Source organism: Oryza glaberrima, chromosome 3 (assembly GCF_000147395.1).
Source record: "Oryza glaberrima chromosome 3, OglaRS2, whole genome shotgun sequence".
Taxonomy (NCBI): Eukaryota; Viridiplantae; Streptophyta; class Magnoliopsida; order Poales; family Poaceae; genus Oryza; species Oryza glaberrima.
Genome location: NC_068328.1, coordinates 13,603,128 through 13,675,216, shown reverse-complemented (window position 1 = coordinate 13,675,216; position 72,089 = coordinate 13,603,128). Strand labels below are relative to the sequence as shown.

Sequence of the window (72,089 nt, the reverse complement as noted above, 5' to 3'; positions counted from 1 at the left end):
AACTAATGCTATTTTTCATATCTTTGGCGAATATGATGATAGAGGAATATGTTTGGTGCATAGAGTTTATATATGTTCAGATTTAGAACCTCATGTACAAGTGGATAAAACTTGCAAGCTAGAGAGGCATGTTATTTCTAATCATATTACTGTTAACGACCAAATTTGGTAATCCAAGTATCGGAGATGAAGAAGAAACTGAGATGGAATCTGAGATGGAAATCGTCCCGGAAACAGAGTGAGAATCGGCTGAAGTCCGAATCAGCTGCAACCAAGATCGGCAGAGTTCGAGTTGGACAGGGTTAGCCGATCAAGCCGAATCCGACAATATGACACGGCGTGTGTTGTCGGGTTAGGTTCATGTGCTTCATGATGGTTGCCACGCATGGATAGAGTCCTGAGAAGGCAATTGTATCTATTAATTAGGATATTTTATGTAATTTCCTTAGAGATATATTTGGGCAAAAGTCTGCCGCAAAGACTTATGGTATCTTAGAGTTTGTTAGAGATAAGAGTCGTGTCCGATATGGACATATTTTGTAATTCTCGGGTATAAAAAGACCCCGAGCCCCATGTAATAAAACTAACACACGTTCAATACAATCTCGGCGCTTCGCCACCCTTTTTACTTTCGTTTTGTTTCGATAAGTTCTTGCTTTCGGGTTGAGCTGCATTGGTTTCGATCTTCAACAAGAGGTAAAACTTGTTATGGCGGCTTGCGTTCTCGGGATTAGTGCTTCCATCTTTATGATACTCTAATCTTGTTTATGTAATTCGTCGAGTTATCATATATCTTACATCATCTCTGGCAATATCGTTATCTAACCTATAATCGGCTAACATCTGTCGGTAGAAGGCAACCGATTAGGTTAAATATCAATGTTGGCTTAGATTATATAAGATATCCACTACTCTATGACACATCCAACGGCTTGATTGTCTAGATATTGTCCTTCTTTTCATACTTATAGCTGCATCAGTTGAGTTTGATCTTATAAGTCATGATTAGAATCTCAATCTCTAGCCTGTCTTTGGTTGCCGATTAGGGTAGTATCGGGGTTTCAGCCGATCTTACTTGATTTAACTTTATTTATCTTACATGTTGTACTGACATGTTAAATCTGCCCTTCATGTTAAGATCTTGTTGCATTTAAGTATATTACGCATTTGTTTTATATATTCTACTTGCTTTAATATCTTAATATAGAGTGGTATCGGAGTATTAGCCGATACATGCTAGATCTATCTGATCGGCTATGCTATAAACACATATAGTCTTGTTATTAATATATATTTTGATCTAAGTGATTTATACTGTCTCGGCATGGCGACCGATCTATCCCAATCACTTGATTTAAGTATATATCGATATAAGGATTATATGTTGTTAATATCTATAGCTAAGCGAGTAGATTTGGTTCTTTCTTACTTATTAATGACTGCCGATCGATGCATATATGACATCGGCCCAAAGATAAATGATATGTCATCGGCACCTAGCCGATCGGCTATCATTTATGGATTTAACCGCGGTTTCTTTGTCTTTGTCTCTTGTTGATTGCAAGATCAAATCAACTGGCACGCTCGCACGCCCAAAGTCAAGTTTTGGACCTGCACTGGAGTTAAGCAGATTTCCCAGGCCTCGTGTTTTCACATCAACACGCTTTTGGCACGCTTGGTGGACCGATTAGAAGTCAGAATCACAACAGCATTTTCTCATGGCTGAGAAAACGCCAGCATCGCCATCTTCGGTTGGTAAAGATGGTTCTTCTAAATCTAAGATTCTGAAGCTTGGTACATCTGAAGTTAATGAGAGCAATATCGTGCCCATCACTCTGGACAAGCAAGCATGGAACCAATTCTTGAATTCATTCATGGAGACCCGCAAGGGAACAGTTGTCTAGAAGTATAAAGTAAAAGTAATTGCTGATGTTCCCGGAACAGGTTCTTCCAAGGATGGAGAAGTACAACAAGTTCCAGATAGTACAGCTCAATCAAGTGATAAAGGTGCTGCAGATGGTTTTCAAGGGATTCAGGGTGATGGTTCTCAAGGGGTCCAAGGTGATGGTTCTCAGGGAGTTCAAGGTGATGGTTCTCAGGGATTTCAAGGTGAAAATCTTAACCAAGACGGCAACACGGCACAACTGCAGTTTAACAATTTCCAAGATCGGATTGACTATGCCGTGCAACATGCTTTGATTAATCAATCTGGGGTATTAGTCAACACATTATCAAATATGGTGAAGTCGATGGTTGATGGCACGATAGCTGAATATCAGGCTACAGGACCGGTTTATTTGCCAGGAGGTGTTTTCCCAAACTATTGGCTCTTAATCATTGATAGTCAGCCAGTTGTTCAGCCAATTCCTACCAATGCGCCATCGGCTCAACCGACAACACCAGTATCGGCTCCTACACCTGCTGCACCATCATCGGCACCAGGTCAACTAATTAATCCTCGGTTATTGGTGAGAGAGCAGTCATAGCATAGTGGACAAAATGTGAATCGACTAACTCAAGACCAAGTTGCAGCTATGTTCTTACCACCTCAGCCTACTATCGACCCAATCCAGCAACAGCCGATTCAACAGACACCACCAATGCAGCAGATTGTGCAGCCAATTCAACAGACGCCACCAATGCAGCAGGTTGTGCAGCTGATTCAACAGACGTCACCGAGGCAGCAGGTTGTGCAGCCAATTCAACAGACGCCACCAAGTCAGCAGGTTATTCAGCCGATTCAGCAAACGCCACTGAGGCAACAGGTGGTTCAGCCGATTCAGCAGCAAGGTTTGATGAATGCATCGGCTGGGTTTGGAACACCTGACAACCAGCTAAGGCAGCACGCTGCGAATCAAGTTGTCCCAGAGCATTTGGTTCATAATGTGCAACCAGATCAAACGGTGGTACCTCAAGTTATTCCTGAACATTTGGTGCGCAATATCCAGCCAAAGTTTCAGAATTACTAGGGGGGCAATTTGAATTATCAGTATCAGCCTCCGTCGCCGCAAGTTCAATATCAGCAGGGAGGATTGGCTCAACCCCAGTTTGTTCCTCAATACAATCAATTCGAGCCCGTGCCACAACAAGTACAAGGAGCACCTCAGCAACGACCATGGGCCGACATGATTGCAGATGTGATGAGAGAACAGTTTGGGCTTAAGCCAAAAGATGCTGGAAATTTGTATCGGCATCCTTATCCCGAGTGGTTTGAGAGAGATCCTCTGCCTAACCGATTCAAAGTTCCAGATTTTTCAAAATTCTCAGGGAGGATAGTGTTTCAACTTATGAACACGTTAGTCGATTTTTAGCTCAGTGTGGTGAAGCATCGGCTGTGGATGCCTTGAGGGTTAGATTGTTTCCATTGTCTTTGTTTGGATTGGCTTTCACTTGGTTTTCTTCTTTGCCATGTGGATCAATCAACAGTTGGGCCGATTTGGAGAAGCATTTTCAAAGCTACTTCTATAGTGGGATTCATGAGATGAAATTATCAGATTTAACAGCGATTAAGCAAAGGCATGATGAGCCTGTGCAGGACTATATTCAGAGGTTCAGAGAGATGAGGAATAAATGCTATAGCTTGAGTTTAACTGATGCCCAGTTAGCTGATTTGGCTTTTCAGGGTATGATAGCTCCGATCAGGGAGAAGTTCTCGTCTCAAGACTTTGATAGTTTGTCACATCTTGCACAGAAGGTGACTTTGCATGAACAAAGGTTTGCAGAAGCCAGGAAGAACTTTAAAAAGGTTAATCATGTCTGTCCTTACATATATGGGTCGGATAATGATGATGACGACGACTCTGAGATAGCAGCAGCCGAGTGGGTTAGAAGCAAGAAGGTTATACCGTGCCAATGGGTGAAGAGTTCTGGAAAAGAAAAAGAAAGGTATGACTTTGATATTACCAAGGCTGATAAAATCTTTGATTTGCTACTTCGGGAGAAACATATTCAACTCCTTACTGGTTATACAAACCCATCGGCTGAAGAATTGGGCAAGAGAAGGTATTGCAAGTGGCATAATTCTGGGCCTCATTCTACCAATGATTGCAAAGCCTTCAGGCAGCAGATCCAGGCGGCTATTGAGGGAGGCAAAATCAAATTTGATGATTCCAAGAGGCCAATGAAGGTTGATGGCAATCCTTTTCCTGTTAATATGGTACACACAGCTGGCCGGACAGCCGATGGAGGAAGAGCTAGAGGCTTTCAGGTGAATTCTAGAAGAAATATGACAAGCAGCAAGAAAGGTATTATGAAGAAGATGATGGCAGTTTTGATCCTCTTTGGGGTTGTGAGTTCTTTAGATTTTGCTAGACTGAAGGTATGAGGCTGCCGTCTATTGAAGACTGTCCTGGGTGCAGTATTGTTGTAGAGAGTTCAAGCCGATCGTATAATACAGGCAATCGGCTAAGGCAGACAAGAGCTCCTATTCATCAAAGATTAGGCCCAGTGAACCAAGATTGTAACCAAGAGGACACACACCGCCAAAAGGCCAACCACGGCTTAACTTCTAGGCGAAGACACACACCGCAGTTGGCCACGATAGGGTGGGTCCCCCCCTTTTTTATAGAAAAGTAGGTAGAGGCGGCGCATGTGGGATTCCCTTGAGCTATAAAAGGAGGACCTTGCCCACCGAAAAAAGGTGGGACTGGAGAACCCGACAGTAAGCTCAAACTCTGGGGGAAAAGCTCTCTGGAGTTTGGGAACCCTTGTAATACTGATCCATATTTCCACACACAGGAGTAGGGTATTACGCTCGATAGCGGCCCAAACCTGTATAATCTTCGTGCCCGTATACGATTCAGTGGCATTAAGCATGGATAATCGACTTCCTGAAGTGAGCCACCTCCCCCGGCCGAACTCACAAAAGGAGGATCTCACGATCTCCCGCTAGAGAGGATTATTCCTCGACAGCTGGCGCGCCAGGTAGGGGGAGGGCGCGTGCTTGAGAAAGAAGTCGTTTTCCTCCACCCGAAGTTTCCCTCCATCCTCGACGATCATGGTCGAGGTCCTGGAGGAAGAGGTGGTGGTGCACACCCCCACTCCATCTGGGAGTGAGGATGCCAGCGGGTGCCGCGGCCCCCATCACCGCCGCCGTAACTCTCTCACTCCACCCCGCCGCGACCCCTCGCGGAGGGAGGATCCCACCCAGTTGGGTAGTTCGGCCCTTTCCCCGCCCCGGGCGGGGGAAGGCCGCGTCGCGTCGGAGCGCGACGCCGTCTCACTTACGGCGACGGCGGCTCGCCCCGAGGTGCTCTTCTGCGGCATCCCCTCTTGAACTCGGGGCCGGAGACCCCTGTCCAGCGCTGGTTGGATGACGTGGCCAACTTGGTCACCACAGCCCAACGGCAGCCGGCCGCGGGCGACCGGCCCACTGTTACGGGTACGTCGCATACCCCCACCGCCCTCTCCTCGTCGGCAAGGAGGAGGGAAGTCGGAGGCGTCACGATAGCCTCTACGGAGAGCAAGACGCTCGAATCAACATCGAGCGACGCCGGGACGAGCGCCGTGCTACCCGCATGGGGGAAGGCGCCTCCTCGTCGGGAGTGCCGCGTTCCTCTTCGCGAGGCGGCCCGTCCCCAGTGTTCACCCCTGGAGGGACTGGATGCAGGGCCTTCGTGGTGAGTCTCCGGAACGTCCGGTGGCCCCCGAAGTTTCGCCCCAACCTCACGGAGAAGTATGATGGCAGCATCAACCCCTTCGAGTTCCTGTAGATCTACACCACGATAATCGTGGCGGCAGGGGGCGACGAACGGGTCATGGCGAATTATTTCCCCATGGCTCTCAAGGGTTAGGCGCGCGGCTGGCTGATGACCCAGCCCCCCGAGTCCATCCACTCCTGGGAGGACTTGTGCCAGCAGTTCGTCATGAACTTCCAGGGCACGTACCCTCGCCCAAGAGAAGAGGCGGACCTGCATGCTGTGCAACGGAAGGACGACGAGTCCCTCCGCACGTACATACAGCGCTTCTGCCAAGTCCGCAACACCATTCCGTGCATTCCGGCCCATGCGGTTGTTTATGCGTTCCGGAATGGCGTGCGACACAACCGCATGCTAGAGAAGTTCGCCTCCAAGGAACCCAAGACCACCGCCAAACTCTTTGAGCTGACAGACAAGGTGGCTCGGAAAGAGGAGGCGTGGGCCTAGAACTCCCCCAGCACCGGCGCGGCGGCCGCGGCTGCCCCCGAGTCCGTTTCCCGCTCTAAGCGGCGAGATAGAAGGGGCAAAAGGAAGCCGGCCTGCTTTGAGGACGAGGGCCATGTCCTTGCGGCCGATGGGCCCTCACGGACCCCGCACAAGGGAAAAGCCACCGGTGACAAGCCGAGCTCCACTCCTCCCTCCGGCGAAGGCCGGTCTGCAGATAAGTGGTGCTCGGTGCACAACACTTATCGGCATAGCCTCGCTGATTGCCGTTCGGTCAAAACCTTGGTCGATGTCAAGGTCGCCCTCGCCTGCGCGGAGCAGTGCGCCGACAACCTGGCAGCGGCCACGGAGCCGCAGGCTCCGGAGGCCTCTGCGCCCCGCGCCTCCAAGAAGCGCCTCACCTCGGCTGACGAGGTGCCCGTCAAGGAGATCCCCCTTGGTGATGACCCATCCAAGACCACCAAGGTTGGCGGTACCTTGGACGCCAAATAGGAAAGCGCGCTCGTCTCCTTCCTGCGGGCAAACTCCGATGTCTTTGCATCGAAGCCGTCGGACATGCCCGGGGTCCCAAGGGAGGTGATTGAGCACCGCCTAGCTGTGCGGCCGGACACGCGACCCGTCCGGCAGAAAGTGCGGCGCCAAGCCCCGGAGCGGCAAGCCTTCATCCGAGAGGAGGTGACGCGGCTCCTGGAGGCTGGCTTCATCTGCGAGGTCATCCATCCAGAATGGCTGGCCAACCCGGTGGTCGTCCCCAAGGCCAACGGCAAGCTCCGGATGTGCATCGACTACACGGGCCTCAACAAGGCATGCCCTAAGGATCCCTTCCCTTTACCACGCATAGATTAGATAGTAGACTCCACTGCGGGGTGCGATCAGATCCACATGGCTAGGGAAGATGAGGAAAACATTACTTTCATTACTCCTGTGGGCACCTTTTGTTATACAACTATGCCTTTTGGTTTAAAGAATGCAGGCCCTACTTTTTAGCGCATGACTCACATTATTTTGAGCAATCAGATAGGGCACAATGTAGAGGCGTACGTCGATGACCTGGTGGTAAAGACGCGCCACCAGGACACATTGTTGTAGGACTTGGCTGAGACCTTTGACAGCCTTAGGTCCACTCACATGAAACTAAACCCCGAAAAGTGTGTGTTCGGTGTGCCGACGGGCAAACTCCTAGGCTTCCTAGTCTCCTCCCAAGGTATAGAGGCTATTCCCGAAAAAATACGCGCAATAGAGAGGATGCGCCTCCCCCCAACAAACTTAGGGACGTGCAGTGCGTCACTAGATGGATGGCCGTCCTAAGCCGATTCATATTGAGGCTGGGAGAGAGGGCGTTGCCCCTATTCAAGCTCCTGAAGCGCCCCGGGCTGTTTGTGTGGACGGAGGAAGCCGAACAAGCTCTCAATCAGCTCAAGGCTTACCTCACCCCACACCCCCCCCCCGTCTTGGTTGCCCCAGGGCCAGAAGAACCATTGCTACTCTACTTGGCCGTGATCCCCCACGCGGTGAGTGCCGCCCTAGTAGTCGAGCGCGATGAGAGTGAACCAGGGGCCCCCTCAACTGGTGATGGCCCCTCGTCCCCCTAAGGCCCGATGCCCGAAGCCCCCAACCCCTCGGAGGGCCCCGAGGCCTCCATGGGAAGAGGAGAGGCTCTGGCAGGTGCCCCCGAGGCCTATAATCACGACGTGGCCCGAGACCCCCATGAGGCCCCTGAGCACGAGCGCTCCGGGCCACCTGCCCCTGACAACAAGGACCGGCCCCACCGAAAGGTGCAGCGGCCCGTCTATTTTGTCAGCGAGGCACTTCGAGATGCGAAAACCCGATACCCACAGGCCCAGAAGATGCTTTACGCAGTCTTAATGGCCTCAAGGAAATTGCGCCACTACTTCCAAGCGCATCGGGTTTCCGTAGTGACGTCCTACCCCCTCGGCCAAATTTTGCACAATCGAGAGGGTACTGGTCGGGTCGTAAAATGGGCCATCGAGCTCGCTGAGTTCGATCTACACTTCGAACCACGACACGCAATCAAAAGCCAGGTCCTGGCTGACTTCGTCGCGGAGTGGACCCCGGTGGACGACCCTATTTCATCCCACGTCCCCTCCCTCCCCGGAGAAGGAGAGGACCCAAACGCCGACATTCGCGCCGGTCACTGGGTCATGCATTTCGACGGCTCCCTCAACCTTCAAGGCACAGGGGCCGGAGTAACGCTGACTTCGCCAAGCGGGGACGTCCTCAAGTACGTTGTTCGGCTCGACTTCTGAGCTATGAACAACATGGCAGAATACGAAAGACTTCTAGCGGGATTGAGGGCGGCGGTCGGAATGGGCATCCGCCGCCTCCTGGTCCTTGGCGACTCTCAGCTAGTCGTGAATCAAGTCTACAAGCAGTACCAGTGCATCGACCCGCAAATGGACGCATACGTCTGCGAAGTGCGACGCATGGAACGCCACTTCGACGGACTCGAGCTTCGGCACGTGCCTCGACGCGACAACGCAATGGCTAACGAGTTGTCGCGCATCGCGTCGGCACGAGCCCCACTCGCCCCCGAAGGGAACGACGCTGCCGCTGTCGCCTGCGGTGGATCGGTCCTCGGCTGTGGTAGACCCGGGGCCAGATTCGACGTGCAGCCTGTGATCCCCGCCGGAAGGCTGTTCCGGTCGCCCGGACTTTCGCCCCCCGCGGGGGGTCAAACGCCGAGGCCCCCTGGGAAGGAATCTCGCTGCGGAAGAACCGCAATCGCGTTAAAAAGGAAAAATAAGAGGAAGGAGCAAGAGGCCGAGATGGGTAGAGAGCACCAAAGCAGACGCTGGCAATCATACTTGCGGGGAGGGCGTTTGAAGGTCCACTTCTGGGGCTCGATGACGCTCCCCCGGCACGGCTCTGTCTGACCTACTTTCCGGAGCCGCTTCTTTTTCCGTCCAGCTTCCTACACCGGCGGGGCGCTTGTGGCCCGCTGGCGGTCGATCCGCCACCCGCTTAGCGCCCCCTCCTCGTGGGGGAGAGGGTGGCCGAGACTCGGACATCTTCCACTTCCATTTCGGGTTGCTGGCCGAGTCACCCCTAGGGCCACGGCTTGGTCCGGGCGCCCTAGAACCGCTGCCCCCGCCGGAATTGCTGGTACGGCCGCCGTCTACGGTCGCACCACTGCCGCCCGCGCCGACGGCTTTGCCGTTGGCACCGCTCCAACGGGACCGGCCCCCACCGGCGCCGACGGCCGACATCACGGCCAGGATACTCTCCCGGTCGTAGTCGCTGCAGAGGAGGAGGATCCCGTCCGGAATCAGCGTTGGCTCGATGGTGTCCAGGCCCAGCACCTGCCGGATCACCCTCTTCGCGTCCTCGTCGCTCCAGTCCCAGCGCTCACCCACGTGAGTGCGCATGGGATTGTTGTGGCCAGTGTACCCCCACGCGCCGCGGGACCGCTCCTGGACTGGCGCGATGTGACGGCGAAAGTAGTCGCCGAAAACCATCGCCCCCGTCAAGCCCCGGCTTCGCAGGCCCCTGAGGCGATCCCGCACCGCGTCATACTCCTCGCCTAGTTCCGAAACCGCCAGCCACGCGGTGGATCATTCGGGAGGGCCGGCGAGGAGCCGGAGCCGCGGATGTTCCGGCTGCGCAGTATAGAACCAGTCCTTCTTCCAGTCCTCCCACTTCTTGCGGAGATGGCTCTCGATGTATTGCCCTGCCGTGCCTGGCCGGGGTTGGAAGTAGCATCCCCCCACCACCGCGCCTTGCAGCAGTTGTGGGACGAAGAAGAACTGGAACAGCCGCATCGTCGGCCGCACCCCGACGAACATCACGCATAGGTGCGCGAAGATGGCCAGCGTCATCACGGCATTGGGTGCGAGATGCGAGGCATGAATTTCATAGAAATCCAAAACCTCGTGGAAGAACCGGGAGAATGGCGGGATCAATCCCGCCATGGCAAAGGAGAGGACGTGCACGGAACGCTTTGGGTACCGTGGCCGCGATTCCCCCACCCTCACGGCGGCATCCTCCGGCATAATCTTGCGGATAAGGCTGAGGTGCCGCTCGGACACGATGCGCGACGCCGGGAGGACTGCCTCACCCATATCTTGGGCCATGGTCGCCGGCGCGAGAACGGCGAGGAATTCGGTGTACAGAGCAAGGTAGAGCAAGAGAAGCGTTAGAACTTCAGGAGCGGGTGTGCGGGTGTGCAGATGGCTAGAAAAAGGAGACGGACTCTTCGTCTCTCTCCCCTTTTTATCTCCGCCTCGCCTGCGCTCGCCTCCTCGTTCCACGCCCTTGCGGTTGCCCCCTCGTTTACTGCGCCTACGGTTGCCTCCTCGATTCTCGCACCCGACTATCGCGTCGCCCCGCTGAACCCGTACCTGCGGTTAGTGTGCCTGTCAGTGGCACGCTCGGCGCGGGACGTGCTTCATTCTAGGTGCTTGGCAGGCGGGGGAATCCGCTATCAGTCCTACCGCATGCTTGGCAGGCGGGGGAATGGAGGCGGCACTGGATGGCAATTCTGAGTGTGGTCTAATAGACCCCCCCGATTTTCGCACCCAAAACGCCACTGCAACCGGCGTAATTATTGGCGATCAGATCGCCGTTACGGTTGATGCGCCGACCTGGCCGCCAGGCGGTGATTGTCTAAACTCCCCGGCGGGCCCACTGCACCAGCACTGGGAATTGTGAGGCACCGCGTCGGACAGCCCTCTCGAGGCCAATGCCCGATGCGATGCCGGGGGCTACTGTCGGAGATATGGGCCCTGGGGTATGCAAAGTAAGGGGAAGTTCCCTTTACTTCTTCACACGTGACTCTACAGTCTGGCCCTACCCCCGCACCTCGCATCGCGCAAGGTGCAGACACGTTCGGGGAGCCTTGGGGTGCCACGTCGGGCCCCTCGGGGTGCCACGTCAGCCCCTCGGGGTGAAGCGTCAGGCCCCTCAGGCCCTCACCCTGCCAGGACCCGAGGCCCCTGCCCAGCTGCCGTGTGGCGGAGGGAGCGTGAGGTGGGGGAAGACTAGGCTGGGCGGCCATTAATGGGTGGCGCCCCAACCGTCCCTCGCCGCATTTACTGCGGTCAGGGCGGATGTGTGGAGCCGCACCACTGGCCTGCGTCAAATCGGGCGTGACTGGTTTGTCACCAGTCACGTCCGATTGACGCACGACCGTGCCCCACGTCGCCTTTGTCCCCGGCGTATACGATTCAGTGGCATTAAGCGCGGATAATCGACTTCCCGAAGTGAGCCTCCTCCCCCGGCCGAACTCACAAAAGGGGGATCTCACGATCTCCCGCTAGAGAGGATTATTCCTCGACACCTTATGCTACATTTAGGAAGCTGGGCAGAAATGCTGAGGATCTCATTAAGACAAACATGGTGCTCAAAGATTTTGGTGGCAATCCATCGGAAACCAAAGGAGTTTTGACTGTAGAGCTGACAGTCGGTAGCAAGACTGTCCCTACAACATTTTTTGTCATCGATGGGAAGGGTTCTTATAGCTTGTTGCTTGGAAGGAATTGGATTCATGCCAATTGTTGTATTCCTTCAACCATGCATCAATGCTTGATTCAGTGGCAAGGCGACAAAATTGAAATCGTGCCAGCCGACAGGTCAGTTAACGTTGCCAGTGCCGATTTACCTCTTTGGGAGATGGATGGTCTGGATTGCTTATCTGGAAAAGTTTGGGATGGAGATTTTCTAAAAGTGTCCGATTGTGATATACAATCAATTGAAGATGGAGAACCCAAGCTATTATTTTGAGGGCGTCGTGGAGGGTTGAAACGTCTACACCAAGGATACAGTAGATGATCTCAATGACAAGCAAGGACAGGGTTTCATGTCGGCTGATGATTTGGAAGAAATTGATATAGGTCCAGGTGATCGACCAAGGCCGACATTTATCAGTAAGAACTTATCTCCAGAGTTTAGAACCAAGTTGATAGAGCTCTTAAAGGAATTCAGAGATTGCTTTGCTTGGGAGTATTATGAGATGCCAGAACTCAGCCGATTGATTGTTGAACATCAGCTACCTATCAAACCAGGGGTTAGACCACATCAACAACCTCTGAGAAGATGTAAAGCTGATATGCTCGAACCTGTCAAGGCTGAGATTAAACATTTATATGATGTTGGTTTTATTCGTCCTTGCTGATATGCTGAGTGGGTTTCTAGTATAGTTCCTGTTATCAAGAAAAACGGCAAAGTCAGGGTGTGCATTGATTTCCGAGATTTAAACAAGGCTATGCCAAAGGATGAGTACCCAATGCCGGTTGCCGATCAATTGGTTGATGCTGCTTCAGGGCACAAGATATTAAGTTTTATGGACGGTAATGTAGGATACAATCAGATTTTCATGGCTGAAAAAGATATACATAAGACAGATTTTAGGTGTCATGGTGCAATCGGCTTGTTTGAGTGGGTTGTAATGACTTTTGGCTTGAAAAGTGCTGGAGCTACATATCAAAGAGCCATGAATTATATATATCATGATCTGATCGGTTGGTTGGTTGAAGTCTACATTGATGATGTGGTTGTTAAGTCTAAAGAGATAGAGGACCACATAGCCGATTTGAGGAAGGTTTTTGAGAGAAGTAGGAAATATGGCCTGAAGATGAACCCGACAAAGTGTGCTTTCGGTGTATCGGCTGGCCAGTTTTTGGGATTTCTTGTTCATGAGAGGGGGATTGAGATAACTCAAAGGAGTGTTAATGCAATCAAGAAAATTCAGCCTCCAGAGAATAAGACAGAGTTACAGGAGATGATCGGCAAGATAAATTTTGTTAGAAGGTTTATTTCTAATTTGTTTAGAATGTTAGAACCTTTTACACCATTGTTAAGATTGAAAGCTGATCAAAAGTTTACTTGGGGGGCAGAGCAGCAAAAGGCTTTGGATAGTATTAAGGAATATCTTAGCTCTCCTCCAGTTTTGATTCCTCCGCAAAAGGGGATACCTTTTAGATTATATCTATCAGCCGGTTAGAAGTCAATCGGTTCGGTCCTGATTCAGGAGCTGGAGGGGAAAGAAAGGGTTGTATTCTATTAAGTCGTCGGCTCTTGGATGCAGAAACAAGATATTCCCCTGTGGAGAAGTTGTGCTTGTGCTTGTAGTTTTCTTGTACAAGGTTACAGCATTACCTATTGTCCAACGAATGCACTGTCATATGCAAAGCCGATGTCGTTAAGTACATGTTATCGGCTCCAATTTTGAAAGGAATGGTTGGAAAGTGGATATTTTCCTTAAAAGAATTTGATCTTCGGTATGAGTCACCGAAGGCAGTCAAGGGGCAAGCTATAGCCGATTTTATTGTTGATCATCGTGATGATTCAATCGGCTCGGTTGAGTTTGTGCCATGGACTTTTTTCTTCGATGGATCTGTGTGCACTCATGGTTGTGGTATCGGCTTGGTTATAATTTCTCCTCGTGGGGCATGTTTTTAGTTTGCCTATACTATTAAACCTTATGCAACTAACAATCAGGCCGAGTATGAGGCAGATCTCAAAGGGTTGCAGTTACTCAAGGAAGTTGAGGCCGATGCTATTGAAATTATGGGAGATTCTTTGCTAGTGATCAGTCAATTGGCAGGGGAGTATGAGTGCAAGAATGATACATTAATGGTTTATAATGAGAAGTGCCGAGAGCTGATGAAAGAGTTTCGGCTGGTGACTTTGAAGCATGTATCTCGAGAGCAGAATATTGAAACTAATGATTTGGCCCAAGGGGCATCGGGATATAAGCCGATGATCAAAGATGTCAAGGTTGAGGTTGCTGCATTAACAGCCGATGATTGGAGATATGATGTGCATCAATATTTACATAATCCATCTCAATCGGCTTCTCGGAAATTGCGATATAAAGCGTTGAAGTATACTTTATTGGATGATGAGCTCTATTATCGGACGATTGATGGGGTGTTGCTTAAGTGTTTGAGTGCCGATCAAGCTAAGGTTGCAATCGGTGAGGTTCATGAAAGAATTTGTGGTACTCATCAATCGGCTCTATCGAGGAAGAATCCTCTCTAGCGGGAGATCGTGAGATCCCCCTTTTGTGAGTTCGGCCGGGGGAGGAGGCTCACTTCGGGAAGTAGATTATCCGTGCTTAATGCCACTGAATCGTATACGGGCACGAAGTTTATATAGGTTCGGGCCGCTATCGAGCGTAATACCCTACTCCTGTGTTTGGAAATATGGATTAGTATTACAAGAGTTCCCAAACTCCAGAGAGCTTTTCCCCCAGAGTTTGAGCTTACTGTCGGGCTCTCCCGTCCCCCTTTTTTTTTGATGGGCAAGGTCCTCCTTTTATAGCTCAAGGGGATCCCACATGTGCTGCGAGTGCTACCTAGGGAGAAGGGAAAATATTCTCTATATTAATTACATGTCTTGTGCCTTAGCCCAGAAGCTATCTGCACGTCGGCTGCTGCGCGGGGCCCATCAAATCATGCAGGGCACCCTTGTCATTCGCCATTCAATGGATGAGGACTTCCGGGTTCCCGTTCGCACCAGGAAACGGGAACCCGGGTCAGTTAAGAGTGGTTGGACCAGCTCTGACCGGGGTAAGAGGCTGTGAAGCCCCTTATTATTATGATGGGATGGGACGAAGCACGCCGCACGCCGCCTGGCATACTGACAGGATGGGGGTACACAGCCGCCGTCCCATCGGTCATTCGACCGGTCACGGACCTGTCACAGATCGGTTGAGTGCACTGCATGCCACATTAAATGCAGCGTGGCGCAACCGCTCAGGTCGCCATAAAAGCGGGTAGGTGGGCACCTGGAGGCGGCCATCTAACCCATCGCACGTGGCGACCTAGAGAGGGGGTCGGGGGAGCCCGACCCCTAGTCACAGGAGGGGGCGGCCGCCGCCCTACCTCGGGCCCGATCCCCCCTCGGGGAGGGCCACGTGGCGCTTTGGGCAACCTCCTCCCTCTAGTCTTGATCAGGACGGGCCCGATCCCCGAGCAAGGAGGGGGCAGCCGCCACTCCACCACGGGCGCCACCCCCTCAGGCGAGTGCCACGTGGGTTAGGGGGCAGCCTCCTCGCTCCAAATTCGGTACCCTAAGCTGAGGGGGCGGCCGCTGCTCCTCCTGGGCGCCACCCTCCTCTTGGGACGCCACGTGGGTTTGGGGACGGCCTCCTCCCTCTAAACATGATACCCCCGGGCCCATATCACCGACAGTAGCCCCCGGCGTTTGCCCTGACCAAAACCTTCCCAGGTGGCCAGGGTTGACGCCAGTCTCCTAGTCTAATGATATGTGGGCCCGGTCTTCTGTCCTATCATCCTAGGAGTTGGGCGGTGGGAGTTTAGCCCCGTTCACACGCTAGCCTAACTTCCCACTTCCTTCCCGGTTTCCGAGGCGCCGTGGGCACGGGAGCGGAACTGATACGCGGGGGGTTTTTTGCACAAAAAACTCCCTCCTGGCCATGATTCGCTCCTACCGTGCCCTAGCTCCTCGGCTCTCTTTTTTTTTCGCCGCCACCAATCTTCTCCTCTCTACTGGAACTAGGGCTCATGCGCCTTTTTCGCCCCAGCTTGAGGGCGACTCGCCAGCCCGTACCTTAGGTTTTGAACTTATTTCTGTATATATTCAGCAAACGTTGTTAGATTCTCTCGGGCCCGCGACCTCATGTTGCGCACCTCGCTTGCCCCTGCCTTTTGTTAACCTCTATTCATGTTCTACTTCATCTACTCAAATGATTATTTTCACGTGAGTGTGAGGACTGAACTTTCCATAGCCAGCGATCTTCACCCGCGATCAAGCCAAGCTGGGTGCCGTAGCCAGCCGGCGGGGCCAAAGCCAGCTGCTACGGAAGAGCCAGCACAGGGGCCCCGGGCATCGACGGCGTCTAGAGCTCAACGCAGGGCTAAGATAGAGCTAGGAATCGTAGCCCCCTCACTTTTAGCAAAGAATCGTTTGAATGGATGAAGCGAATACAAACTTTTTGTTACCATGGAGGGCAAACAAGCGCGCGACACGTGGGTACCACGAGACCGCGAGGAAGAGATGGGAGAGAGATAAATATAAGCCACAAAAATTTTGCTGATATGCACGAGCAAAGAAACCTTTGGCTCGAAGAGGGCTTCCCACCCTAGGCTCTAAACCCTTTAGGGAATCCTGCGACCACTTAGCAAACGAGGTCAGGTTCCCACGAGCCTGGGCCCTCACACTACACATTATGTTTGCTCCTTCCTTTCGGTGGTCTCCTTCCAATCTCTCTTACTTCTACACGAACGACTTCTTTCGCACGAGTGTGAGAGCCGAAAAACTCTAGAGCCAGCAATCCCAGTCCACAGTTGAGCCAGGCCGGGCACCGTAGACATCCGGCGGGACCAAAGCCAGCCGCTACGGAAGAGCCAGCACAGGGGGTCCCGGGCTTCGACGGTGCCCGGAGCTCAACTTAAGGCTAGGATAGGGCTAGAAAACTTAGCCCCCACACTTAGCAAAGAATCATTCATGTAGAAAGGAGAGAGGTTGGACCCTTACCACCGAGGGAGCGAACAAATGCACAACACGTGAGCGTCGCAGGGTCATGAGAATAAAACGGGGGAAGATTAACTATAAGACTTCATGCTGATGAATTGAAAATTTGAAAAAACTTGAAACCTGAATGGATGCTTTTATGCATGGATTATAGTGGTGATAGGGCTTCCTCTTTGGCGACTGGCATACAAAACCTGAGCGCATAACGCCAGCCACTAAGAAAGGTCCTCTCCACTGGAGGAGGGGACTTGTCAATTATACAGGCATGCCGGGGCACGGTGTAAACTTGACTTCCCATCTTAGCGAGCGTGAGACCTTGCGGTTTTGTTGTGCGGTCGGTGTCAACTGACCCCGTGCACCATGGCAGGCAACAGGTTCATGGGCCAACCCTGCTTCGGCCCTTGAGGGAAAACGTTCGCCATGATCCGGTCGTCACCCGCGCTGCCTCTGTGATCATCGAGTGGATCTGGAGGGACTCGGAGGGGTTCATGCTGCCGTCGTACTTCTCTATGAGGCTGGGCCGAAAATTTGGGGGTGGCCTGACCCCAAGCTGGGAGGGGCCTGCCGCCGCTCCACCCCGGGCTCAACACCCTCGGGGGGGAGCCGCGTGGGTTTGGGGGCCATCGGACATTCCGAAGACTCGCCACAAAGGCCTGGCTGCCAGCTTTACCTGGTGGGGATGTGGGGGGTCTAGCCCCTTACCTGGCGCGCCAGCTGTCGAGGAAGAATCCTCTCTAGCGGGAGCTCGTGAGATCCCTCTTTTGTGAGTTCGGCTGGGACAGGAGGCTCACTTCGGGAAGTCAATTATCCACGCTTAATGCCACTGAATCGTATACGGGCATGAAGATTATATAGGTTCGGGTCGCTATTGAGCGTAATACCCTACTCCTGTGTGTGGAAATATGGATCAGTATTACAAGGGTTCCCAAACTCCAGAGAGCTTTTCCCCCAGAGTTTGAGCTTACTGTCGGGCTCTCCCGTCCCCCACTTTTTTCGGTGGGCAAGGTCCTCCTTTTATAGCTCAAGGGGATCCCACATGTGCTGTGAGTGCTACCTAGGGAGAAGGGAAAATATTCTCTATATTAATTACATGTCTTGTGCCTTAGCCCAGAAGCTATCTGCACATCGGCTGCTGCGCGGGGCCCATCAAATCATGCAGGGCACCCTTGTCATTCGCCATTCAATGGAAGAGGACTTCTGGGTTCCCGTTCGCATCAGGAAACGGGAACCCGGGTCAGTTAAGAGTAGTTGGACCAGCTCTGACCGGGGTAAGAGGCTGTGAAGCCCCTCATTATTATGATGGGATGGGACGGAGCACGCCGCACGCCGCCTGGCATACTGACAGGATGGGGGTACATAGCCGCCGTCCCATCGATCATTCGACCGGTCACGGACCTGTCACAGATTGGTCACAGATCGGTTGAGTGCACTACACGCCACATTAAATGCGGCGTGGCGCAACCGCTCAGGTCACCATAAAAGCGGGTAGGTGGGCGCCTGGAGACGGCCATCTAACCCATCGCACGTGGCGACCTAGAGAGGGGGTCGGGGGAGCCCGACCCCTAGTCACAGGAGAGGGCGGCCGCCGCCCTACCTCGGGCCCGATCCCCCCTCGGGGGAGGGCCATGTGGCACCTGGGGCAGCCTCCTCCCTCTAGTCTTGATCGGGACGGGCCCGCCTGGAGGCGGCCACCTAACCCATCGCACGTGGCGACCTAGAGAGGGGGTCGGGGGAGCCCGACCCCTAGTCACAGGAGGGGGCGGCCGCCGCCCTACCTCGGGCCCGATCCCCCCTCGGGGGAGGGCCACGTGGCGCCTGGGGCAGCCTCCTCCCTCTAGTCTTGATAGGGACGGGCCCGATCCCCAACCAAGGAGGGGACAGCCGCCACTCCACCCCGGGCGCCACCCCCTCAGGGGAGTGCTATGTGGGTTGGGGGCAGCCTCCTCGCTCCAAATTCGGTACCCTAAGCTAAGGGGCCACCGCCGCTCCTCCCGGGCGCCACCCTCCTCTGGGGACGCCATGTGGGTTTGGGGGCGGCCTCCTCCCTATAAACATGATACCCCCGGGCCCATATCACCGACAGGCTCATAAGATGAAGTGGTTGCTTTGACGTGCAGGGTATTTCTGGCCGACAATGCTGGAGGATTGTTTTAAATATTACAAGGGATGTCAAGATTGTCAGAAATTTGGAGCAATTCAGAGGGCACCGGCGTCGGCTATGAATCCTACCATTAAACCATGGCCATTTAGAGGTTGGGGAATTGATATGATCGGCATGATTAATCCACCATCGAGCAAGGGGCATAAGTTTATATTGGTGGCAACCGATTATTTTACCAAGTGGGTAGAAGCGATTCCTTTGAAGAAGGTTGATTCTGGGGATGCTATACAATTTGTTCAAGAGCATATAATCTATCGATTTGGTATTCCTCAAACCATTACAACTGATCAAGGTTCAATCTTCGTGTCCGATGAGTTTGTTCAGTTTGCCGATAGCATGGGTATCAAATTGTTGAATTCTTCGCCATATTATGCACAAGCTAATATGCAAGCCGAGGCATCTAACAAGAGCTTAATCAAATTGATTAAGAGAAAGATTTCTGATTATCCTCGGCAGTGGCATACTCGGTTGGCCGAAGCGTTGTGGTCTTATCAGATGGCTTGTCATGGTTCAATCCAAGTCCCTCCTTATAAGCTTGTTTATGGACATAAGGTTGTTTTACCATGGGAAATTAGAATCGGCTCGAGAAGAACGGAGTTGCAAAATGATTTGACAGCCAATGAGTATTACAATCTTATGGCCGATGAAAGGGAAGACTTGGTTCAGTCAAGATTAAGAGCCCTTGCAAAGGTTACTAAGGATAAGGAACGAGTTGCTCGGCATTACAACAAGAAAGTGGTGCCCAAGACTTTTTCGGAAGGTGAACTTGTATGGAAGTTGATTTTGCCAATTGGGACTCGGGATAACAAATTCGGCAAGTAGTCACCGAATTGGGAAGGACCGTTCCAAATCTATAAGGTTGTGTCTAAGGGAGTTTACATGTTGCAAGGACTCGATGGAGAAGTTTATGGACGAGCGCTAAATGGAAAGTACTTGAAGAAATATTACCCAAGTGTTTGGGTTAATGCATGATCGGCTGATGTTGCCGACACATGATAGCCGATGTATTTGCATCGCCTCAAGATGGCCGATATTGTTATATCGCCCTTAGTTGTTTTCATATTGTAATTGGTTATGTTTTTCCGATGTACAGTGGCCGATATTGGTATATCGCCCTTAGTTCAAATTATAATTTTATCAATGCTTTTGACATTGTAAAATAAGGGGGCACATATATGAAAATTTGCAACTTTTTTAGCAAAATATGGAGTTATAATGAATCGGCATAAAGATTATCAAGATGAGTTAGATACAGAGCCAAAGTTTCTTAGCCGATTACAAAAATTCCTAGAGTTTATTACACAAAATGTCATTGAGACAGATAGCGCTGGATAGCCGATAAAGCTCGTTGCCTGATTTGATCTACTTCTTCGATGGCTTGGATGTCTTGGGCGTCGGTTCCAGGGATGATCTTGAGAGACTTAATCATGTCAGCCACATTCTTGATAGCCGATCTCAATCTAGAAGATTGGCTAGCTTTTGTTTTTCAAGATCCAGCTCGGCGTTGCACTCCTCAAGTTGAGCTATTAGATCAATTTTTTGAGCTTCAAGCCGATCTATATTCGACTGAATCGGCCCAACAGAGAGTTGATCTAACTTGGCTTTCTCCTCATGCACGAGCTGCCGATTGGATTGGATAGTGGCTTCGATACTCATCCTCTCTCGCCGATCGGCTATACGTTGCTTAGCCTTCTCCAGCTTAAATTGGTGTTGCTCAAGAAAAACAGCTGGAGTAATGATGTTTGCTAGTTCATCCGGAATTAGAGCTTGGATTTCAGCAAATCGTGCTCGGATTGAACCACAATCAGCCACCAGATTGTCTAATGAAGACTCTAGCCGAAGGGATATGTCTTCAAGTGTTTTCTTGACAGTGTCATCCAGAGGGGCTAGAGCCTTGCTTGTGGTTTCTTTCTCTGTCTCATCAAAATAATCTTTGATATCAAAAGAGAACAAATCAGCTAAGACCTGCAATAATGATTTAAAGAGAGTTAGAGGCCAAATAGATATAGCCGATCTGAGTATTTGTGTCAAAGGAAAACCTATTGGGATAGCAGGAGCAGCTGGTTGTACTTCTTCAACATGGTGACTCCCTACAGCCGATGGAGTTTGATCGCTTGATGATTGCTGAACAGGAGGAGGAGGAGGAGGTTGCAAAAAGATGTGTAAAATAAGATCGGCTATGATCGGCTAATGAGAAATTAAGAACATCTTACTGGTGGAGCTGGTTTGAGAGTCGTTGTTGCCGATTTCTTCTTCACAGCAATTCTCTTTTTCTGCAAAGGCAAAGATTAATAAGTAATTGGCCGAAGATAGATGAGATAGTTATAAAAGAAATCAAGGAGAGTTGTTTACCCTAGAGAAATGAGCTGGAGCAGAAGGAGTTGGAGGAGTTTGCTTGGGTGAAGCCGATGGTGTTTTCTCTATATCACTCACTTCGGCTGTAGCTTCATCAACATCCTCTTCAATTTCCTCTTCATCCAAAGCTTGCTTAATGGATGGATCTAGGGCAGGCAGATCATCGGTTGGTTTAGTCTTCTTTGATTTGGCCTTCTTCTTTGGGGCTAGAGCCGATGTGTCCACAGCCGATGACCTGGTTCTTCTCTTTTTGCTGGTATCGGCTGGTTCTCTGATGAGCCCTTGGAGAAGAGTTGAAGTCTTGGGAGCATGATAACCGATGACAGGGGGAGACGGCCCACCTCCATTTGGAATTAGACCTGGAGCATACTCGATGTCTCTACCGCTATTGCTTTGGTGTGGAGGGGAAGATTCTGTTGTCTGCAAAACAGAAGAAAAGATTAGTCAAGTTATGAATCGGCTAACAATTGTGCAAATAAAATGAATGAGGTCAAAGTTTACCTGAGGTATAACATCAGGAAAGAGATCTGTCATATACATCGAAGCCGATTGGTGGAACAGATGCAGCTTCCATTCACCCCACCATCTGTCAAAGTTTTTGCTCCTGAACCTTGCCAGCTCTATATTTTCAATACTGCCCAGAGAAGGTCCTTGGAGATTGAGCAGCCGATCCATCATCAGGGTTGATGAAATTTCTCCTCGGCATTGGATTTTATCAGCAAAGAACAAGCCAATTGGTAGTTGACCCATCCCAAATTGTCTGGCAGAGCTCATTGAGTGGTAAAATTCATAGGAAACTTGAATGTTCCTCCCTTGATGGATGCCAACAGGAAGAATGCATGGGCTGATCGCAGCTGAGAAGACTTCTCTGGACCTTTGGTATCTCTCATGATTGATGTCTTCAAATCTAAAGTCCAATGGGAGCTCTAGAAGTATTGAGTTCTCATAGGGGAACCAAATTCGAGCATCCTTCTGAAAGCCTTCATAAAAGCTGCAGAACCAATCCTTGAGCAGCTCAGCCGATAGTTTTGCTCCTGCATCGGCTGGTGTGGAGGCATACTCTCCATAAGACATGCATCTACGATGGGTGCGTTCTTCTCCATCATCTTCTGTGATCGGCTCTAGTCTTGGGAATTCGGCTTCTGTTACGGATGGCCGATTGACGAATTTCATGACCATCAGATTCAGCCAAGACTGCAATAACCACCATGGTCCACCTGCTCCAACTACTGAGCCGACGGCTATCTTGGCCGATGCATTGTTCAGCATTTGGTATAAGTAGCCGAGGAGGATCTTGCCTAAAGGAAATTCTCTTTTTGATTCCAGAGCCTCGGCTGCAAACTGCCAGTTGGTTGTAGGGCCACAACTGGATCCACAGAAAAGGAACTTTTCTAGCCACATGAGCAAACAAGCTACATGCTCTCGAGGAGTGACAGATCCTTGGCCCATATATGCCGCCACATAACCAGACCAACCACCTATGCTCTTGGTCCTGAAGTCGTATTGATTCTTTGTGTTCAGATTCATGGGATTAGCTGACAAGGACACATCTAGACCAGTGATCATGGTAACATCTATCAAGGTTGGTGTCATCGGCCCTTGGTTGAACAGAAAAACGTTGATAGTGTTGGACCAGAAGTAGGTGGCGGCGGCCATTAAGGGTTCATCTTTGGCTGAATTCACTATGGTGAGGGCAAGTGCCTGGCCGATTCCAATCTCATCCCAATGTGTTTGCTTGCTAGCCGATACACGCTTGTACCATATAATCCAGCTCTTCTCGGGTGAAGTTTTCTCAAGAGATGGCCAAGACTTGAAGGTGTTCTTCCAGTGATTCAGATTAGGGTTGGCCAATCTGAAGGGGTTTCTATTGGTTTCACCAATGATGAAGTCGGTAGGGTCGAGATTGCCGATTGGACCAAGGAAATAATGTCTCTCGTGTGACAGACTTGGGATTGCAACTAGATTAGAGAGGTGCTACGAATCCAAAAGGGATAGAGAAGAAGAAAACAAGATGAGATGAGGAAAACCAATCTACTGTGCAGAAAAGAGGGATCTGGCCGATGGGCACATACCTCAGCATATTCGGCTCATGGCATGGCAGACGGGCTGGCAGAGGTCGACATCGTCGCGGGCAGAAATTTGGCCGGAGAGGAAATCGCTTCGCGCACCGAGGGGATGAGTTTGCTTCGGCGGTGAAAACGGAGGAAACGGTGTGAGGTTTCTCGGGGACAACGGTTAGTATTCAAAGCACCGAATAACGGTCGGAAAATGGCAAGCGCGAGATTCTCTCGGAATCGACGTAAGGCAAATCCGAAACATTATCCAATATTCCGGACTTGGGGGGCATGTGTTAACGACCAAATTTGGTAATCCAAGGATCGGAGATGAAGAAGAAACCGAGATGGAATCCGAGATGGAAATCGTCCTGGAAACTGAGTGAGAATCGGCTGAAGTCCGAATCAGCTACAACCAGGATCGGCAGAGTTCGAGTCGGATAGGGTTAGCCAATTGAGCCGACTCCGACAATATGACACGGCGTGTGTTGTCGGGTTAGGTTGATGTGCTTCATGATGGTTGCTATGCATGGATAGAGTCCTGAGAAGGCAATTGTATCTATGAAATAGGATATTTTATGTAATTTCCTTAGATATATGTTTGGGTAAAAGTCTGCCGTAAAGACTTATGGTATCTTAGAGTTTGTTAGAGATAAGAATCATATCCGATATGGACATATTTTGTAATTGTCGGGTATAAATAGACCCCGAGCCCCATGTAATAAAACTAACACACGTTCAATACAATCTCGGCGCATCGCCACCCTTTTTACTTTCGTTTTGTTTCGACGAGTTCTTACTTTCGGGTTGAGCTGCATCGGTTTCGATCTTCAACAAGAGGTAAAACTTGTTATGGCGGCTTGCGTTCTCGAGATTAGTGCTTCCATCTTTATGATACTCTAATCTTGTTTATGTAATTCGTCGAGTTATCATATATCTTACATAATCTCTGGCAATATCGTTATCTAACCTACAATCGGCTAACATCTGTCGGTAGAAGGCAGCCGATTAGGTTAAATATCAATGTTGGCTTAGATTATATAAGGTATCCACCACTCTATGACACATCTAGCGGCTTGATTGTCTAGATATTGTCCTTCTTTTCATACTTATAGCTGCATCAGTTGAGTTTGATCTTATAAGTCGTGATTAGAATCTCAATCCCTAGCCTGTCTTTGGTTGCCGATTAGGGTAGAATTGGGGTTTCAGCCGATCTTACCTAATTTAACTTTATTTATCTTACATGCTGTACTGACATGTTAAATCTGCCCTTCATGTTAAGATCATGTTGCATTTAAATATATTAGGCCTTTGTTTGATATATTCTACTTGCTTTAATATCTTAATATAGAGTGGTATCGGAGTATTAGCCGATACATGCTAGATCTATCTGATTGGCTATGCTATAAACACATATAGTCTTGTTATTAATATATATTTCGATCTAAGTGATTTATACTGTCTCGGCATGGCGACCCATCTATCCCAATCACTTGATTTAAGTATATATCGATATAAGGGTTATATGTTGTTAATATCTACAGCCGACTGAGTAGATTTAGTTCTTTCTTACTTATTAATGACTGCCGATCGATGCATATATGACATCGGCCCAAAGATAAATGATATGTCATCGGCACCTAGCCGATCGGCTATCATTTATGGATTTAACCGCGGTTTCTTTGTCTTTGTCTCTTGCTGATTGCAGGATCAAATCAACTGGCACGCTCGCACACCCAAAGGCAAGTTTTGGACCTGCACTGGAGTTAAGCAAATCTCCCAGGCCTCGTGTTTTCACATCAACAATTACTTCCAGTTTGTCTTGTTTTGATTGGATGAAACAGGTTGTTTTAAATCGACCACGCGATAAGCACCATATGGAAAAACCGAGGACGGTTTTCTGTGAAGAAGAGGAGGATGATGTGACCATGGCTACTACAGATACAACCATTGCTCACATCATGGATGAACAAGGAGATATCAAGATCAAGTCCTCCAAGTGCTGGAATCCGATTCGGCCACCTACTACACTGCTAATTTCAAATGGCCGCCGAATCTACATATGACCTCTGTTTTCAGCCCGTGAGTACTTGATGGAAAGCTCTCGGAGTCCTCTTTCCAATGGATCCAGCCTCATTGCCAAATTCCATCTCAGTCGGCAGCAACTGAAGAAACAAGGTGCTGCGACACCTGTAATGGGCCTATGAGCTTGTAACTTCGTCTGGGACCCCGGCCCAAGTAGGGCCTATGTGGGGTGCACCCCAATCAGGTGGAGGACAACCTAGGGTCCTCCTATCTCTATAAATAGCTTGGTACCCCTTCCGGGTTTCTTGGGTTTTGTTTAGATTAAAGTTTAGCTTTGCTACTTTGCCGTGTAATCCCGTGATCGGTTAGATTGCCGGTTTACTCGTTACGGAACCCCCAACTTATCATTTGTGTTCAATTCCTATCTGCAATTCAGATTGCTTTTATCTTGTTCTTGCTTGTTTCTTCGATTTGCTTGCAGGAATAAGGTTGATCTACACCAGCAAGATCAACAACCCACGGAGAGGTGTATCGATTGCTAAGGCGCAACACAACAACGTCTTGTACGGTTGTAGTCGGGTCGTCAACGTTTCTCCCAAATCATAGTTATCATCAACTCACCGAAAGATCGGGCCAACAACAGCCTTGAATGTCTTGAGTGGAGCTCAGGGTTCATCTTGTTCATCCTTGATGTGAGCAACGGTTGTATCCGTAGTAGCCATAGTCACATTATGTTCCACTTAACGTTTCTTTTAGGAGAGCTTTAGTTGGTCAGAATCTAACATATTGGCATGAATTGTGTGCTTCTATTGTTCATATCCAGTTGAATAACTCTTCTGATTGTTTTAGATGGAGTTATCATCAGAATGGTCGGTTTTCTGTTAGGTCAATGTACTTAGCTCTAATTAATAATGGTTACATTGATAGAAATAAGATTATTTGGAAGCTTAAGTTGCCGCTTAAGATCAAGATCTTTATGTGGTACTTGCTTAAAGGGATGGTGTTAACCAAGGATAATTTGGCAAGACGGAATTGGAATGGTAGTCTAAAATGTTGTTTCTGTATGAAAAATGAGACTATTCAACATTTATTTATGGAGTGCCATTATGCAAAGTTTATTTGAAGAGCAGTTCAGTTCTCTTTTGGATTACACCTTCCTAGTAGCATATCTGATATTTTTGATGGTTGGCTTCTGGGGGATGAAAAGAAAAAGAGTAAACTCATACTTGTTGGAGCCTCTGCCTTGTGTTGGGCTCTATGGTTGAGCAGGAATGATAGGGTTTTTGATAAATTACCATCTGTTTCCTATATGCAGGTAATTTTCAGGGCAATATATTGGCTCCAGCAGTGGACACAATTACAAAAGTGTAATGAAGATGTGGAGTTCCTAATTTTTGTATGTCGTAAGCTCGAAACGACGGTTATACAACTTTTTGCCAATTATGGATGGAGATTCACCAATAGACTAGAATAATGTTCTCCTTGTCCTGTTTGGTTTTCTTCTATCTTGGTTTGGTATGTTTCGCTTTATTTTGGACTACACTCTTTTAGAGTACTAGATTATAATAATTGGCTGTAGCTCTTTTGAGCAAAGGCCGAGATGTTTCATTCCATTATCTAAATAAAAAAACACATGATGGTCTAGGCTCGCGAGCCAGCTCGGGTTCGGCTCGTTTCAGCAACGAGCTAAAAAAAAGGCTTGGGCTTGGCTCGTTTGGCTTACGAGCCGAGCCAAGCTAACCAAGCTCGAGCCAAGCCCGAGCTGAGCTCACGAGCTGGAGCCTTTTATTCCACCCCTAATTACAGATTGCTACATACTTGTAGCACAGGTTCCAAATCAGTTACAGATTTCTATATTTGTTACATGTAGATGCAAATGGACATGGAGGAGTATATATGATTTTGATGGTAGATATAGTACTGAGTTGTGAATCTAGTTCTGAAATTGGTACTTGAACCATTTGATTACTTGTTCTACATTTAAGTACTGCGTTCTACTATATTCAGTACTTGAGTTCTGAAATTACTTGATTTCGATCAGTACTTGTTCTACTCTTTCACTCTGCATTTCAGAAATCAATGAAAAATGGTAGTATGTGTCTCCTGCTCGTGTTTTCATCAAAGAAAAATAAAAGACGGGCAGCGATCGAACTGTAGCCCTGTTTGGGGGAGCTTGTCCCAGCTGCAGCTTTTTCCAAAAGCTGCTTCTGCTAGAAGCTGCCCCAAACAGTCCACAGTTTCTGAGAATCTGTAGTTACAGATTCTGAAAAATGAACTAAGAAGCCAGAAGCTGGAGAAGCTGGGTTTCAGAGCTTTTCCAGATTCTCAGAAGCTGGCTACCAAACAGCTTCTTATCATAATATAAAGATCCCCAAACAGACCCTGTATCAGTCAGAATGAATTCTCGTCATTCCATTTCCATCAAGCTATGCTCTAATTAAGTTGATCAAAAGTCAAAACGTGATGCTCTCTGATTATTAATCAACTAATCCAAACCAAGCGTGCAGTTGCAATGCAGTACTAGATCATCAAAATACAACTAACAAAATCCTTTGAAAAAATGGAGCTCCTGTCACACAGCGTGTTCATGAAGCCCAAAGACAAACTGAAGTCAGATGAACAGAACTAGGAAAGCAAAACCGGCCTGCAAGATGAACAGGACAGAAAACAGAGAGAACTCGATCTTACGCCGCTAATTGCTACTAGTATTGTCTAGTTTGTGATCTGCAAACAACGCGAACACGGAGATGGAGATTTGAGAGGGTGATGCGCTGTACCGGCTTTTTGTTGCGGGATCAACTGGCTCTGGAAGTGGAACCTCACAGAGCGGCAGCGTGGATGGCGTTGCGCACGATCTGTATCTCCCCGGCAATGGGGTAGCGCATGCGTACAATGGACGCTATCACCGTGTACACCTCTTCGATGATGTTCCAGGCCTCCTTCATGCGCCTTCCTCGGTGCGGCTGCGGCGGCCCAACCTGGTAGAAGCGGTGGACGCGCAGGGCTTGCCCGGCCTCCCAGATGGCACGGTTCAGCCCCATCTCCGCCGCGTATCCGTTCAGGAGGGCTTGGCTCCGGTGGTTGGTCCACGCCTCCCTCCCACGTCTCGATGCCGAGGTACGGCCTGCAGTCGGCGAAGAGGTTGCCGGCGCGGTCATGGTCGTCCGACACCGTCCTGACTGAGGAAGTACCGAACTTCCTGGAGTGGCCCAGTCACCGGCGGCGGAACGGCGTACACGCTGGCGACGAGGTCCATGGCTGCACCGATCGCCCCCGGGAGCACCGGCGCCTCGGAGAACACGCTGGCGACCAGCTTCGCGGCCACTGCGAGGGTGGCTCGCGGGTCACGGTCGTTGAGCGCCGGGACGACGGCTAACGCGTCGGCGACGAGGATCTTGGTGTCGTGAATGTCCTCGCGGAGCAGCCTGGCGACCTCGCCGAGCGTCGCACGTGCAGCACGGGCGATCAACCGGATCACCTCCTGCCGTTGATCGCGGACCGCCACAATTACGGCCTCCGCCTCCTGCGCGATCGACGTCGCAACCGTCACCTCCTCCGCCGCCGCTGCTTCTACTGGTTGGACGACCCGGCACCGCCATCTCCGATTCTCCGTGGCTGCGCATGTGCGCGTGTTCTGTGTTGTGCGTGAGAGAGATTCGGGGGCCGAGGTAGGAGACGGCGGGTCCATATTTATACACGGCGAAAGGCGAAAGCCGGGTGTGAATTGGGATATGGGATGGGTTGCGAAATATTTTGACACGGTGGTAATTTGGAAGAAATTTTGGTTAGACTGAAAGTCTTATGCTCCTCCTGCGAAAGACTTAATCTCCTGTGCAACACGTGTCCCGTCACAATCTTAAAGCAGATAACTCCATCAAACCCTCTTAACGATACAGCCTGACATCGTTAGCACATGAGAAGACGAATGGATGCGGCGCAGCTGCGGGGAGATGGACGAGCGCGATGCAGGAGATGAACCAGTGCTCCTCGATGCAGTGTTGGCGGCCCGGCGCTGGTGATGGCGGTGAAAGCTCCGAGGGCGGCGGCGGCGGAGTCCCTGCGGTAGCTAGGGCAGCGACGTGAGGTTGAAGCTCCCACGCTGGCGATGCCTGAGGGCTGAGGGACGGTGCGTGGTCGCATGAGACATTGAACAATACGGCTATGAATCCTAACAGTTGCATCTTCAGCATCATACATACAGTGAGGACATATGGTGAATAGATAAATGAAAGTACGGAGCATAATCCGCAATGGCCTGACCATCAGTCCAGAAGAAATTACAGATTCGACCATCCTCTTTGTCCAATTGCATAGAATAAAAGAAAGAAGGGTCTTCTGCTTGTTTGTTATCCAAGTACTCCAATAATGTTTGTGCATATTGTGTTTCCAAATATTTTTTGCGCTCTCCACCAATAAAGTTATTGCAATCCATTTGTAAGAATGGCACATTTTTCATCTCCACCTGACCACCGTTGAAAAAATTCAAATATCTCAGCTGGCTTAACTAATGCTTGTTGCATGATGCTAATTATATGTTCATCGGCATTTGACATACGCTGTTGTGATCTAAGCATGTGTGCCTTGTCAGTATTTACAAAAGGGTGATTGTGTGCCAATTCGACTTTCTGCACCTTCCAAATACCTTCCCGGGAAATAAAGAAGTGAAACACGAGCCTTGCAATCTATTCTTGTACAAAGCACGTTCTTTCTTTGGCTAGTGTGTTGAATTACTGTTCTTGTGACCTTCATTACTTGGATGATAAAGTACCATCTGCTTTGTAGTTAATATGGCACTTTCTTATACAAAGCCTACTCTTCTAGCATATGAATTGTAGAAATTGTATGCATCATCCTCAGATTGAAAGGTCATGCCAACAGCCAACCTTTGGCACTTGCTCGCAAGTCGCATTCTAATTGGTAGCCTACAAGTAGAAGGGCACCGCTCCGATGCTCTCTACTCGTAGTAGTATTATACTACCAGTAGAATTAATATAAACTGTTCGTTCGTAAGGGCATATCGGTATTTTACTAATCTAGTCATTAGGGGTAATGTTGGTATTTAGTATTTTATTATTAATTCTACGTAAAAAAAAGAAGAATAGGAGTATCAATTAATCAACAGATCGTATCACTCTCCCACTCAACGGTGCATCCTATACCGCACGCAGCAAATCCTCCCGGCGGCTGCGATCTCCTACCCCTGGCAACGATCTGCTCCGGCGGCCGCTCTCATAGGCACTTCTTTCCCCACTTCCCCCCCTTCATTCGTCGGCCCGTTTCGCTGCCGTGCGTGCGCGCAAGAGCTCCGCTAGTGCCCTCCGATCCATTCGTCGGCGGCTGTGCGAGCCCCCTCCGCGTGTGCCCGATTCTGACGGTGGCACCCACTTCGGAGGTCGCTCTCAAGCGGTGTTCATCTCCACACGTCGCTGTCGTTCCCTGTCGCCTGCTCTTCTTGTCATCAATCCCGGTCCCGAGAGGCGTCAAATCTGAAGGAGGTCGAGGGCGCACCGACTCCGCGTGCGAGACTGGCATGAACCACCGCCGCCCAGGCTATTCGTCCCCTCTATCTCCCGCGCCGTTCGTCCGAGTTGTGTCTGTCACATTTCGTCCCCGCCATATGTACCTCTTTTGAACTGAAGAATGACATTTTTTTGGTTTGCCATATCATTTTTTAATTGCTTAAACCTGAACAGGCATTAGGAAAACCAAAAGAAGTAATTGAACGTGTGCAGCAAGGTATATGGTTTAAAAAGTGTTCTTTTATATATGTATTGAGCTTCAATTGGGATGTATCCTCAAGCCACATGTACTGTTACTTTACTATACAGTATCTTGGGCGGATGCTCAAGGCAGTGAAGATGCATGGGAGCGAATGCTTCTCCAAGAGCAGCATGGCAGCTCCGTTCAGCAAGAATTAAATATCGTGGTTAATGGAAAACAACAGTCCTACGTATAAAGCTAGTGTGAGAATATTCATAGATGTTCGTGGTCTAGATTATATTATATCAGTTAGTACTTTGTTTGTAGTCTCTATTATTGTGCAAGTTAAATAGCATGCATGTTTGGCACATAAATTCAGACAGATTTTACCAACTGATCAGTAATCCAACATTTGAAAAATCAACAGATCAGTTCAGCTTGAAATCAACACATCAATTCAGCATATGAAAAATCAACAAATCAACAGATCATCACGTTAAAAATCCAGTGACTGAATGAATTCAGCTTCAAATCGCATATCAACAGATAAATTCAGCTTCATTGCACAGATCATCTTATGGATTCCGCTTCATGGCACAGATCGACATATAAATTCAGCCTAATGGCATATATCAATGTATAAATTCAGATCAACATATCAACATATATATAATATGCACAACTGGAGTCTATAGCTTCCTTGCACACATAATGGTTCACAAAAGTTCAGAATTACCAGGCACAAAAGTGCCATCACACTTGTTTTAGAACAGCACCAAATTAGAGATAGCTTATTGGCACAGACCATGGTTCACAACTGTACTATCATCACAGAAGTACATATGTAGCTTTGACTAGGTAGACTTCAGTTCAGGTTCATGGTGAGCTTCCTTGCACATGCCTTCTTGGATGCAGGTGCTGCCTGTGAGCTTGCGCCTTCCGGATGGGGCTGATTCCTTGCACATGCCTTCTTGGATGCAGGTTTTGGCTGTGAGCTTGTTCCTTCTCCTCGTTCCATCAACATAGCTACCGCCCTGGCTCGTACTCGCACCGGGAATCTCGTCAATGCAATGCAGTTCGCCTGCCCGCATGCCACCGTCTTGCATATCGACCTTGCTCCCAACCATCCAACCAAATAATTAAGAAACAAAATGAGGGATTGAACAAAAACCATCCCTTTTATAATCGGTACAAATAATAGGCTTTTACCGATTACAGGGGTGAGGAGGGGTCTGAGAGGGGAGAAGAAATCATCGGAGAGGGCCACCCTGCCCAGTAGAATCTACCTCTTATTGAGTTCGTTTTCTGACGGACTCCTTCAGGCAATAATAAGTAAAGACCCATAGCATAAGTGGGGATGGAAAACAGACAAGAGTTAATAAGTACAGCTCTACCACTGTAGTACAGGGAGCCAGTTTTCCAAAAAAAAAAAACCATTTCTTTACTAGTTTTTGAGGAATAAAAGCCAACTCAGCATTCAGGAGCTTTTCAGGGTTGATGGGCAGGCCTAGATAAGTCATGGGGAGAATCCATAGGGGGCAATTCAACATATTGGCAACTCTCTCCCTCTCATTGTCCTTCAAACCTACAGTGAAAACCTCACTTTTGTGATAGTTAATTTTCATTCCAGATAACTCTTCAAAACGGTATAAGAGGGATTTGGTGATAATAGTTTCATCATCATTGTATAAGAAACCAAGATGGTTCAAATCTGAAGATCTTAGCTCTTCCAACATCTCCTCACCAGTATCAAGAAGGGAGCATGGTCAGATCCAACTCTCATTAGACTAGCTAACACAGCAAGAGGGAAGTGTTCCTCCCAGAACAAGGAAATCAAAACTCTGTCCAGAACTACCTGAGTGGGATCTTCTTGTTTATTAGTCCATGTAAATCTACTACCAGCTCTAAATAGCTCTCTAAGGCCCATGGTGGCAATAAAGTCATTAAACATGTCCATAGATCCCAGGTTTATGTTGGAGTTAGATTTTTCCTCACTAAATCTATAAAGATTAAAGTCTCCTCCCACAGTCAAAGGGTTATCCCTCTCTTGAAAATAGAAAAGCAACTCATCAATTAAACTCTGTTTGAAGGAATCAAGAACTGGTCCATTTACATTCACAATTTCCCAGACAAAACCATCAGCTTTGTTTTTAATAATTCTACCCAAGAAGAAAGCTCTTACAAGAGTCTCAAGCACCTCTATCAAATCTGTGTTAACCCCTATCAGAATACCTCCAGAAGCACCAGAGGATGGTTTCCAGGATCAGTCAAAAACTCTATTATCTTGGAAAGCCTCGAACTCTCTTTCATTACAATCCACTTTCTTAGTTTCCTGGAAGCAGATTATATCAATTTTGTATCTATTTACGGTCTCCTCCAACTGTCTTTTCCTACCAATATTTCCTAAACACCTAACATTCCAAAAAAAAAGAATTTTCATTTGATTGAATTGTCATCAGGATCTATTATCACTAATGGCTCAGAGCAGGAAGGATCCAAAGGTGGAATATCTCTAGCCACCTCAGGGACCTTGTCCTTCTCTTGTTTAGCTTTTTTAGCTTTAGATTTCTTCCAATTCAACTCTGCTATCATAGCTTGGACCAGTTATTTTGCCTTAACAGTTTCAATCACCTCAGCTACCTCTTTATCAGAATTACCTAGAGATATATTAACAGAACTAGCAATGGAATTTAGAGTTTCAGGTTCTAGTAACTGGAAGACAGCAAAAAGGTTAGAAATATTACCTAGCAACTCAAGATTTTTCTTCTGTGTGAGAATCCCTGCTTTCATGGGGATAGGTACATTATCCTTCTGTCTGAGATTCCATCTGGAGTTAGCCACCATTTCAGCTGCCACCTTCTTCCCTCTCCCAGGCTTTTTCTTAGTCACCTCCTTAAAAGATTGGATCTCCTCTTGTTCCTCCTCAGCTCTCCACCTCTCAATGTCAGAATCAGTTGGGATGATACTTCATTCTAAGTCTTCATCTAGTGCAAGGTCTTCAATAAATTTCTCCAGGTCAGTGTCCATCATATCAGCAAGGATTTGAATTGGAGCACTAAGGGTTAGATCATCTTCTTGGGATTCTTGAACCTCTGCTATCTCTTCCTCCACTTGTATTGGCAAAAGCACCAATTCATGGGTCCGGTTATCTTTAGGTGATTCTGTCATCAGGTGGCCCCTGTTGGAGTCTTGTTCAGTTGTCGTCCAGCTTGAGTTCTCCTTCTGTTTCAGCACCTCTGGATATGTCTCCCTCCTCTTTGTGGCAAGTGGAGCGGATTTAGAGCCAAGGGGGACCTGTAGAGATTTACCCAGGCTTCTAAAACTCTCATGATAACTGCCTTGAGAGTCCAGGAAGTCTTCATCAATTTTTATCCCCTTTGTCTTCACCCTGTCTTCCTTGTCATCTCCCTCATCGAAACCATCTTCATCATTGTCATCCTGTGAGGGGGGTGATTAGGTTTTCTTTGGATAATATTCTGCCTCCCATCTAAATTTGTACCCCACCATGTTGATGTGAACATGTAGAGTGAAATGAATCTGATTAGGGTCTTTGCAAGCAATCTTACCTCTGAGGCGATCATCACCTTTCATTCTTTCAAGGACTATTCATCCATCTCCTCATACACCACTACTAGCTCAATCAAAGCCTTGATAGCCAGCTCATTCCAAGCTTTGGATCATCACCTGGAGGAAGTTCTCCCCTTCGAGGAGCATGCAGCTCTGTACTTGGAACGAATAACTTCCCTGTGTCTTTAAGCAACATAATCAGATTGCTCGCTTTGCATTCATCTAAAATGAGCTGAAAGGAAATAAAGAACATATAATTGCAGGTTGTACATCAATAAATTTCATTATTTCTGGTGAACATTACCTAGAACAGATATGCCTCAATTAACTGTTGCACAGCAAGGTTGTTAACTTCCTCTACACCAGAGTCCAGGCAACGTTCAGCAGCCATGAAGATTTCAAGCAGTTAATCGTAAATGACCAAAGCAACATTACTAAGAAACTAAATACCAGCTTCATCATAATTTGGGCTAACCAGGGGCAAAAGGAACCATGATCTGCCTCACAAAAACCTCCGAGATCATCACCATCAGGTATTTGTTTGTCAAATCTAATTACAATTTTAGAAAATGTATTGTTGCAACGGTAAGCATCACTCTGCAATGGTAACCATTAGTTGGGCCCATGTAGATAAACCAAACAATAACCGTGTAGAATGTGAAAGCATAATAACTTATTAACAATGTTATTGTTTGACAACAGGGAGATTTACCAATTGACACTACAAATCTTGCATGAAGTCACTGGCGAACCCAAATGAAAAATTAGCGGGGTTCCAATACAAGCTAATTATCTAGTTATTGGTTGATATACTAACTAATATAGTATAAATTAAGCTAGGATTGAATAATTTACCCGGGGTCCTGTGACCCAGGGCAGGTATAACTGAACAAAAACTGAAAAGCGACCAATAAATAAACGTTTGCGCATCTAAGAATGACCGTTGAATTTGACGAATGTACTTTACCCGGTCGCCTGCCCAGGGCCGGCCCTTATAAAGACTGAAATGAATGTTATGGTAATGTTTGTGTGAACATAGACAGAACAAAAGGCTCCAGAAACCTTCTAAAAAATGTGCTTCTTGGATGTTGCTATTAATGAATTTGGTTTGGTGGAAGATGGATTATGAAGAAAGGTTCCCCCTGCAATATCAGCTTCTGCACCAGAAGTTGATACATATTGAGGTGATGAATGGTGCTTGTGATAGTTAGCAACTTATTACCTCGTTGATATCTTAATTTCAGCCATAGGGCCTGAACCACTGAAAGTTTCCTGAATAGATTTTTTTTTTTTACAAACAGTTCATAAATTTCCTGGGAAACTTACACCAGGCAGCAGAAGAGAATCAACTATAAGAAGTCTAACACTAAAATGCTTTGTGAGGGCCTTTATCAATGTTTCCTGATGAATTCTAGATACTTTCGATAAAAATGAGTTAGTGTAACATCAGAAAGCACATCTCAAGGACATTAGTTTATCAATAAAAACAAACAAAATTATCACCATTAGTATCAAAATACACATGAAACTAGTAAGCGATCCAAAAACATTCAGTACTCACCAACGTTTGTTCTTATTAGTGCCTAATCCTGAATATGAAGGGTAAAATTCTTAACGGATTGTCCAAGAAGATTAATAACTAAAATCCACTAGAATAACCGCAAAGATGTATCCCGCATGACCATCCAGATCCAGGTGCAGAACCAACCAACAAGAAACGATGCAAGAAGCTCGAAAATGGCAGGAATGGGGATCGCGCAACTCCAAGAACCGCCAAGAAACCAGGCATTCCATCCCAACAAGTAGCTCGCGATTCAACCAACGAACAAGGCGGTCAAATCCCCAATGCTCACGCACCTGCGAGAACTGCGACAGCAGCTTCGTCGACGGCACCCACAGCGGCGGCTCCCGCACGGTCTCCGACGAGGACATCACCGTCTCCGCCATGCCAGCTTCTTCGATCTGCACCGAGATAACCTAGAAGAAGGCGAAACCCCCAATCCCACCGACCAAAACCCCAGAATCCCAACCAAATCCCACCGACCAAAACCCTAGAGCCCGACCAAAGAGAAGCGAAAGAAGGCCATCATCTCCTCGTCGTCCTCCTCCTCCGCAGCCGCCGCCGCCGAACTCGATCTCCTCTGCGAAGCCGACTCCGAAATCCCCCCATGGCCATGGGATTGGGTAACTCCACCGATCTCAGCCGCTACCCGTTAAGTTAACGGGTCGCAAACTCGCAAATCGCAACCCGAAGACGAAGCTGAAGGGCAAGAAAAGAAAGAAAAAGAAAACAGCAGAGCGGGAAGAAAAAGATTGAGAAGAAACCTTTAAATCCGCAGCTTCCAATAATCCAAGATTAGAGTCTGAATCAAGAACACGGCATCGATTACTCAAAACATGATTCTCATAGATCACTAGATCATCTTCTGCTACAAACTCATACTCAGAGTTGCCAACTAACTACTACTCGGCAAACCAAAAAACCAAGAATCAACCACAACTATACAAAGAAGACTCCTACGACCGCGCGGCAGATGGGGCAGACCACATTGCCGCCCTCCCACTCCCCATGTCCGAGCAGGATATAGTGGTCGAGGCAGCGGCTGTGGAACAGGTGCCCGCATGGGAGGAGGCGGAGCTTGTGTCGTCGAAACTCGACGAAACAGAAGATACACAAGTCGTCTTCTTCCTCGGGCCTCGGGTCTCTGGTGAGGCCGATCCTCGAAAGGACCTCAATCCGGTGCCACAGACCATAGAGTCGGCGGAAGCTGTAGTTCTTCACGACAGCTCGCCCGTCTCTCCTGAAGGCCTGTGGTAGGATGATGGCCGGCTGGCTGGCGTCGAAAGGATGATACAGAATCCCCGCCTCGAACATGGCGTGCGCCAACCCGGTGAGGACGGGCACCGGCGGCGGCGGCGGGGGCGCTTGTTCTTCTTCAGCCTCGTCCTGGAGAAGAGGCGCTGCCGCTGGCATCCCATTCCCATCGGCGAACGGGTACTGGATCAACTGATCGAACTGGAGGATCGGCGGCTCGGGCGCCTTCAGCAGCTGGACGGCGAGCTTGATGCCGACAGGGAGCGGCGGGTCCGCGGCGTCGTCGGGTGAAGCCGTCGAAGGAGGCAGCGGATCGGCCTCGCTGAGCCGCCGCGTAGACATTGCAGAGCCCATGGCTCCGATCCGAGGCGAAGAAACCTTCTTCTTCTTCTTCTTCTTCTTGTCCCCCCTCTCTCTCTCTCTGTTTCTTTGATTCTTGAGATCAAGAACTGCGACGAGTTCTTGAAATCGAAAGGGGATTCACCCGGGCGCCAAGTAATGCCCTTTTAAAGGGGAGGCAATGCATTGACGGTTAGGCCGTTATTTCGGCGGCGAGCCGTGCAAGTGCAACGGCGTGGTTCGGAGCCAGCCAAGGCGGCCCATTTGCGGTGGGCCTCGCCGTGGCGCGCGCTCGACTGGCTCTCGTCTCGTCTCGTCGTCGGCCCGCTCCAGCAATGGACTCGACTCCGCGACGGACGCTGTATAAATATATTACCAAGTTCAAACAGAAACGTCCTTGCTCTAATCGATTGCTGCACCGTTGGTTAGCGTCGTTTGTTTCTTTCTCCCGCGTTTCGTGTTCGATCCCCAGATTTGATTTATTTTTTCTTTTCCTGATTTTACAATACTTTCAACCATCAAACAAACATACTACTAAAATATTTAGTAGAATCGATTTGGTTTTGTATGCTTTCCGATATTTGTATTTGCTATAAATGTGGCTCTGCAACCTTGTTTATGCATTCCCTCAGTCCCAACACAAACGAATTTAAGTCATGATGTGATATTTTCTACTACAATGAGACCCTGTTTATATGCGACTAAAACTTTTAAGTCCCTATCACATCCGATGTTTGGACGCTAATTATAAATATTAAACATAGACTATTAATAAAACGCATCTATAATCTTGGACTAATTCGCGAGACGAATCTATTGAGCCTAATTAATCCATGATTAGCCTATGTGATGCTACAGTAAATATTCTCTAATTATGGATTAATTAGGCTTAAAAAATTTGTCTCGCAAATTAGTTTTCATTTATGTAATTAGTTTTGTAAGTAGTCTATATTTAATACTCTAAATTAGTGTATAAATACAGAGACTAAAGTTAAGTCCCTGCATCCAAACACCACCTGAATCTGGATATAAGAATATGCAGATTTATTGTACTAGGAAATTAATGTCACATCCTATCTAGGCTGTTCTTTTTATGGGACGGGGAGAGTGCATCTTTTATTTCAAAACTTGTGCATGTGCGTTTTGGCTGTATGTAGCTTAGCAATGTAACTATGTAAAGGCCATAAATATATTTACGGCAGGTAATGTTATTAGGTTTATCTGCATGCACCCTCAACAATCGCAAGTTCACTCGCTTGAGAAAAGAAAATAGAGAACATTCTGTCTCAATATCGCGAGTTCATAGTTATGTTCAACTATCGAGCCAGTGAAAAATAGTTCTACTTGTTATGTTCCAGTTAGTACAAAGTGCTACACATGATTAAATGCTAGATTTGACACAGATACTCATATTTATTTATAACTAGTTATTCTTTCTGTGATAATGATACTAGTAATTTGGGACGGAGGAAGTATGTAATATTCTAACGATTCTTATATTTTGGAACTGATGGAGGATAAGGCTACCACCGGATGGTCTATTAAGCCAAAGAAAAAGCCAAATTTTAAATTTTCAAACTTAATTTTGAGATTGATTTTGAGATATTTTTAACGTAGTTTCTTTTTTAGCATTAGATTTTAAGTCACCAAGAACACTTATATAAAAATTTTATCTACAAATTTATTTTTATTCAGAAGCGAAACGATGAGGCCGTAAGTAATTAGTACAGTAGTTTAGTGCTACTACTACGAAGCGGCAGTTGCTGCCAGATGCGAAGATCAGCGAGCGAATCGAATCGAATGGAAGGAAGGAACCTGCGCGCGGTTGTCGGAGCCGGAGAGTCTTGGTGTTTTCTCATGAATCATGAGAAGAAAAAAAAAAGGCAATTATGATTGTGTTTGCTTATGATATTACTGTGTTAAAAATGCCATGAACATTCCAATTTTAGATCCTATGAGGTCTCGTGATGTTGAGATGGTCATCAATAAAATCAACTTCATCTATAGCAAGCAGTTCTGAAAAGTTTGACGATAGCGCACAAAACCACCACTGCAACCACTGGTGGAGAAACTATCTTTGGTCAGTCTGGCAAAATCCACAATAGTCCCGGATCCAAAAAGAACCGGTAGTAAAGATTGTTTTTAGTCCCGGTTATAAAAATTTTGATCTTGGTAACACCAACCAGGACTAAAGATGATCTTTACTCCCGGTTCATCCCCTGTCAGATGTATGTCAGGGGGCAGAGGATGTTACCAACCGGGACTAAAGATCACCACTTTAATCCCGGTTGGTACTACCAACCGGGACTAAAGATCAAGATGATCTTTAGTCCCGGTTGATAGTACCAACCGGGACTAAAATTAAACACGTAGTATATAATCCCTATCCCTTATCCTCTTCTCTACAGTTACAACTTAACAGATCGAATCTCACCCCCTCTCCTCAGATCTATCCTCTCTAACTCTCTTCTCAACTCCTCCCCTTCTCTCCCCTTCCTCCTCCCCTTCCCGGCCGGCCTCCCCTTCCCATCCGGTGGCCCGGCCGGCGGCGGGGCCGTGCGCTGCGGTGGCGGGCGGCGGGGTCGCGCCCAGCGGAGGGCGGCGGACGGCGGCGCTGCGCGCGGCGGCGGGCGTGGCGGGCGGCGGGGCCGCGTGCGGCGGCGGGCAGCGGGGCCGCGCCCGTCGGCCGGCGGCCGGTGGGGCCGCGCCCGTCGTTCGTGGCGACCGGCGGTGGCAGCGGCATTCTTTTTTTTTTTTAATTTGTGATGATTCACTGAGATGTATTTGACTGAGAAGTTACAAATTTGTGCTTCATTGTTTGGATCTGTGATGTATTTGAGTAATTTCTTAGAATATTGTGATGTATTTGATTTGTGATGTATTTATTTGTGTGTATAAGTAACTTTGATTTGTGATGTAGATTTGAGATGTTACTTCGATTTGTAGATTGGGGGTTTGATTTGGGATATGTATCCCACTTGGTTTGGGAGAAAATAAAAAAGAAAAAAAGAAAAAGGGGATCATCTGCCACAACCCTCTCTTTAGTCCCGGTTGGTAACACCAACCGGGATTAAAGATCCCCTCTCTTTAGTCCTGGTTGGTGTTAACCGGGACTAAAGATCTATTTTTAGTCCCGGGTATTTGAACCGGGACTAAAGATAGCGATCTTTAGTCCCGGATTGGTAGTCCCGATTTAAAAACCGGGACTACAGGGGGTTACGAACCGTGATTAAAAAGCATTTCTCCATCAGTGAACGTTCGGCTTGGCGGCGACGATGCCACTGTCTAAGCACCGTGGCCGGAGCCCGGATGCCACTGTCCAGCTTGTAGAAGAAGTACTGGATGAACACCTTTCCGGCGCAGTCGAGCACTAGCTAATGTTGTACATGTTCTAAAGCAAGAATGTGCAGGTAAGGAAGCAAAAGCGAGCTCAGACAAACCAGAATTCACAAGATAACAGTTACTCCACAGTATCTGTTTTTTTTTTTCCGAACGGTCAGACCGTTGTCGACGTTTTATATTAAGAAGAAGGTGTCTCATTTTAAAAAGCAAACGGAACCACCAGTTAATTAGAGAAAACTGAACAAAAACAACAACTACAGCACCACGCTAACAACTAACCTAACCTAAACTACTACGACGGAGCCCAACATAAGGCATCGGCCAAACTTGTCACAGTGGTGAGCCCACACATGTTATCTTTGTCGAGCTTGCCGCCCAAGCGACACAACAACTTCTACTTCACTACGATGCTACCCTAACGCCAAAAGAAAGCATAAACGATACCCATGCAGGACATTAGCCCAAACAGCCAAGGAACCACTTCCTACACACAGCTAGCATCAACAACCTTATAAAGAGATTGCAGTGTGTCATCGTTGCCGAGCTTCGTTGCACCCCTACAGTGAAGCAGCTCCGACTCTGCCCAGCAGTAACCAAATAAGTATGATGAATACCCGCCATAGAACAAGAAACAGAACCAAGACAGAGAAGACCTCATCAAACACCTTAGGCTTGTAGAGCTTCAGAGGCAATGCAGGAGTCCACCACTACCGTTGCACGGGGAAGGTTCTTGGTGACGGGAGAGGTCAACGCCAGAACGACGCCTTCAAAAGAGGGAACGACGCCTAATGGCGTCGTCGTTGTCATGCTGGCCCATGGCCTAGTAAGGCTTTCGCCAGCGATTCCAATCAAAGCTCCACACAACCATCCTACACAACGACCAGTATCGGACCATCACACCATCCCTTTAGCACCCAAGCCCAGTCCACGACCATCGCCGCCGCCTCCTTCGCCCTGCCGCCTGCTTGTCACCTCGCCAGCCGGCTCGGCGCCCCCATCAATGGCTCACCAGAGAAGGAAGCTCCACCGCCCTGCCGAGCCGGAGCTCCTCCTCTCGCCGGTGCACGGGGAGACGACCTCCCAAGAGGGCGCCGGATCTGGCCAGTGGGGCACCAGATCCGCCAGCAGCCGCTGCGATGACCCCGCCACCGTGCTCTCCCAGCCGCCTTTCCTCCTCCGCTATCAGGTCCTCGCCCCTCTCGCTGCCTGCCGCCTTGCCAACGCCACCACCGGCGCTCGCTGGCCTCTCCCCGTCCGGATCCAGCCATGGAGGCCCGGATCTGGGCGGCGCAGCGAGGACTTCACCTCCGAGATGCGGCTTGGTCCCCAGCGATCCAGCGCCACCGAGGGAGAAGAAGCCCCGCCGCCACCGTCTTTGCCGGCAGCCGCTCAGGCGATGGCGAGGCGGGGGAGAGAAGGGAGGAGGGTGGCAGCGGCGGGCGCTGGTCGCTATCCGTGTCGCCCTGGGGAGAGCGACGTGGACGGGAGGGGTGTAGTTAGTGGTACTGGACTATCGGTAAACTCGAATTACTCCACGGTATCTGTTGCTGCCAAAAGCAAATCTCAGGTAACAAATCGATCGAGCAGGTCAAATTAATCGAAGCAATGCATGAATGGACGATTTCCGGTGTCGCGCCATGTGCAAGGCCTGCCTGGCCTGGCGCTCCCGCACCTCTCACCCCGATTTCCTGCGCGCCTACGCCGCCCGTTCCACGGCCGCCTCCTCCACCCGTCCACCGCCGCCATGGGCACGACGGAGACTCCCTGCGGCACCAGGGCGTGCACCACCGTCCGCATCAGCTCGGCGACGACAGCTCGGAGGAGCAGCCAGCTTCCTCATGCGCCGCCGTGTCGTTCGTCTCGTTGCGGTAGCAGTCCATGATCTCCGTCGTTGGCTTTTGGGACGGCGTCCTTTGTGTGGCGCACGTTCTGCGTGAGCATAACCGAAATTTCGGGATTTCGGTGACCTCCGATCAAATGGGCTAAATCGATAAAGTGAACTCGGTCGGTTACCGGCGGCGGCATCCTCATCGGCGGCTACGCCCACCCAACCACGTCACGCTTTCACCTCTTTCACGCCAATTTCTTCATCGAGGCAATGGATACCTTCCGGATCCTGCGAGTCGGGGAAGAGAAAGTTTGGCGCAAGATCGTCCGCCGCCCGGCCGTGGCCACCGAGCCAAGTGTGATCTCCATCAATGTCTGTCGTGCTCCATCCATAAGATTACACGACTGCCTTCACTGGATGGCCTCGGCGTCGGCCTCGTCACGGCCTCTCGTGGCCGCCTTCGACATGGCACTGGAGGAATTCCGGCTGATGGAGACCCCTGAGCAATGGACGGAGGCGTGCAATCCTGCGAGCTCGGCTGCGCGCGTAGTGAGAAGGATACAACACATCACCTGACATCGCGGCAAGCTGTGCGCCCTTGCTGACGAGCAGGTGGCGGCCGGCGCCACCGACGCGTTCGGGGTGTGGGTGCTCGAGGACTACTGCGACCCAAGAAGCAGCTGGCGGCTCCAATGGAAGATCGATTACTCTTGCGGCGCCGCTGGTGTCCTCGGTGGACCAGATGTTGCTTGATTCTTTCGCGCCCGCTTCTCGACAGCTGCTGTGGTGGAGGTGCTACCCGATGGCATCAATGGCGGCGAGGAGATCCTGCTCCAGCTCGGTAGCGAGGAGGTCGTGTACAACGTTCGGCACGCGGCGTGGCGCAGCTGCAGGATATTGCAGCAGGCAACTGGACGCCGCTTGATGATGCGTACGCAGGACGTATCGCCACGCGAGGTGAGCTTCGGTGGCGTGTATCAGGTTCCCAGGGGGAAGGACATCGACGGCTACTGACTACTGTCGCTACCGTATACTCCATCCGTTCTCTAATATAAGGGATTTTGACATTTTACTTGTACTATTTGACCACTCGTCTTATTCAAAATATTTGTGCAAATATAAAAAACGAAAAGTTGTACTTAAAGTACTTGGGGTATTAAAGTAAGTAAAAAAATAATTCTAAATTTTTTTAATAAGACGAATGGTTAAATAGTACAAGCAAAATGTCAAAATTCCTTATATTAGAGGACAGAGGAAGTATAATACTGCTAGCTGGCTGTACTGCTTTAAGATGAGCTTGCGCTTCTATTAATTATTAGGTTTGGCTAAAAAAAGGTAAACTCTATTTGGAGAGGCTCTCGCTTTTGCCTTAACGCGACGCCCGAACCGCCTCATGCATGTGGAGAAGTCTACTATATGCATGTCTTTTTTTTAAATAGATATGTATGTCTTTTTCCTCTTTAAATTAAGCTTTCTCTCAAATTAATTATCTGATCTACAATCCAATTACACCATTGTGTTTGTTACAATTAAATCTTCACAACAAGATATTAGTTGATTATATTACGATGAAAAAATATTTATATTTGTAAATTACTTTTGTTATATACGTAAGTTACTTTTATTATATATAAGTTACTTTTAGATTTGACTAAATTACTTCTTAAACATATAAAAGTAAATTCAATAAAGTTTAAAAGTAATTTACATATATTATAAAAGTAACTTAAAATAAAACGGAAGTAACTTTGTGACTATATTAGAAGTAAATTCGTTGAGGGATAAAAATATGACTTTATCTAGAAAACTTTATTTAATCAGTATAGATTAACACACGTAAGTTTAACAATTTTAAGAAGTAACTTCAATGTTAATTGGAACTAACTTTTGCATGATTCAGAAGTAACTCTCTATAAATCTGTTTAATCACCGATTGATTTTTCCTTTCATTTTTGTTTTTCATGTAGAATAAGAAAAGAAGATAAAATCTTTGATGATTGTAAATAACATTGATGAAATAACTAATGAGAGTTAACCATGTATAAGATGTAATAGTTACTTCATGATAACATGGAAGTTACTTTCTAACATGTAATAAATTACTTTTAAATTAATAAAATGTTTGATTATATTCAATATGAATATCGTTTTGTCACATATTTTGAGTAGAGTATAATGATGCAAATAGATCTTAAAAACAATATGTGATTTAAAAGATATAAGTTATTAAAGAGATTAAAAAAAGATACATACTATTGTATTTTTTAAGTTGAAAGGAGACACTAGATGGAGTATAAACTAGCTATCACTAGCTATGTAGTTACGTCTAATGAAAAAAGGCACGCATTAAAGTTACTTTCCTTTTGTTATGAGTTACTTTTATAATATATGTATAAATTACCTTTAGGCTTTATTGAATTTACTTTTATATGTCTAAAAAGTAATTTAGTGAAATTAAAAGTAATTTAGATATATTATAAAAGTAATTTATATTTTTTTTATCAAAATATAATCATGTGAGATCTTGTTATAAAGATTTAATTGTTACGAACATAACAGTATAATAGGATCGTAGATCGGATATATGAGTAGTTTAAGAGAAAATTTTATTTGAAGTATAAATAGATAGCGTCTCTCATCGATGGAGTGGTAGATGGTTTAGATTGTTAGTTGTATAGTCATGACCAAAAAGACCGAATATACCAAGAGATATATCGACATAAGATCCATAATCAAATATAGCACTAGTACACAAACTTTTTTTTCAGACGGCCGAAACTAGATTTCCGTATGCGGATCGGAGACCCGTCTGCACCAAAGGATCAAAAGCTGATTGAAGATTGGTCGGAGAAAGTCCTGCTGAAGCTACAAAATCTGAAGCCCGGGAATTCGCTTCCTGAAGGGCTTTGATCTCGACGTGTGTTTAGCAATGCTTTAAATAGCGCATTTAGCGGTTAGCTTTTCAAACAGCTATAGCAGGCTAAATAGAGTTATAGCGGTTAAATTGTACATGAGAGCAAAAAGCTAGAACTCTTCTCAAACAGCTATAGCGGGAGATAGCGCAGCAATAGCGGGAGTTTTAAAACCCTGGTGTTTAGGCGTCCGGTTTTAATTAGCTCGTTTGCTGATAGGTTTGGTGTTTCGGATCCTTGTTTTCCCAACACTCCCAACTCGTTTTTCGCTCGCACGTTTTTCAAACTACTAAACGGTGTGTTTTTTTAAAAAAAGTTTTTATATGAAAGTTGCTTATAAAAATCACATCGATCTATTTTTTAAAAAATAATTTACTAATACTTAATTAATTACGTACTAATGAACTGTTCCATTTTCCGTAAGCACTGTTTCTGTTCGGAACTCCTTCTAGCGAACACACAGCTCGGTGTTGTCGTTTATCAGTCTAACTCTAATCGAATCGACGTACTATACCTTGCTGCTGCAGTGCTGCTTCGGCCCATCAACTGATGACAGCCCAAGCCCCAAGTCCCCCCACACTAGTTCGTACTACAATATACGAGATTTGTAACCTAATTAAGCTAACTAGCGTTTTTTCCTCCCGGCGCCCATGGACTACGACGATCGGGAACGGCGGCGCGGGAGAAGGGCCCCCGGGGAGGCGCTGCCGGACGACCTGGTCGAGGAGATCCTCCTCCGCCTGCCGGCGCCGTCGATCGGGCGGTGCCGCGCCGTATGCAAAGCCTGGCTCTCCCGCACCTCTCAGCCAGATTTCCTCCGCGCCCACGCCGCCCGTTCCTGCCCGGCCACCGTCACCGCCGCGGCCACCGTGGAAACTAGATCTAGAACGACGACTCCCCGTGGAAGGTCGTGCACCACCGTCCGCATAAGACGGCTAGGCCGCAAATGCTCGGGGGCGGTGGCTTCCCTCGCCGTGTCGTTCGTCTCGGCGTCGGAGCAGGGGCGATCCATGACAGCCGCCATCGGCTTTTGGGACGGCATCCTGTGCGCAGCGCACATCCTGTTTGCTCCTAGAAGAGGCGTTGAGCGGTACGTGCTCTGCAACCCGCTCACCGAGGCCTGCACCATCGTGCCGGCTCCGGCCACCGACGGCTTCCTCGTCGGCGGCTACGCCCACCCGACCACGTCGCGCTTCCACATCATGCACGCCAACTTCTTCACAATGATGGAGACCTTTTGGATCCTGCGGCTCGGGGAGAACAGCGTGTGGCGCGAGGTCCGCCGCCCTGCCCTCGCAATCCTACATGCTCCGCTTGTCAGACTGCATGGCTGTCTTCACTGGCTAGCCTCGTCGGCTTCATCAGCCTAGTTTCTCGTGGCCGTCTTCAACATGGAACGGGAGGAGTTCCGGCTGATGGAGGCCCCCGGGGGGGCAAGGAGTGTGGGACGGCAACCTGTCGCACTCGCACACGATGATGGGAATACACATCACCCATTGGCACGGCAAGCTGTGCGCCCTCGCCGACGAGCCGGGCGCCAACGCGTTGGGGATGTGGGTGCTTGACGACTACTCCGACCCAACTAGCTGGCGGCTTCAGCGGAAGATCGACTACTACTACTCGTGCGGCGCTGCCGGTGCTGCTCTCGACGACGACCCACACAACGCCGCCGCTCAAACTTTTCGTGCCCGCTTCTCGACAGCCGCTGTGATGGAGGTTCTGCCCAATGGTGTCGATGGCGATGATGACGAGGAGGGCGAGGAAATCCTGCTCCAACTTGGTGACGAGGAGGTCGTGTACAATGTTGGGCGCGCGGCGTGGCGCAGGCGGGGGACATTGCCGCTGCCTACACGCCGCCTGATGATGCATAGGCACTGCATATTGCCGTGCGAGGTGAGCTTCGGTAACGCGTCTCAGGTTCCTTGGGAGAAGGACATCGGCGGCCACTGTTTCTACCGCATATACTAGTGGGAAGTTTTTCCTTCACTTAGATATCATGCATGTAATTTAAACAGTTATATAAAAATTTTATAAAATTTGATAACATAGACTATGATAATATAAGATACTACATAAACATGCAAGTCTAAATTCGATCGACATATGAAGATATCAGTGCTGCTGTACAGGTAGTCAGGTACTATTCACTATCTGATTTTATTATTTTTGTTTCTCTTATTGTAGTTCAAATTTAGTACTGCATGTTTGTGTATTGACTTATATATATAATCACAATCTATGTTACTAATTTTTTTAAATTTTTTCTATAACTATTTAAGTCGCATGCAAATGTTGTAGCACCTAGGTGAACCATGGGTGTAGAAAATCCTTATCCCATATACTAGTACTAGTTGGGCGGGCGTGCTGTACTTTAACCCTAGTCCTAAGATGGCCTTGCGTGTCTAATCAATTAGGTTTTGTTGAGAAAAAACATTTGAGAGAGATTTGTTTGAAATTATGACTTTTTTTACGAGATTTGCTTCAAACTATCTAATACATGTACATGATCTTATCCTTTGGAAACAATATTTTAGACCCAAAGGTGGATTAATCATTTGAAAACAACCTCAAAAGCTCATGCATGGTATTGCCAAGCACCCAATATTGTTAATGAGCAGTGGAGTTTTCTTGTTCTTTCTTAGCTTAGTTGTGTCCAGGTGAAATAATTTTAGAAGTATTAACATTGCCTAGGTTTACCATGCTTTCTTAACTAAACTTGTTAAAGGTGAGGCCACCAAAATTTAAGCCACAATCTAACCAACAAAATAAAACCATACCACATTTTTTAGAGTTATTTACATGTGGGACATAGATTACAAAAGAGGAACCTTGACATATTTGTGGGAGCTAACCAAACACTCACCTGACAAGGTCAAACTTGCCTAACTTCAAGTGTGGTAAAGTGTGGCAACTTATGGCCATCAACCAAATAACCCCTAATTTTCACCGTATATATGTACTTAGCCCATATGCTACTACTATATGCTTCCCTTTCGATTTGCGTGTTGGTTGGTAGGGCACAGCTAAAGTTGTAGCTAGGGACATAAAAATATATTTTTTTAAGATAATGGAAGAATCACAGATCCAGTACGAATCTCAATGCAAATAGTCTCTTCTTCCCCTCCAATGCCCCCATCTCTTCCAGTTCCATGTCCTCACGAGGCCAATGCATGACCATGATCAATCCTGCTAGCCCTTGCCCGTCCATGTTGCCTCCGGCCACGGTGCTAGATGGTGTCATCGCCGCCGCCAAGCCGAATATCGTGAAACTTTTCAGAACTGCGAAATTGATTGATGACCATGCATCACAACATCTCGAGACCTCACAGGATCTAAAATCGGAATGTTCATGGTGATCTAAAATCGGAATGTTCATGGTGTTTTTGAACACAGTAATACCATAAGCAAACACAATCACAACTGTTTTTTTCCCCCTCATGATTCATGAGAAAAAACCAAGACTCAATTCTTCAGTTCCTGAACTTGAAGCTGCACATGCATGGCCTCCGCCCTCGCCAGCTCCGACAACCGCGCGCAGGTTCCTTCGATTCGATTCGCTCGCTGATCGAGCTTCGCATCTGGCAGCAACTATCGCTTCTTAGTAGTAGCACTAAACTACTAATTACTTAATTATCTCCTGAATCCTGATTAACACTCTGAACCTCGTTTTTTTGCTCCTTACTCTTGCGCATGTTTTGTTTAACACTTGATAGCAATTTAGTGGTCGACTATGGAACGCAAAGAAACTAAATTTTTCTTGGCATTTCATTCTTATCAGTATCAGGGGATCCCATGTTGATCTATCTCTTGTAGTATAACTTAACAAAGCCTTTTAAAAAGTATATTAATATTAGCTAGAGATTAAGAGAAAAAAAAAAGTATTTCATCGTAGAGTTTGAAGTGTACCCGTATGGTTGTCTACTTGTCAGTCTACTCTTTATTGGCACATTTACCGAACACCGCGCTTCTCTTCTTGCAATGGAACCAGGTAATGGACTGTTTTAATGAAAGAGGCTGAAACCTGTTGAGATATATCTCTGGTTCATTGGCCACCATCAATTCCGTCCAAACTATTGTTCTTTGATGTGGAATTCCTCCAAATACACTTGATCATTGTTTCGAATTATAGTTGCAAAGTCCGTTTCAATAAAAAAAAGTGGGGAAACTGTTTTAAACACTCGGGTGGACGTCCACCCGTTTCTTGCATGTTATCTAAATGGTTATGAAAAATTTTCAAAAAAATTGACATGATAGGTTAATATGTGATATATCATCTCACAAACATGCAAATTCAAATTCGACTTCTACAAATTGTAACAAAAATAACAAATTTGACTGTGAATATACGTATACTAGTTAGAGTTTAATTTGTTATTTTTGTTACAACTTGTAGAAGTCAAATTTGAACTTGCATGTTTGTGAAATGATATATTACATATTAACCTATTTTCTAATTTTTTTTAGAATTTTTTCATAATCATTTAAGTGGCATGCAAGAAACGGGTGGATGTGTACCTGAGAGATTAGAATCCATCTCCAAACAAAGTGGGCATGTCTACTGAACCTTCACGTGGCAAATATGTTCTGAGTTCTTTCTGGCTGAATGATACCAACACTCACGCATGTTTTGCGTAATATGAGCCAAATAGAGCGGTAATGCCTTCAACTCTTAATCTCATTTCTACCAAACCTAAATAATTAGAATCAACCACATCTTAGAACCGCGCTTAAAACGAGCAAGCCCAAACCCAACTACTCCAGCTACTACCATAAGCAAAAGCAACGATGGCCGCCGATGTCACTCTCCTCCACAAAATGCGCCGACCCACCGAAGCTCACCTCACGCGGCAACATGCACTCCTTGTGCGTCATCACGCGCCTCGTCGGTGGCAAAATCCTACGCCACCGCCACGCCCCGCGCCCAACGTTGTACACAGCCTCCCTCATGTCGAACTGGTTGAAGAACTGGAACATGATCTCCTCCTCGCCGCCGCCGCCGTTGACACCATCGGGTAGCACCTCCACCGCGGTGGTGGCCGCCGAGAACTTGTTGCGGAACGTGCGCGCGACGTTCCGGCTGCCGGCGCCGTGGCGCGAGTAGTCGATCCTCCGCTCCAGCCGCCAGCTGCTCGGGTCGGAGTAGTCCACGAGCATTGACATCCCCAACGCGCTGGCGCTCGGCTCGTGGACGAACGCGCACAGCTTGCCGGAGCGCCGAGCGATCTGTACACTCATCATGTGCGGCAGGTTCCCATGGCGAGCCCATTGTTCGGGGGTGTCCATCTGCCGGAACTCCTCCCGTTCCATGTCGAACACCGATAGGAGAGGCCGTGCCGACGACGGGGCGACCAGCCAGTGCAGGCAGCCGTGGAGGCTGACGGGTGGAGCGCCGCCCAATCGAATGTAGGTCCTCGACTCCACGACGCCCGCAGGCGCAGGGTGGCGGGCGATCTTGCGCCACACGTTGTTCTTCTCCCCGACTCGCAGAATCTGGATGGTCGCCCTAGCCGTACCGTCGTAGGAAAAGAAGCTGTCGGCGTGCAGGAGGTGGTAGCGCGACGTGGTCGGGTGGGCGTAACCGCAGATGACGATGCCGCGGGTTGCCGGCGGCGGCACGCTGGTGCAGGCCTTGGTGAGCGGATTGACGAGCACGTATCGGTCGATGGGATTGCGAGGGCGAACGAAACCGGCAGTAGGACGGGGCACCAGGCACACGACGCCGTCCCAGGAGCCGAGGACAAAAGGCCGGGAATCGAACCGCACCGAGGCGAACGACGACGACGACGACACGGCCGCCCCCGAGCGGTAGCCGTCGCCGTCGCCGAGAGATCTGATGCTGATGGTGGTGCAGACTTCGCCGTCGGGAATTACAGTAGTGTCCACCACGGCGGCGGCGATTATCCTGGAACGGGCGGCGTGGGCTCGGAGGAAGTAGGGGTGGGAGGTGCGGGAGCGCCAAGCCTTGCAGACGGCGCGGCACCGGAGGATGGAACGCGCCGGCAGGCGGAGAAGGATCTCGTCGAGCAGGTCGTCCGGTAGCGCCTCCGCCGTGGCCATCTCCTTCCCCGCCGCTCCAGATGACGGCGGCGGCGCCGCGTTGTCCATATGTGGAGACGCTCACGATCTTGTGCGCATGCAGGTAATAGTTGCGAGATTTATGGAGATCGAAACAGTTGCTTCGTCGTCGTCTTGGTCTGATTGATGGGCCGAACCGAGCCAGCAGACCAGCCCAATTGCTTCACATGAGCAGGCGGAGAGCCGGGCCTCGGTGGGCAGGTTAGTTAATGGGCCGAAGCAGCAGACCAGCCCAAGTCCGCACGCAAAGCTCCCCACGGCCTCTCCGCTCGAGGATCTCTCTCGCCATCCGCCGCCGCCGCCGCTCTTCGCTCGCCGTTGCCGGGATGGAGGGGGAGGAGGAGGAGATCGTGGGGCCGTTCCACCGCATCAGCGCGCGGACGCGGCGGATGGCCACGCGCATGGCATCCGCGCTCGCTAGCTCCGACAACCGCACGCAGGTTCGTTCCGGTCCGGTCGATGCCTTGCTTGCTTCCTCCCACTCCTTCCTTCGATTCGACAAGCTCGATTTGCTGGCTGAGTTTCGCTTCGCTTCGCTTCAGGCATTAACTGCTGCTTAGTAGTAGTAATTGTTATCTCCGGATTGCTTGTAATTTAAACAGTTATATAAAAATTTTAAAAAATTTGATAAAATAGACTATGATAATACAAGACACTTGAAAAAAAAAGTCTAAATTGGATCGACATATGAAAAACAAAAATAATAAATTTTATCTATGCTATACAGGTATTCACTATCTGATTTTATTATTTTTGTTTCTCTTATTGTAGATTAAATTTAGTCATGCATGTTTGTGTATAGACTTATATCATCGCAATCGATGTTACTATATTTTTTTTAATTTTCTTATAACTATTTAAGGCGCATACGAATGTTGGGTGCCATGGCACCTAGGTGTAGAAAATTCTTGTCCCATATACTAGGACTAGCTGGGCGGGCGTGCTATACTTTAACCCTAGTCCTAAGATGGCTTTGCGCCAATCAATTAGGTTTTGTTGAAAAAAAATATTCGAGAGAGATTTGCTTAAATTATTTGACTTTTTTTTGTCGAGATTTGCTTCAAACTATCTAATACATGTATTTGATTTTATTTTGAGTGAATTGCACCTTGAGCCAAATTTGATTACCATTGCTACAATTTGGACTAGGCGAAAGCAAAAATTCACTTTGGACCAGATATCTTTACATGATGTTTCAATTTGGACTCCCGTCTTCTTCCTCCAATTCTCTTCCTCCTTTCTTCCCTTTAGTCTGTAAAGTCTTCCAAAGAATTCAAAGGGTAGTTTGCATTTCCAATCATCGATTAGCTAGTGCTTGTGGCTTAATTTCAAGGACAACAGAGAGTGCACAACAAGTATTCTTACTAGTAGCAACTAGCATACGAAGAAGCTGGCTGGCAATGATAGACAACTGTTGCTACTTACTGAACTGACGATAAGAACTAAGCCAAGTAGCAGACAGCCACGCTCAAGCTCATGCTCGACCTCCGCTAGTGCTACATCTTGTACAGAAGAAGAGAGTCCAAATTAAAACCTTGTGTAAAGATACCCGGTCCAAAATGAAAAGTTTTATTTACCCGGGTCCAAATTGCAACATAGATAATAAAAAGTAGCCCAAGATGCAATTTACTCTTTTATTTTAGACCCAAAGGTGGATTAATCCTTCGAAAACAACAATATTTTAGACCCAAAGGTCGATTAATCATTCGAAAACAACCTCAAAAGCTCATGCATGGCATTGCCAAGCACCCAATATTATTAATGAGGAGTAGAGTTTTCTTGTTCTTCCTTACCTTAGTTGTGTTCGGGTGAAATAATTTTAGAAGTATTAATTAATTTATAGTGTACTGAAATTAATTTGCATGTGACTTTGGCATTAATTCTCTCCGTATATATGTACTTAGGGGTGTGTTCCGAATCCCCCTTTCCCAACTCACCCCTCTCTTTTTCCGCGTGCACGCTTTTCAAACCGCTAAACGGTGCGTTTGTTGCAAAAAGTTTCTATACAAAAGTTGCTTAAAAAATCATATTGATCCATTTTTTTAAAAAAATAGCTAATACTTAATTAATCACGTGCTAATGGACCGCTCCATTTTCCGTACGGAGAGTTTAGATCCAAACTCCCAACAACGAACACAGTCGTAGCCCACATGCTACTACTATATGCTTCCCTTTCGATTTGCGTGCTGGTTGGCAAGGCACAACCAAAGTTGAAGCTAGGGACACGACACAGATATATATATATTTTTTAAGATAACTAGCATGGTGATCCGTGTAGATTGTGCGGCAGCATTGTTATATTTTCTCATATAATAGCTTAAATATTTTTACATTTTATTATTAAAATATATTAAAATGGCAACATAATTTTAAATTCTTGTTGAACTAATTAACAAATGTGTGATATTTTTATTGTATTGTATATTATAGTTATTTATAAATTGTATTTGTATATGGACTCAAGACTCATCTTTCTATATTCCTTATTTTTTAAATTTCATATTTCCTTTATTCATAAATTTTATTCTTATATGGATTCTAGACTACTCTTCCAATATTCATTTCTGTTAACTCTGAATTTTAGTTGTTTATAAATTGTATTTCTATATGGAGTCTAAACTCTTCTTTCAATATTTCTTATTTTTTAAATTTTGAATTTGAATTATTGGTAAATTGTATTCCTATATTGACTCTTGACATTTTTTTCCAATATTTCTTATTTTAAAAATTTTACTCTAGTTATTTATAAATTGTATTCCTATATGGACTCTAGAATTTTTTTCCCAATATTACTTATTTGTTAATTTTGAATTTCAGTTATTTATAAATTGTATTCCTATATAGACGCTAAACTCTTCTCCCAATCTTGTTTATTTTTTTCAATTTTCAATTTTTTAATTATAAATTGTATTTCTATATGGAGTCTAAACTCTACTTTTAATTTTCTTATTTTTTAGATCCGACTTTCAGCTAGTTCTAAATTCCTTTATGGACAGTATACTTTTCTTCCAATATTTCTACTTTTCTAATTCCCAATCTGTTATTTCTAATTTTATTTTTATATGGACTCTAAATTTATTTTTCAATATTTTTTATTTCTTTAATTTTGAATTTAAGTTATTTATAAATTGTATTCCTATATGGACTCTAGACTTTTTTTTCTAATATTTTTTTAAAAAATTTTGAATTTCAGATATTTATAAATTGTATTTATATATGGACTCTAGACTTTTCTCCCAATCTTGCTTTTTTTCATTTTGAATTTTAGTTATTTTTAAATTATATTTCTATATGGACTCTACCTTATACTTTTAGTTTTTCATATTTTTTAATTCCGAATTTTAATTAATTCTAAATTATATACTTGTATGGACCCTAGTCTCCTCTTTCCATATTCCTTATTTTTAATTCTGTATTTCAGCTATTTTTAAATTGTATTCTTATATAGACTCTACTTTTCCTTTTCTCCGATTAACGTAGGAATTTCTAGGCCATGAGAGCAAACGTGGAGACTTCTTTGGTAAAATCTATTTGAAGAGGCATCTCGCTTTTGCCTTAACGAGCGACATCCAAACCGTCTCATGCACGTGGAGAAGTCTACTACATGCATGCATTTTTTTAATAGACATGTATGTCTTCTTCCTCTTTAAATATAAAGTTTTCTCTCAAATTAATTATCCGATTTACAATCCGATTACACCATTGTGTTCACAACAATTAAATCTTCACAACAAGATCATACTTGATTATATTATGATGAAAAAATATTTATATTTGTAAATTACTTTTATTATATATGTAAGTTACTTTTATCATATATATATATAAAAGTTACTTGTAGATTTGACTAAATTACTTCTTAGACATATAAAAGTAAATTCAATAAATTTTAAAAGTTATTTACATATATTATAAAAGTAACTTAAAATAAAACGGAAGTAACTTTGTCACGACATTAGAAGTAAATTCGTTGTAGGGATAAAAATATGACTTTATCTAGAAAACTTTATTTAATCAGTATAGATCAACACACGTAAGTTTAACAGTTTTTAAAAGTAACTTCAATGTTAATTGGAACTAACTTTTGCATGGTTCGGAATTAACTCTATAAATTTGTTTAATCACCGATTGTTTTTTTCCTTTCATTTTTGTTTTTCATGTAAAATGAGAAAAGAAGATAAAACCTTTGATGGATTGTAAATAACATTGATGCAATAACTAATGATAATTAACCATGTATAAGATGTAATAGTGACTTCCTGATAACATGGAAGGTACTTTCTAACATGTAATAAATTACTTTTAAATTAATAAAATGTTTCAATATATTCAATATGAATCTTGTTTTGTCACATATTTTGAGTGGAGTACAATGATGTTAGTACAGGTAGGAGCTGAAGTTGTCGAAATCGAGGGAATAACCTAGATTTTGAGTAGTTTTGCACCTGGATAATGGTTCTTTGTTGTCCGATTGGTGTATTTCTCGGGTTTATTGGAGGGTGATTTTTCTAGGGTTAGGGATGTGATTTGTTGACGATCATATTCCTGCTGTGTTCAAATGTAAATATCACTCTTTCTTGGCAACTTGGTAGGATAGCCAAGGAAATGTGGACTTTAAAGGTGTATTTTGATGGACCTGTCGGCCTGTGCCCCTGAACAAGCCAAAGTGGTGCAACCGGACTACGTATTTTTCCCACCCAAGCATGCACTGATGTGGCATTGCTACAGTAAAAACATGAGGTGGCATGCTGACATGGCGCTCCGTTTCTCCCTCTCTCAAGCATATATGTATGACACGTGGGCCCGGAATGTCATTAACGGGGTATCCGACGGAATTGCAGCTATGTGATAATTTCCAACGCTACCATTGCAGTTTTTCTGAAATGTGATGCAAAGATTGCAGCAAAATGATAATTTAGTCAATAAAAGTACAGTTTTCTGAAATTTACTCAATAAACTTTATTTCTTGAAACTCGATTTTCATTTTTCAAAGTTGGATGACATTTGTCCTCCTACCATTATCAACGTACGTTGTCCTAAGTTAACCCCAACAATTACAATCCGTCAATTCGTTCTAATTAACTTGCCTCGATAAAACACGTTAGCTAGGATCGATGAAACAGATCATAGAAGAAATCAATTCACAGGCGTATTTGCTTGCAATATTTGGGCGTTCTTAATTGTGTTTTGCTTTCGAAACCAACAAACGAAAAATATATTTACGTACAGACAACCGCAACATCAGATCGCTGCCGCCGCCGCCGCCGCCGCCGCCGCGCGGCGACCTCGATCGATCACATACACGGCATCGTCCTCGTCGCCGGCCGTCCCGGCCGTCACGCGTAGGCGGCCGGCGCGAGGCGCGGCGTGACGAGGGCGCGGAGCGGGACGGCCTTGGGCAGCGCGAGGCCGAACGTCTCCGACATGTCCACCTTCCCCTCGCCGTCGGGGAGCCGCCAGTCGAACGAGTGCAGCAGCGTGCCGAGGAAGTACTGGACGAACACCATGCCGGCGAGCTTCCCGGCGCAGATCCTCCTGCCGGCGCCGAAGGGGATGAGCTCGAAGTAGTTGCCGAGCGGGTCCACGCGCTCGGCGGCGCCCCCCGGCATGAACCGCTCCGGCCTGAACTCCAGCGGGTCCTCCCACGCCGACGGGTCGCGGCCGATGGCGTAGATGTTGATGAGCAGCCGCGTGTTCGCCGGGACGCGGTAGCCGTCGACGTCGCACTCGTCGAAGGAGAAGTGCGGGAGGCTGAGCGGCGTGGAGGGGTGGAGCCGCATGGCCTCCTTGCAGACGGCCTGGAGGTAGGGGAGGCTGGCGATGTCGGACTCCTCCAGGCGGCGGCCGCGGCCGACGACGCGGTCCATCTCCTCCTGCGCCCGCGCCATCACCGCCGGGTTCTTCATCATCTCCGCCATCGCCCACTCCACGATGATCGACGACGTGTCCGTCCCGGCCGTGAACATGTCCTGCGTACATACAGGCATACATCAAATTAACATGCGTGAAAATTGTACTACATTTTTTTTATACCCCCTCTATTTCTAAATATTTGACACCGTTGACTTTTAGCACATATTTAACCGTTCATCTTATTAAATTTTTTTTTGTGAAATATGTAAAACTATATGTATACATATAAGTATATTTAACAATGAATCAAATGATAGGAAAACAATTAATAATTACTTAAATTTTTTGAATAAGACAAACGGTCAAACATATTTAAAAAAAATCAACGTCATCAAATATTTAGAAACAGAGGAAGTAGTCAAGAAGACCTTTTTTTCCAGGACGGAGGTAGTCGAACACGATAAAAGTTACTCCTTTCGTTTCATATTATAAGTTGTTTATTTTTTTATTAGTTAAAGTTCTTTATGTTTGACCAAATTTACAGAAGAAAATAGCAACATCTTCTACACCTTATTAGTTTTATTGAATTTAAGATTAAATATATTTTGATAATATATTTGCTTTGTATTGAAAATATTAGTATATTATTCTATAAATTTGGTCAAAATTAAAGAAATTTGACTAATAAAAAATTAAACTATTTATAATATGAAACGGAAGAAGTGCAAAATTAAGGTGATTGATAAATAGTAAAAGAAATAGTCAACGTAATGGAAAGATGTCACTTAGATCAAACTGCTTAACGAAAATACACTGTCTTAATAATCATTCATACTCCCTCCGTTTCAAAATGTTTGACGCCGTTGACTTTTTAGCACATGTTTGACCGTTCGTCTTATTTAAAAAATTTAAGTAATTATTAATTCTTTTTTCCTATCATCTGATTTATTGTTAACTATATTTTATGTAGGCATATAATTTTACATATTTCACAAAAGTTTTTGAATAAGACGAACGGTCAAACATGTGCTAAAAAGTCAACGGTGTCAAACATTTCGAAACGGAGGGAGTACAATTTTGCACTTGTTGGTCATGATGAAAACTTCACCACAGTTTGAAGGGGAATTTTAGTTTTAGTATGAATTATTCCTGTCTTCAGACAGATGCATCGCCAATCACATAAGAAAAGAAGATATAAACTTGATGCCCAAAACATCACTAATTTGAGGCAGTGCTATTTTTCATAATGATTAAATTGTTTTTATTATTACTGCACAGAGAAAGTGCTAGCTACTGAGATATGTATGTGTCCATCATTTTAAGAGAAGCAAAGCAAGGGGTAGCCACACTGCACCAACCGATGATGGGGCACTACTTGGAGAGATCGATCAAGTGTGCCGTAGGTGGACTTCTCGCCAACCCAAAAAGGACTAACTTAACTAATTAATATACTTGTTGTCCTGTTGATATCAAGCCCACAATTTATTCAAATCTATATATTTAACGATGAGTTGCTTTCAAGTATGGTCAAGAAATTTGAAAACGGTGATCCTATACCGACAATTTTTTTTCTTCATTGGAAAAATAGCAGTGCGTTGAAATGCAAGTGAAATCGATAGATTCCAGTGGGAAACAGCAGTGCGTTGGAAGGCAAGTGAAATCGATATAGATGTAACTCGGCAGCATGATAATTAGCCATCCATATTATCAGCTGTCATCTATATCTAAACTTTTAATGGTAGTTAAGCTAGTGATGGCTGCAGATCATTGTTATGAGTTGCTTCAGTCATCTTAATTTGACTCTTGTACAGTACAGTGTGGTAGACTGGTAGGTTCAGTTCGTCTCGTCAGTACGTCTACATGTCGCAGTCGTACAAGCAGGAAATATATACTGGCCAAGGTACGGTAGTTATCGACAAGTCATCAATAGTTTCTGTACCCAATTAAGGCATCCATTTTATCACGAGTAGCGGGAAACATTTGGTTGCAACTAACACTCGTATGTACGTATATACTTCAATTATCTAATCGAGAGCAGATAGTCTCACCATTTCGTTTATACTTATACTTAAGTATAAGCTAATATTTATTTTCAATTGCTAAAGACATACATATATAAAAAATTTACCTACAAATTATTTTCAGCTGCTAATAAGCAGAATGTGTAAGCATAAGCATAACAAGTACTCTACCACTGCATGCACATGCATTTTGATTAGTCTGTTTAGGCTTATACTAATCTGAACATTATTGCCTAAGCTAAAGAGGAACTTCAGATAGCTGCATCGGGGGTAGGAGTAGCTAGCTAGCTGCAATTAATTTGGTTGCAATGTCAAGCAGAGATGTTGATTACCCTTCATCATCAGTCCCGGCTGGTGCCGCTAATCCGTTAGTTTAAGTGAAGTTAAGTTGAAGCATCAAGTCATTGTGGCACCAATAATGATGCTGCCATATGGACAATGTACTACAGATTGCGTGTTACTTCGTGTTGACACTGCTGACTCACAAGTACCTGCCACTAACCCTGAAGGCTAGCCAGCTTAATTATCGAGCTAATTAAGTGGTTAATTAATCAATCGCTTGTTGGAACGATAGATATATAGGTAGAAGAATATTGCGGTTGAAGCATCACTCTCACTCACTCACGCAGTTTTCTGAAGTGGTTAGGTGGGTGTGGAGTGGAGGCAGATCATATCATATATCGCCGAGATTAATTGAATTCAGAAGTGTACGTGGTTTTCAGAAACTGATGGAAGCTAAAAAGATCGGTCCATATGGTTCTAGCTAGCTAGCCATAGTACAATTCAATCCTGATTATAGTTGATTTTTTTTTCCTTTTGTTGTTTTTCAGAGCACAAACGACCAAATGTAACGATCTGGTAGGATGTTATAACAACTCCGGTAGGTTTTTTGTCAAGCAACTTACGTATTTAATATTTTGGCTCAAGTTGTAAAACACCAAAATTCCTTTTTGTGGTGGTACAGTTTTCAAGCTTTTTCAGGGGATGCTTGCTCCAAATTAACATATAAATGAATATAGCGAATTAACAGAGCCCCTATCATTTCCCTCAAAAGGAAACATCTACTCCCTCCATTTTATATTATAAGTCGTTTTGATTTTTTTAGTCAGAATTCTTTAAGTTTGATCAAGTTCATAGAACAATTTAGTAACACCTACAACACTAAATTATTTTCATTAAAACTAACATATATTTTAATATTATATTTTTTTGTGTTAAAAATATTAATATATTTTTATATAAACTTGGTTAAATTTAAAGAATTTTTATTAGAGAAAAAGCTAAAGCGATTTATAATATGAAATGGAGGTAGTAAATTCATATCTCTCCATTGAGAATATATATATATATATATATATATATATATATATATATATATATATATATATATATAGTTATTTACAACATTTTAAATTTATTATTATAATTTAGGATGAAAATAAGTTTATGTTTTTCTACAATTAGTAGGAAACAAACAAGTTTCTTTGCGGTTAGTGAAGCATAGAAAATTCGGTGGATCCCTAATAATTACTATTGATCAAGTGTAGGTACCCTGCAAGGACATATATTATTTTTCTGAAAGATACTAGAGGACACTTATCATGGGAGATATATATTCCCTTGGGAAAAAACATTCAGTTAGGTTGGCATGTGCATTTCAAGTGCTTATGATATAGTATCCCTTTCCAACAACTCCACTGTAATGAATGAAATCAAGTACCATCCATAGCTCAATGTGCTGCCCCCACAAACAAACACCATTGCAAGGCACCTTCCACCCAAGAAAGGGAAAAGAGCAGAACTGACACGTGTACGGTTTTCACTGTTACGTGGCGCCTATGTCACGCATACGTATGCAGCACGCTAAAAATTATTCCACTATTCTTTGTTTTATATTATAAATCATTTTAATTTTTCCCTAGTCAAATTTTTAAAATTTTAACCAAGTTTACAAAAAATATAACACTATTTCAAACACAAAACAAATATATTATCAATATACATTCAATGGTAAAACTAATTTAGGTAGGTATTGCACTTTTATTTATCTATAAACTTAGTGAAACCTAAAAAGTTTGATAAAAAATTAAAACGACTTATAATAAAAAAAATAACTTATAAAACAGAATTAGTGGTAACAATATAATGCAGTTAATTAATCAGTACAAGGTGAGGTAACTAAGGACTTACGAAGATGAGGCCCTTGATGTTGACCTCGGAGATGGTCTCGCCGTCCTCGTCGTCGACGCCAACGGCGGCGCGGAGCCTGTCGACGAAGTCGGTGCGGCCGGCGCGGGCGCGGTCGGCGGCGGTGGCGGCGTGGTCGGCGAGCAGCTTGGTGATGAGGACGTCGAACTGGTCGTGGATCCGCCGCAACTTGGCCTGGACTCCCTGCAGGTCCAGCCACGCCAGCGCCGGCACGAAGTCGCTGATGTTGAACAGCCCCGCACCCGTCAACAGCGAGACGATCATATCCTTATAGCTGCAAATTTTCCATGTCATCGACCCGACCAACATGCGCGTGCACATCGATGGATGTATTAATCAGTACTTACTCCGTTCCAAAATATAGACATAGTAAAAAATGGCATAGGTATTAAAAAAGTATGTGAGAATAATTAGAGAAATTGTATGATCGGTTGAAAAGAGAAAATAGATGAAGTAGAATGGTGGTGAATGGTTGAGAGGATTAGGTACGTATATTTCGAGATAAGGTATTGTATAAGAAATAGCTATATTTCGGAGTATATATTTTTGTATTTATTTATGCATTTAGATGATGCTGATGTCTACTAATATTACGAATAACAAAGGTTAGTGGATTTTGTCTCGCTTTCGGTAATTCTTTTATAGGTGATCGATGATTGTTGACGTGTGACTGATTGCTAGTGCTGACTTGCGCACGCATGCTCTCCTACCTATCCCATGATAACTACACACTAGTGGTCGGCTCTATTCCACCACAACTTAAATTGCATTCATAGTTCCAATTTCTTTTTACAAAAAAGGTTCATATGCATTGGATTTGCACACCATTTCATTTTCTCCCTTTTTTCAAAAAGAATAAAAAGATCGAAAACGAAGATGAAACTATACTACTACTATAGTGGAGATAGGAAATAATTAGCTAATTAAGCTAGATAGTAATTGCACCACCGGCGCGGCGGCGAGCTGACCTGTTGGACTCGTCGCCCTGCACGTCGAACACCCGCTTGCTGACGGTGATCTGGCCGACGATGTTGGCGAGCGCGCAGACGAGCACCTCCGGGATGACGACGGGGCGGCCGGCGGCGGACGCCTCCGCCACGCCGCGCAGCAGCCGGCGGGCCTCGTCGCGGCGCACCGCCGCCCAGTCGGCGAGCGCGCGGGCGCCGAGCAGGTGGACGCTCGCCAGCTTCCGCATCAGCTTCCACCTGGCGCCGTAGTTGGCGAACACCATGTTCTGGTAGTTGTACGTGATGTCCACGGCGCTCGCCACCGCCGGCCGGTTCGCGAACCGGGCGTCGAGCGCCTTCAGGAACGACCTCGCCGCGCACGGCGACGACGCCACCACCACGCCGCAGGTGCCCATCTTGAGGTACATGACGGGCCCGTACTTGCGCGCCAGCGACGCCAGGCCGGCGTGCGGGGCCGGGCCGACGAGTGGCAGCGCGCCGAGGACGGGGAGGCCCGGGGGTCCCGGGGGGAGGCGGCGGCCGCCGCCGGGGGAGGGCGGGCGGTAGGAGCGGAGGGAGAGGTGGAGGAGGAGGCAGAGGAAGGCGGCGGAGAGCACGACGGGGTCGGTGCAGAGCGCGGCGAGCTCCATGGCCATGGCGGCGAGGTGGGCGGCGAACTCGGTTTTGCGCGCGCGCTGCCCAAGCCCCCAAGGGGTGTGCGCTCGCTTGACGCCTTTATATATCTACGACCCCGTTTTGGGGCTGCCTTTGCCTCCGTCAACATCCACCGGAGCACGAATCTCAACGCAAGACCAACGGTTGGGAAATTACTCTGATTCCTCAAATTTGAGATGGTTGATCCCACGGCAAAAGTGCCAAACTTTAGGGCAACACTGTAAATATGAAACCGTTTTATAAATAAGCTATTACAAACCTGCCGCAAAATCGATGCCAGTCATTCTGCATCTGTTCAGCTGCTTGGTTGCAGTGTTGCCGCCAACGCCAACATTATTTCACACAACTGCGGAAGCAGCTGGCTGCAGCAACCTTGCTGCCAAACAAACCCTCTAATGTCATTCTTGTAAAATATAAGAGCAAAATTTAGCAAACCCTACGTTTTATGGTCAAAATTGTATAAAAACCTGGGCATTATGACTAGTGGCATATAACCCTAACTATTATGGTTTTAAAGTTTCACAAAACCCCACCTCTATACATATTTGACAAATCTTTACTTAAAAGTTTCAGAACAGAGAATGTATATGAAATCTTTAGTTGTTGATTTCTTGATTAAGGTTGTTCGTTTAACTCTTCACTACTTTCAAAAAAAATTATTTCAGATATGCTAAAATCAATTGAAAATTCAAATAAAGGTGGGGATTAATAAAACATTTAGATCATAAAACCTATAAATAGTTATATGCCAAAAGTCATATATAATACTTATGTTTTTTCTTAAACATTGACCTAAAATGAGGGGTTTTATGAAATTTACCCAAAATATAATGAGAGAATCTATTCTATACCACTGAGTTTGTTTGAGTTCAACAATTTGCCATCGATAATGTCTCTTTCTATAATATATCGGTGACTTTATTAATTGTTATACAATATACCATTGGTCTGGGCCTTCTTTTCAAAAGTACCCAAAATACCCTTAGTGACATATAAGATTAAGAATTGATTTATTTCATTATAAGTTTCCAAAAAATATAAAAAAATTGTGTGGCCTCCTTACACAACATGCATGGAAGTTTGTATACAAGTTTCAATTTTTTTCTGGTATATTTTGGTTTTATAAAAATATATATTTGTGTGGTATATGAAAGAGAATTTGCTTATACAATATATAATAGCACAAAAATATCGTATGTAGTGTATGAAAGATTATTTATATTAAAAACAATGATAAAAATATTTTATATAGCATATAACATATAAGTTATATTTCTTCTAAAAAAATAGGAATGCAAAAAAAATTTAAAACTTCTATACAAATTTTCGTGTTATGTAAGGAGGCCACATAAAACTTTTCATATTTTTTTGAAACTTCTAACGAAATAAATCAATTGTTAACCTTGAATGTCTAAGGGTATTTTGGATATTTTTGAAAGGAAGGTTCAGCCCAATGGTGTAATGTAGAATAATTGATAAAGTCGTCGGTATATTATAGAGAGAGACAATGTCGATGGCAAATCGTTGAACTTGAACAAACTCAGTGGTATAGAATAGATTCTCTTAAATATAATAGAGAGCCGCTAGAGGACGAGATACCATTTGAACAAGACACTTTATAGAGGATGATGTCATCCCACATGCTTGCTTTCTCCTCGTAAGTCTAGAGTCATCCCGCCCCTACTCGAGATGTTCACGTCGCCGAGTCTTGAACCAATGCTTGTGGTGACATAGGCAGTGACGTTGGTCGCGCCAGTAGTAGGGGATAGGGTCGAGCCGAGGGGAAAGAAGAAGAGGAGAGGAGGCGAGCGGTGCATGATACTTGATACCTCGCAAATACCAGGTCTGAAAACTATAGGTACCACCCATGACACCATGCGTACTAAACATGGTATCTACATGTACTGGGTCTGATACCTAGGTATCACCCTTGATACCATAGGTACCAGATATGGTACCTACAGTTACTAGTTGCGGATGATACATCGCATGACATACATGCACACACTCCGGCGATGAGCTCTAAATCTAGAAGCTTCATTGATCGCGTCCCTCCTTCACCATTGACAAAGCGCCTAGAAGCAGGCGGCCAAGGAGCCCACGCTAGTCAGCATCCTTTCCAACGGCCTCCCTACTTGCTGGTTGCCTCCTTTTATCATGGGAGCTAGATCTTGTGGGTGTTACCATACCTCACAAGCATGAGATGAAGGAGGAGGCTACAAGACCAGCTACATCTTGTAGCCAACGTGCACTCAGGGCAGGTCTAGCAGTGAGGAGGGCCTAGGCCTCTAGATCCATTTTTAAGGGTCTGCTACTCTGCTTCACCACCGTTATACTTGTACAAAGAAGCTCTCTACAGCAGAGAGGAGGAGGGGGAGGGGAAAAAGAGGGGCGAAGGAGGAGAGGCGGAGGCGAAGCAGGAAGACGAAGACTCGGAGAGAGAAAGAGAAGGGGAATGGATAAAATTGTATCGTTATCCACTTATTCCATTTTCACGGGATGTTTTTTCTGAAAATATAAATAATTAGTGGTAAGTTGCAAATGCCTTTTTCATGACATCAAGAAGATAAAGTTTCATATGCAAGTAGGACAACATGGTACCGATAGCGTGTGATATAATATTTTTGTGCTTAGTAGTAGTCACTTGCATGCATTTTCTTAATCTTAATTAGTGCTACGATGTGTGAGGCCTGCAGCAAAGTGATCCCCATCGATCAATTCATAATTATGTGCTTATGTCGGGACGACTGTTTGTTATATATGCTTGTCTGTCAAGAATGATTCAATCTTTGACTGATTCAAGTTCAAGCTATATAATAGATAATATGAATGATTTGACTCTATATATAGTTTATGCTAGGATAGAGAGATATATTAAGAACATAATGTCTATTTATGGACAAATTAATTAAGATAGTACAGCAAGTGTTTGGATGAATCGGGAAAATAATACTCCAAATGTCTATATATTTATGGACAAACTAAGAACAAAGAACAAATTTAGAACCTAAAACCTAAAATTTATTTTATATATATATATATATATATATATATATATATATGGACCGAGGGAGTTCCATATATCTCACATTAATTGTATTTTTGTTTTCAGGTGATTAGATTCAATATCATTAGCAACACTAACACAACCAAATTAAGGTAGCACGCATCATTAGCTCCGCTCTTTTTTAAAATGTTGGCAGAATTCCTAGCTCCGCTCTTTTTTTAAAAAATGTTGGCAAAATCCCTAGCTCTGCTTTTTTTAAAATGTTATTGTTAAATGAATAAAATTTCTTATATTTTGAGACGAAGGTAGTATAAGATTTGCGCTGTTAGCAATAACACTAGTATTACTTAAGGAAAAAAAAATAAAGACCAGTGAGAGTTAGAGAGTAGGGTTCCAAAAAAAGATAAACCCTGGGTTTCCGTGTCCAACGTTTGACCGTCCGTCTTATTTGAAAAAATTATGAAAAAAAATTAAAAAGACAAGTCACGCATAAAGTATTAATCATGTTTTATCATCTAACAACAATAAAAATACTAATTATAAAAAAAATCATATAAGACGGACAGTCAAACGTTGGACACGAAAACTCAGGGTTTGTCTTTTTTGGGACGGAAGGAGTAGTAAGCACGTGATTTAATTTACGATATACTATGCGGGTGTTTGTGGCCATGTGGGCATTTTTCTTTGACCTTGCTTTCAACCAAGGTGGGAGCTGAGCTTAACTCACTCTGGGAAAGGTTCTTGTAGCATATTTGCTCCGATCCGTACTAAAACAGATAAAGTGGAGACAAAAAAAACAGATAATGCTGAGAGCATATATAATTAAATCTAATAAATTTTAACTCACCAATACATGAAAATAACATTAATTATTACGTCTGTCGTAAAAATATCTATATATGGTTATTTTTTCTAAAAACCTCTATTATATAAGTATTCCCTATGTTACAAAATATATTTAAATTTGTCACAAATACAACAACCTAAAGAGATGAATTTTTGCACAAAACTTCCTCTTCTACCCTTAATGGTCTATGCTATCTCAACGAGAGTAGCCCTGCACCTACTTAGGCCCTCTTTGATTAGGCATAGGTTTATTGGCTTAGACTTTTAAGTCAGCTTATTGGCTTATAAGATTTATAAGCCGGTGGATTTTAATGTCCTAAGTTTAATGGTGGAGTCATGCATCTACCTCACATAAGCCAAAAAAAAGCTTCTCAAACTTAGCTTTTGGCTTAATAGTGTTAAAGTGGCTTATAGCTTTAGAAAAGCCAAACGAAAAAGCCGCTTATTTGTTTAGGCACTTTTCGGCTTATAAGTTGGGTTATAAGCCTAAACAAAAAGGGCTTTAATATAATGGGGGATATTCTTTTACCTTGTACACCAGTTCTTTATTAACCCATCCAAATTAAAAGCTTTAAGGTATTCGGGGACGAAGGGTGTAGTAAATATTAGTGATAGAACATGAGTATTGAAGATCGTATGGATGTCATAATTAATCGCCGTCTCTAAAGATTTTTAACGTGCCCTATTTTTTGCGTTGTGTCATTTCTTTATTACAGCCATATTTCTACAAGGAACATATACAAATGAACCGGTGCAAAATCAAAATAACCGACAACCTGTACATCACTAATGGTGACTGGGCCGGATTGGGCATCCATATCAGTTCAGCACATCTTAATTAGTATCTTAAGTACAATCATTTGGTGGTTAATTTTGTCTCTTATCGCAAGTTAATAACTGTACGTGCTGTGTATTAAACACAACACGTGATATAATATATATTACAAAAGTGAACCATGCATGTGCGTGAATATACAGAGGAATCAACTGGGATAGCAAGGTGGTGAAATTAATAATTAGTACAATTTTGAAACCATAGCTAGAAGATGCCACTCCTACAGTTTTTTTTTTTTTTTTATCGTGGACAGTTTATCTATGTCGGGAACTCGCGATCCGTCACACCGTCGACACCTTTAACAGGGCGGAATAAACAACGACAAAGATTTACATTTACCATTAATTTCTATAGACCTTTAGGCCGAGCCCATCACCAATGACACTTATCCGTGACGGACTTATATATGTTGTGGCCTTACAAAGATAATAGTCATCAGTGACGGTGATCGACCCGAAAAAATGACTTTTCATATCACTAATCATTAGTTCGTAACGAGAAGCCTCTCGCCGACACATATGAGTTGTTCCGCACTAGTGTGTGCAGATGCGAGGATCAAGGCCTTAGAGCATCTCAAGAGTCTTGCTATCCCACTCTCCAAACCAAATTTTAGCAATTTTAGGCTAAAATTAATTGTACTCCAACAGACTTGCTATTCGAATGGCCAAGTCCAGCTAGCCAAATTGCCTCCCTCGCTGGCCAACCTTGGCCAGCCAAAGTCGGCTAGCCATCTGTGAGACCCACGCCTGTTTCCCCCTCTCTCTCCACAAGGCACGCACCTGTGGCCTCCATCGCCGGAGTCAGATGAGGAGTAGCGAGGGCGCCGCCGCCCCGTCGACGCCGCGCACGGCCACCGCCGCCCCGTCGACGCCGCGCACGGCCACCGCCGCCCCGTCGTCGCCGCATCGCCGCCCCGTCATCGCCGCGCCCGGCCACTGCCGCCCCGTCGTCGTCGGGCATGAAGACCGCTGGCCCGCGCACAAAGACCGCCACCCCGCCGTCGCGGCGCGCGGCCACCACTGCCGCAAGAAAAAAAGGGCTTGAGGAAGAGGGGGAGCAGGATAATGAGGAAGAAAGTGGTATAGAGGCTGACAGGTGGGTCCCACTATCATAGACTCAGAATAGAGATGATGAATAGAGAGGCTGTTGGAATAAACAACGAATTTAACTTGCCAAATTAAATAGAGAGTTAGTTAAGTAGATATTTGAAGAGTGGGATTTGGAGAGACCGTTGAAGATGCTCTTAAAGGTGCTGTAGTGCAAGATATGCTACCGGCGCGGCAGTTTTCATATCCCTTCACGCCACCTGTCTAGAAATTAACTAGTACAAGTATACTCAACTCTGAAATACACAAACTTTAATTCAATATATATGCTAATTTAATACCATTCATTTCACATTACATATTCAAGTAGTCTTGAATATTGTATAAATGACCAAGTCTCATGCATGTAAGACCTAGAGTTTCCTCATAATTTCTCATTTAACTAACTTGACACAGACGAAGCATCGTTTATCCTATGTGCCATGTTATTTAATTATATTTAAACTGTTTTTGTTGGAGCAGTGGGGTTGTACTAAATACTATGCTTCATTGCAGCCGTACTGCCTTCCCTCAGCGTTTACTCATCACGTCCACTATCAAAGCATGATCTAAATTCAACGTGTCTTAAAAACAACGGAAAGTAGCAAAAGTCACCTTAATTATCCTTGGAAAAAAGCATGTATCTTTCTTCTTTTTCTTCTTCGACAACATGTACCCCTTCTGATATAAAAGGATATGGTTTCCAATTGCTTTTTTTTATTACATAGAAAATGCATACACACCACCACGTTCACACACTCAGCAACGAAAGTCGATTACAAATCTATATATGACATCACTAAATTCATATTGATACCGTGCTACGTAATATTTGTGGATATCAGGATTTAAATTCCTGTGAAAATGGAGCTACTCCACCAACACAACACTTGTGCTTCCCTTGGTCTTGGATGTTTCAAAGTTTCAACAAAGGGTGACTTTGATTGGATAAGTCCTTTCAAATAAAAAAGAAAAGTTTAAACAAATATAATATTATAATACTTTTACAAATTATGATACACCTGGCCTATACTATTTCTATAAGCCTAAAACATAGTCCTGAACAATTATTGTGGTTAAAATTACACAAACAAATATTTTTATGGCTTGGTTTGGGAAGCTAAAGATTGCAGGAAATATCTAATAAAGATTTAAAGAACCTGGGTTTTTCAGCTTATAACTACTAAATTTCTTTTTGGATTTTGTACCTACTGAGATTTGAAGTATGTAAAAAAAAACTAAACTGTTTGAGAAAATTGAAGATTATATGAATAGTTATAGCTACCCATGAGCTCTCCAAACATAACATAGTCCTAGGAATAAGTAGATTGCCGTTCGGCGGTTCATGGCCCATAGATTTTCAAAGAGGCAATGGAAATGAGACGCTTTTTTTTCCATTTAACATAAGTTAAGTGAACTCGAATTAATCATAGGATTGTCAATTGGATCTAGTGATAACATAGAAAACTAGTCACAGTGGACTTGCGTGAAATTGGTTGTACGACCCTTGTGACGGTTTCACGGGGTTAGGTGAAGGAGAGCGATGGGCAAATCTACACAGCATATTGTACTAGTACTACATACTCCTACTAAGTATAAACAGTAGTACGTCCATCCATGGACGACAGTGTCTCCCTGTCTTGGTTTGTTGAGCTTAACCACTAGGCTTAGTTTTTTTCATCATTATTTATATTGTTAAAATAGATTATTTACTCCACCCTTAGAAAAATAAACTCATTGTATGGCTCCACCCTTAAAAAAATAAATCTTTCTCTCAATTGTGTTAGTTATTCAGACCATTTGTTTTAAGTAATAATTTATTACGTTTATTTATCAAAATATTTAACTTATTTTAGTAATCAACTTAGATAATCCACAGCACAATTCGCACAATAATCTATTTGAAAATGAGCATAAGCCCAGCCATGGATCGAATCCCACGGACATGACAACTGGGATTATGTTGGCACGATTTGATTTGCTAATCAACAGTGAAAGGCACATCTAGTAGTTTTTAATCAGGTTTTAAATTAGTTGATAGTTGACAGATTGAGTAGTCGATCAATCGATCGATATGCATATGCAGGGGATCAGTAGAGGTTGGCTGGAATGACGTTATTATCTGGGACGATATCATGGTCCAATTTCATGGTTATTTCGGTATCAATTCATCCTTTCATTTTTCTTTCTTTTTTTGCTTTGAAAGATCACCCTTGCAAACAATATTTATCTTCTTTTTTAGGTGTGTACTGTAGGTCTCATGAGTCATGACCAGACAGTTTTTCCACTAACACAGGCCCAGTGTCAAATCTGTTGAGATTTACATTTCATTGAATCATCCAACTTGTGCATAAAGCACACTTAGCCAAGAACACCAACCCACACTAAAAAAAAACCAAAAGGAGTGGTACTGAAGTCCTGCCGAGATGTCGCACTTGTTGAAAATTATCTGCCGTTAATTTGGAGAAAGTTATCTTTGATATAGAAGACGACAGCGTTGGCATCAATACTCTTCTTTTCGAGAAAAAGTTTCATATAACGTGGGATCAATTTGCATCAATAAGATAAGATCAAATTGAAGGTTATAACAATTTTTTTACTTGCTTTAAAATAAGACATGCAAACTTCAAAAGCTGCACAACCAGATCTAAGGCCGTAATTACTTGCGCATATTGCTTTGTAAGTTGGAGTAAAATGTAGTAGCTTCAACATGCCACCGATTGGTAAATCCAAGGTTTACATGGTAAAAAGTGTTCATATCTCACTATTTCTGCATGACAGTGGACCCCAAGGTAGTGAGTTCATCTTTAATTTGGACCCTATATATGGGCGCCTTCAGACAGT

General features: G+C 45.5%; 3 protein-coding genes, 1 long non-coding RNA gene and 2 pseudogenes across 5 annotated transcripts; 2 read left to right on the top strand and 4 right to left on the bottom strand.

The window, feature by feature from the left end:
* Positions 1-31,649: 31,649 nt before the first annotated feature.
* LOC127767241 (uncharacterized) lies at positions 31,650-36,676 on the bottom strand. Of its 2 annotated transcripts, XR_008016345.1 has the most exons (5): positions 34,762-36,676; positions 34,457-34,689; positions 33,635-34,328; positions 32,100-32,206; positions 31,650-32,002 (listed from the first exon to the last, which is right to left on the bottom strand). It is a non-coding gene; the product is annotated as an uncharacterized LOC127767241 (long non-coding RNA). The 2 variants fall into 2 exon arrangements; XR_008016344.1 differs by lacking the exon at positions 32,100-32,206 and having other exon boundaries at positions 34,762-36,668.
* A 281-nt stretch (positions 36,677-36,957) lies between these two features.
* Positions 36,958-37,626, bottom strand: LOC127766259 (uncharacterized). The gene has a single exon (XM_052291352.1). It carries the CDS (start codon positions 37,624-37,626, stop codon positions 36,958-36,960), a length of 669 nt encoding a protein of 222 aa, XP_052147312.1.
* A 4,940-nt stretch (positions 37,627-42,566) lies between these two features.
* On the top strand, positions 42,567-43,795 carry LOC127766258 (uncharacterized; annotated as a pseudogene).
* A 2,548-nt stretch (positions 43,796-46,343) lies between these two features.
* On the top strand, positions 46,344-47,661 carry LOC127765205 (uncharacterized; annotated as a pseudogene).
* Positions 47,662-50,457: 2,796 nt separating this feature from the next.
* Positions 50,458-51,798, bottom strand: LOC127768456 (F-box protein At5g49610-like). Its single transcript, XM_052294035.1, has one exon. The coding sequence runs from the start codon at positions 51,796-51,798 to the stop codon at positions 50,458-50,460; it is 1,341 nt and encodes a 446-aa protein (XP_052149995.1).
* A 5,097-nt stretch (positions 51,799-56,895) lies between these two features.
* On the bottom strand, positions 56,896-63,519 carry LOC127768455 (flavonoid 3',5'-hydroxylase 1-like). Its single transcript, XM_052294034.1, has 3 exons — positions 62,819-63,519; positions 61,833-62,124; positions 56,896-57,737 (listed from the first exon to the last, which is right to left on the bottom strand). The coding sequence occupies exons 1-3, from the start codon at positions 63,451-63,453 to the stop codon at positions 57,105-57,107; spliced, it is 1,560 nt and encodes a 519-aa protein (XP_052149994.1). The 5' UTR covers positions 63,454-63,519; the 3' UTR covers positions 56,896-57,104.
* Positions 63,520-72,089: the final 8,570 nt, after the last annotated feature.

Bases quoted from the DNA above. Each gene is read 5' to 3' on its own strand.
- LOC127766259 (XM_052291352.1), bottom strand. From the start codon at position 37,626: ATGGGCTCTGCAATGTCTACGCGGCGGCTCAGCGAGGCCGATCCGCTG.
- LOC127768456 (XM_052294035.1), bottom strand. From the start codon at position 51,798: ATGGACAACGCGGCGCCGCCGCCGTCATCTGGAGCGGCGGGGAAGGAG.
- LOC127768455 (XM_052294034.1), bottom strand. From the start codon at position 63,453: ATGGCCATGGAGCTCGCCGCGCTCTGCACCGACCCCGTCGTGCTCTCC. The intron at 62,125-62,818 runs GTCAGCTCGCCG...GAAAATTTGCAG, and splicing joins CAGGGCGACGAGTCCAACAG to CTATAAGGATATGATCGTCT. The intron at 57,738-61,832 runs GTAAGTCCTTAG...GTATGTACGCAG, and splicing joins ACATCAAGGGCCTCATCTTC to GACATGTTCACGGCCGGGAC.